Source organism: Hyalella azteca, unplaced genomic scaffold (assembly GCF_000764305.2).
Source record: "Hyalella azteca isolate HAZT.00-mixed unplaced genomic scaffold, Hazt_2.0.2 contig16275, whole genome shotgun sequence".
Lineage (NCBI taxonomy): Eukaryota > Metazoa > Arthropoda > Malacostraca > Amphipoda > Hyalellidae > Hyalella > Hyalella azteca.
Window position 1 is genome coordinate 138,049 of NW_025946100.1, and position 72,089 is coordinate 210,137.

At 39.4% G+C, this 72,089-nt stretch overlaps 3 protein-coding genes and 1 long non-coding RNA gene across 9 annotated transcripts in view; 2 read left to right on the top strand and 2 right to left on the bottom strand.

Moving 5' to 3' along the window:
• Positions 1–486: 486 nt before the first annotated feature.
• LOC108679320 lies at positions 487–58,796 on the top strand. Of its 6 annotated transcripts, none has more exons than XM_018167918.2 (23): positions 487–1,152; positions 2,450–2,731; positions 2,993–3,760; positions 9,864–10,413; positions 11,296–11,586; positions 13,037–13,642; positions 37,933–38,291; positions 40,232–40,306; positions 45,797–45,974; positions 47,026–47,152; positions 47,321–47,443; positions 48,170–48,296; positions 48,819–48,920; positions 49,431–49,592; positions 50,498–50,815; positions 52,041–52,756; positions 53,387–53,570; positions 54,704–54,957; positions 55,508–55,661; positions 56,129–56,311; positions 56,937–57,154; positions 57,478–57,641; positions 58,267–58,796. In XM_018167918.2, the coding sequence occupies exons 1-23, from the start codon at positions 496–498 to the stop codon at positions 58,356–58,358; spliced, it is 6,690 nt and encodes a 2,229-aa protein (XP_018023407.1). In that variant the 5' UTR covers positions 487–495; the 3' UTR covers positions 58,359–58,796. The 6 variants fall into 6 exon arrangements, with proteins under 6 accessions (XP_018023407.1, XP_018023410.1, XP_018023409.1 ...); XM_018167921.2 differs by having other exon boundaries at positions 488–1,152; positions 52,041–52,429; XM_018167920.2 differs by having other exon boundaries at positions 488–1,152; positions 52,149–52,756.
• A 4,851-nt stretch (positions 58,797–63,647) lies between these two features.
• LOC108679317 lies at positions 63,648–65,725 on the bottom strand. Its single transcript, XM_018167915.2, has 5 exons — positions 65,642–65,725; positions 65,379–65,426; positions 64,747–65,202; positions 64,238–64,531; positions 63,648–63,847 (listed from the first exon to the last, which is right to left on the bottom strand). The coding sequence occupies exons 1-5, from the start codon at positions 65,654–65,656 to the stop codon at positions 63,692–63,694; spliced, it is 969 nt and encodes a 322-aa protein (XP_018023404.1). The 5' UTR covers positions 65,657–65,725; the 3' UTR covers positions 63,648–63,691.
• Positions 65,726–69,628: 3,903 nt separating this feature from the next.
• LOC108679318 lies at positions 69,629–71,473 on the bottom strand. Its single transcript, XM_018167916.2, has 5 exons — positions 71,424–71,473; positions 71,005–71,058; positions 70,430–70,909; positions 70,023–70,316; positions 69,629–69,884 (listed from the first exon to the last, which is right to left on the bottom strand). The coding sequence occupies exons 1-5, from the start codon at positions 71,454–71,456 to the stop codon at positions 69,726–69,728; spliced, it is 1,020 nt and encodes a 339-aa protein (XP_018023405.1). The 5' UTR covers positions 71,457–71,473; the 3' UTR covers positions 69,629–69,725.
• Positions 71,474–72,087: 614 nt separating this feature from the next.
• The window catches only part of LOC108679319, a 2,304-nt gene continuing 2,302 nt past the window's right edge, over positions 72,088–72,089 (top strand). The window contains exon 1 of the long non-coding RNA XR_001931366.2: positions 72,088–72,089. This exon is cut by the window's right edge and continues 130 nt beyond it. This is a non-coding gene — a long non-coding RNA (uncharacterized LOC108679319).

The following is a 72,089-nucleotide window of genomic DNA, read 5'->3' on the forward strand; positions in this document are numbered from 1 at the left end:
GTAAAATAATAAATAAGGCAAATTTTATTTGTATAATCGCTTGCGTAATCTCGAAAAATGATTGATTATACAGTTCACTTTAAAACTTGAATAAGCAATAAAATGTACCGGTTGGTCTCCACCGCTTCACAAGCAGACGATTATTTGTGTGAAGGAGCGCTAATTTGATCACTATTCAGAAAGAGACCATAAATATGCGTGACTAGAAACGTGACAAACTTTATGAACATTACGTTTCCCTTTCAGTTTCTTAGTTTGGTTTTCGTACTTGTAGAGAATAGTGAATTTTTTTAGCTTGATGAGTATTTTTTCATTTATTTATTACTATCAAACTAAGTTAATTTTTGAATTGTTTAGTTGATAATATTTTAGAAAGAATCCACGGGAGGGGATTTGTATTGTAAATTTACTAAATTATTGCACAATTTGATAAAGATGATATTATAAAATTAGTAAGTGACATTATAAAGTACCTATAAAGAAAAGTTAGTAGACATGATACGGGTGTCGCCCAGCATCGCCGAAAGGTGTCGAATTTTCTGCAACGGCACATCAGATGATAACGATGGGAATTTTAGACGCAAATTTTGCGAAGACGGAACCACACAAACTGCGTCTGGTATACCCGTCCCAATCTCTAACTTGAGGAAAGATCATCACCCAACTCAGAATAGTCTTTTCAACGCAAATCAAATGAACAACGACTGTCATCAAACGCTGGAGTTATCCCGGAAACAAAGTAAAGAAAATGAGTTGCAGCGCACACAAAGAAGATTACGAACTCGATGGGAGACCCCAAACTCTAACAGCAAAATTCTCGGTGCTCCTTATGACAACGACGTCTCTCATTATCTGCGACACACAACTGCTGGTTGTTTCGAAACTTATACCAATAATAACGATAAAAAGTACAATAACACAACTCGACAAGGTTGTATGGATGTACTACAAAATATGGATTCGTGTAGCAAACTAAGCAACTATTCTTCTACGAACAGACTAAGCGACTGTGATTGCGATGTTAGCCCTAATTTTGAATTTCATGACAGCAAAAACAGCGGGAGCGATGCGCAAAAAAGTCTCGAAACCGCAACCATGAACTTCAGTGCTGAAGACTTCACAACAACAGCCGATGAAACAGACGGATCTAAGGTGAGACTCTGAGGTATTTTTACAACACTTCTCTTTAACTTCATTTATTTGTTTGTTTGTCTGCTTCAAATTTTATACTCAATATTTAACACACTTCTACCTGTCCAATCGATCTGAAATTTTGCACACTTGCGTAAACTCGTAGTCAGTGCACGAATCAATTGACAATAAATAAATTGGAAAATTTAATTTTTTCTAATATTAAAATATGCGTTTAAAAATTTCTTTTTAAAGACAACACTTCCAAAGAATCCAGTGTCTCTGATGTTACACATGTAAAATGAATTTCTAATTTTATTTTCAAACATAAAAAAAATTATTTTTAAATTTTTAATATATATGAAAAATTTTTACATTTTCAGAATTATTTATTCTGTCAGTTGATTAATGTATCGTCTCCGACTTTACGTAAGTGTGCAAAATTTCAGATCGATTGGAAAGGATAGAAGTGTGTTAAATATCGATCATAAGATTTGTAGCAGATAAAATTATTTTATAATTTTTTTAATACTGAATTTTTTTTAAATTTTCGAAATTATTTATTTTGTCAATTTATTCATGCATTGTCTCAAAATTTACACATGTGTGCAAAATTTCAGATCGATTGAAGAGGTAGAAGTGTGTTAAATATCGATTATAACATTTGTAGCAGACAGACAAACATACAAAGAACAAGAAGTGCAGTTAAAGAGCAGTGTTGTAAAAATATTTAAAATCAATTTTTTAGTGTTTGAAAATAAAATTAGAAATTAATTGTACATGTTTAACATCGCAGACACTGGATTCTTTTGAAGAGTTGTCTTTAAAAAGTAATTTTTAAACGCATATAATATTGAGTTATAATCACCCCTGTTTGATCTGTGAGAATAGAAGAGCTGCCAAAAATTAAAGGTATCGTCTATCGAATAGATAAAGTTATGTTTTTAAGAGAATTTCTGACACTGTTCCATTTGTGTCACGTCAGTTAATAAAAATAATTATCACTAGCATTGAATGAGAAAAATGTTCTAAATCTTTTGCATCTTAAGTTTGCAATTGTTTTTCTAAATTGGAACGTTTTATACACATTACCTATCCATGTGCAATGAATTCAATATTTTTACAGACTCTGTCATTAGGTGTGGGCAATGGGTTGTCAATAAGATTTGTATAGTTGAATTAACTTCAAAAATTAGTTGAAATTATCAAACGACAATTAAAGTCTCTCATGACTTTTCAAAACTATATTAACACTTTATTAATAGTTGATTTGCTGATAATTACAAACAGTTCATTACAGTTTTCACTATTCCAACAGACAGACTCACGCTCCCCTTCCCCTCACCGACGAAGCTGGAGAGGATCACCAGACTTGCGTCCCTCGCATCACGGCCCCAACACTCGTCCCTCACCTGCGTGTTCTCTCCCCTCACGCTCCATGTCTGCGTGCGCAGCTTCCTGCTCACAAGTACCATGCACCCTCACTTCTTGCTCCATTCCTGCTTGTTGCTTACCTTCTTGTTCTCAGACATCACAACAACAACATCTTCAGAATGACCAACCGCCAGCGTGGACAGCTGTGGTACATCAGCCGCTACAGGTACACGGAGTGGTAAAACTACGAAATAATTAGAATTGGAACAGTAATAATTAACTAATAACGATGATACTATCCATAATATTATTCTAGAACTAATAACTTCTGTTGGTATCAAGAATTTTCTCTGAGAATACATTAACTTTGAATTTTTTTGCCTTGCGAAACAATCTTAATCAACTTCTGACTTGATAATTTTTTATGAATTTCAGTCGATATGCACTTTTTTTGTTTACATTAACAGCCATTTTTTCCTCATTTTAGGTTTTGTTTACCCCAGACTACCGAAATTCGTGCCCTTCAATAATCGAGTCACACAGTCCCGACAAAAAGCCGCTGCGTTTCATAACCAATGATCGCCACCCTTTGGACCTAACAAGTGAAACTGAAACTTCAGACACCAATACTGGATCATTCGACTACAGACTTTTCAGCAAAACTTCTCCCTTCACGCGTCCTTTGCATCGAGATGCTCAACACAATGATTCTGGAAACGAATGTGGTACAGCATTCAGTCCGTATCAAAGCGTGAAGAAGAAAAGCCTGTACGAATTTAGCGACACGGCGCAGTCAGAAGACGATCAAACCCCAACCTGCCGGGACTACTCTGGCTGGCGTTGTAGTCCAAGCGAAGGATGCATGTCAACCCATCCTTCCTCACACAGCATAGCAACTTTTGAATCTGGCAAATCAAACTTATGTTTGGATCGCCCAACTAGCACGACCACCGTTATTCAGAGAAGCTACAGTACAGCAAATACCCCAACAAATGTCGACTCAACTCCAACGTCTACTCCATACCATCTGAACTCCTCCGAAGATTATAATCTCACAAACAACGCGTCCGATAAAGATAGCATCAACGAGGAAACTTTAATGTCGCGCAAAACGGACAGTTTGGATGAGGATGTCACAAGTTCCGACAATCCGGGACCAAGATTGTCATGGTCTCCTAAACCATCCAAGAAAAGAATTGGACGCGGCCGCAGCATGAGGAGGGATGAGAAATGCCTCAACCATCCTGATGATAAGGTGAGCAATTTGAGTGTCATATATTAGCCATATGTTACGAATATTACTTCTTTCGCTCTACTGTAGCAAAACTGACTGAAACTTTTTACTATTTCTTTAAGCATCATTCGCATTCGGTACATCTGAATAAAGATTTTCCAACAAATTTATTAATACATTTCATGACGAAACATAAAATAAAATTTAAATACCTTATATCAATAACAGTACTTTTAAGTTTAGGCTTAATGATGTCTATAAAAATTGTTTCCTTCACAAACATGTCCTTCATACTCCTATGCTACAACCACACAGGCGATTCATCATCTCATTATTCATCATGCCTGCATCCTCGTAGCTGCGACATCAAATTCGTGCAGCCGGGACTTAAATATGCACACCTCAGAACATGATGCATGACATTGTCTTAGAAGGATAGTTTACCCGCACTAATGACTGGGCAGTTTCAACTCCTACCCGAGCGATGAATCCAATTGACAATTAAAGACATATCAGCGGCGGCCAACTGTCATTTAATAATCGGCCCTCCATAAACTGATTGTGTTTCTCAACAAGGGAGCGACATTTGATGCACTAAGCTCACCCTGCACCTTAAATGGAACGCCCTCAAGTGGAGTTCTCTTGCTTACACACTTTTGCTGACCCTCTGATCTTCCTGGCAGGCGTCGACGGTAGGCGACCGTTGCGTGGGCGCGAAGGCTACGTTTCGATTCTATTACGATATGTCCAAACGCACTGATGTATAAATGGTCCTGCTCGAGGATATGATTATAAAAAGTTATTAACTTGAGGCATTGCCAACCTACGTACCATGAACACAAGATCGACTAAGAAGCAAAATTTACTTGTTGGTTGATGATGTGCACCCTTTCGATTGTCAACACACATGGTTCATGCTTTTTTCAAGAACGACGAAGCAGAATTTGGATGCTTAGACACTTCTGCTAACAGCCATACGCACGCTTATACATACACGGTCACAAACAGGCGAACATGCTCCCATACAATGGGCTGAATGTTAGCCAATAAATAGTGTAGTATGGGTATAAATGACTGCACACATGATACGTCAGGCTACTCTGCAGTGCAGTGTAGGAGATCCCAATAAACATGACGCACATTCACGAGTGAGTGTCATGTTAGTCTGCAGTGCAGTATTGGAGATGCCAACTCGCATTATGCATTACCTAAGTTGATAAGCAAGTGTGCCGAGCATCCATTGTACATGAGGTGCAGGGTTAGTCTCGCGCTGGCTCGGGTGTCGGACGGGCAAATATAGTTCCTCCTCTCCTTTGGCAAAAGTTTTGGCGAGTAGTTTGGACTCTTAGCTTGTATTCCGGATGAATAACTTTTCATGTTATTTCACACGCCTGAGTTGACACGTATGACTTATAATAAAAATGTAGGAAGATATATTGAAATCTATTTAAGGGAAAGGAGAAGAATTATCAAACGTGCGTTTGTTTCGTGTACCTACTATGGAACAGTTCATCTTGAACGGGCTTTTCCGGATTCTTCGAAATAGTGCTTAATGCGCGTGCAAATAATAATTGTTAATTATTCAATATGAGACCAATTGGCGCAGAATTTTAGAACATTAGATCAGGTTTTCGTTTCTGATAACAATATCAAAAAATCTTTTAATTGATTACAGACACAAATAAAAAAAATAAGCACGGGTAGTGTGCAAAACGTTCATATTTTCATTGGTTGTTTCGAAAATCGGCCTCTTTAATATGATTTTACCTCTACCTCGTTAAATTCCCTTTCGTTCATTTTTTTCAATGGTTGGTATTTTTAATACACACGCATTTTTTCTTGTATATTAGTATCATTTTAAGCAAAGAGTGAAAATTTTATGTTATTTGAACAATTGTTGGTGCATAAAATCAATTATGACAACCCAGGCAACAGTCCCTAGCTAACACGACTTCGTGAAGTTGAGAATCACGCCTGGGGTTGTAAATCGCACCACTCCTCTGTTACAAGATGCTTGGTCTGTTACGACCTCATTCACCGAAATTCCAACGACAAATCGAATTATACTTTTTATACTCATCCGACATAAACTATTTTTTCGTGAATTCCTCACTACTATTACTTATTAAGATTGTTAATGCTTTATTCAAAAGTAGCCAATTATAATTTTTAATTTTTTTTTCTAAATCATAGACCGTACGCACCTGGGGTGAAAAATACTCATGACGAGAAATTAGGATTTGCATGAAAGCTTCTTCCTTTATAATAAGGACGATCAACCTAATAGTAATATAGATTCATCCTATTGGGTTTCTCGAAATAAATAGTTGTTTATTCGCTGGCGATAATTGGTTGTAACTATCACAATTAATTTTGCATATCACTGTCTAGCTTGCTGTCTGCCAGCCTCATGTTTTCCGGGATGCCGAAGTAGGTTCTGTTGTACCTGACTTTTAAGTTTCGACTGCTGGTTCTTCCTGGCTTACGTCCCATCTTTGTTTTATTTGCTTTATAGTGTTTGCCGATATCTTAATTTATAGAAAAAATAACCGACGGAGTTTGTTTACTGGTTATTAACATGGAGTTCTAGTATATAGGATAGTAGTGTCGGCCCTAAATAAAAGACCTAGTTTAATACGATGATAGATAATGATAGTTAGACCAATAGATAACGAACAGATTATTTTATATTGAAGATGAGTAATAGATTGGATAAGATAACATAGATTTTATGATCATTTGAGTTTTATTTATGATTTAGGTCTTGATCTTAACTATATGTAAATTTAGTTGTTCGTCTGATTATACTTGTACTATTAAATTTTGAACTGATGAAGAAGCTGGACCTAACGTTTTCAAGGAAAATTTGGTGAATTTTCTTGCTGGCATTTTATTCGTTTTCAATTCTTAGTTCTTCTCTTAAAAAATGGACAAATTGAAATTTTGTAGATCGTTAATTCATCAAGTTACTAAACATGAGAAATGTCACTCCAATTGAGTTAAGCAATCCCTCACATATATATTATGCAGCCACGAAATTACACGGAATGATTTGTATTGGCGAAAATGTCCGGCAGATACGGAGTTTTCTTACTTGCCCATAGTTCTATACATCGTTTGCAAACATAACGGTAAACGCATCATCAGTTTCATATAATCATCAAGTGTGGTGCCTGCAGCACCTTGGAGGGCTGCATGTCACGAGTGTTGTGTAGTGTCCTTCACGCTCCTGCCTTGTTCGGCAGTGGCTTGGTGCGGGTGTTGGGGTGCAAGAAGTGTTGGGTGTGAGGCTGCCCTCCCCTTAGAATCTCTGTTTTTTTTGTTTGTCTGTTTGTTCCTTGCCGTCTGCATGGAAGCATTCTATGAGAACCGAGTTTAAAAATATATCTGAGGTTACGTGCACTCACACCTAAAATACAATACATCTATTTTCACTTGCATCCAATGTGCGATTGTGCAGGCTACAAAAAAGGCTAAAAGGCTATGGTTTTAATCTCAATGCACATTTCTTTTCGTATGTTTTTTTGTTGTTATTGAATCATTTGAGTTGCGCAGACTGGCGCTCCAAACGGGTTTCCGCTGGTTTTGGATCGTTGAGTAACGTGTTCAATTTGATTCGTTCAGCACCTCTGCCATCCAGCACCTCTTCTTGATGTTTGTTGTTTACTTTAACAAATAGTCGAAGTTGTTTAGGAATATTCACAATATTAGATTACTTAAAACGCCGTTCACTTCTCAACCGTTCATTTTTCATGTGATTGCATCTTTAGCTCATTCGTTTATATCAAGAATCTCTAAACCGAGCTTGAGTAAAGTTCAAAGTGTTTGTTTCGAGGTCGAATTCGACCAACATTTCTTCGATCGGAATTTTTCATCCATGGACGATGTCAGAAGGTTAAGATGGTATCTTGTGGTGCTCATACTCTGTTCAAAACGGCACCATGTTTGAGTGCGTTTGGGGAATGGCAGACGGTCGGCCGATGATGCTGCGGCTATGATATGCTATAAAGTTTCGCACAAAGTTACATTTAACGTACGTATCAAAAACGTGTCATGGCGCATGACGCATCCTATATGTCTTGGATTAAGAAGGGCTTAAACACACACAGGCTTAACACACTGACTTAAAATTTTGCAGGCTGATAAAAAAATATCTGAATAAATTAAATGACAGATTGAATTCTAGGGAGGAGTTTCTGTTGAGGATAACTTTGAACGTGAATTTTGTTTACAGTTTTTGAGACATACCTGGCTGTCTAATTTCATCTAATCATAAATGATAAAACTGCATATCTAGTTAAATTTTATTTCCAAGGATTGATCGTTGACCAAGAATTCCTGCAGCTCTTATATGTATGAATATTCCCTCATTGTAGGGAAATTTGTGCTCAAATTTTAACCTCTCGAGTTTCGCCAAATAACAACATGATTTATTGTACTTAGCTCCTCTCCGGACTATTGTCGATAATATTGATGAACAATTTTGATATTAAATTAATTTCATTATTTTTCGTATCTTATGTTAATCATTTGGTCTCCGGGGGTTACTATTTAAGCTATGCATAATCATATTCAAAAGTGAGAATTACAACGACAGTGAAAGCGCGACAACGTTTGGAAAAATAATTTAGGTCCAACCTTAACAATGGGCTATAAACCATGGCTGTTAACAGGGCCAAGGCTATGTAAAAAGTACCCACGACTTACTGCCACGTGCACCGAATGTCAGAAATGAACTCAGCCGAGTTGTACTGCATGCCCGACAGATGCGTACGCGTAGGTATGTCACTACAAGCATTTGCATTTCACGCGATAAGCAAGCATTGGCAGGCGGTCGTTGCCGGTAACACTATCTGCTTTGTTGCTTACTTTTTTTTAATTAGTTTTCTTTGTGACAGAGTCTGAGAGCCTTTTACAACGTACATTTTAACTCGATCTATATTGTTGCAAAACGCTAGGCGCATACCACAAGCAGGGGACTGTCGACATTCAAACAGGAAAGCAAAAGTGCGCTCTAGCTTTCTGGAAATGCAGTCGTTGGTCATCAACAAGGAGAGCTAAGCAAGTTGAGTGCAAGATCCTGTCGGTCTCACGTGTTGGACACTCATGAGCTCGCACGAGATTGAGACTGTGTTGCTCAAATGTTCGTCACTCTCCAATGGTCGTCTGACGAGTCCAAACAATTCTGTAAAAATTTGGGAAACACAGTTTATTTCCCTTGCGTTACTATATTTGCGCTCACTGATGCGTAGTTAAATGAATCTGAAATTTGTATCGCTTATCAAAACACACAAACAATGTTAACTTAGTACGTGATATTTCATGGGAATGAAGCAATTGGACAGATTAGCGTAGGACAGAAGCAAACAATGGACAAAACCAAACTTGAGATGTCTTAGAGGATTGTGCTTCATTAATGTGTTTCACTAATGTTCACTCAAAAAAAATTTCGTTTTATTTTTCCAAGCTGGGATAATTGAGGAACGCCTATAACCTTTTTCTTCCGTATAATGGTCATGTATCATCTCATTATGTACTACGATTAATTTTCTTTCACGACTGCGTGCAGTTTTGTGATATTTAGGTATGACTTGAACATTTCTTTTCGTATAATTCTTGAACAAAATAAAAAATTGGAGCTTTGGGAGGATTTTGAGTCTAGACACTCCTAAAGATGCACGCCATAAAGCGCTACTTCCTTGGTCGAAAGCGCAGAAACTCGACTGAAAGCGTAAGTACGGCTTTCCATTTACAAGAGATTTACTCAATCATCTTCTCATTAATTTATTTCGCTGATTAAATGTTGTCACCTTGCAAAATGTAAATAATAAAAAATTTCGTGTATATGTTGGCTATGTTCCACGAAAACCGGCGCTGTAAGTCGACCTTCCATTGCGTTTTTGCGGAAACAAAACCGTTTGTCATGTTACAAACTTCCATAATAGCAATGAATTAGTAAATCATATATTTCTCTAAATTATAATACTCTTCTTCGCAGCTGTTACATGCGGGTTCAGGATGCACTGCATATTAAGCCAAATCCTCTTGATATTACTCTGAGTCTCCTAATAGAGATGGTTTAAAAACCATAAAACACATTGATTAAGAGTACATATTTTTTCAGCTCACGGACGTTGGAACAACTTGCACCTGTTCTGCAAGCAAAAACAACAATGGCGTCAATAACACCAATACTACTGGGAGACATGGAGGCCGGAGACGCAGAGATGTGTCCCCTTCTCTTTCCCTGGGGGGCATCTTTGGTGGACGAAATACCATGTGGAACGGAGGTCCCGGTCAGGAAAGCCCTCCGCCGGGCCGCCGAGACCCATACCGTCGAAGCGTGAGCCTCGGTCAAATCCTGCAGGGGGATGGCCACAGCGAGAGGTCTGCCCACCGTGGGTCTCGTGAAGGTTGCACCCCAGAGATTGACGACCCAGATGGTGACACTGATGAACGTGAACTCACTGAGTTCGAGAAGGAGAACTTACTTTTCTTGAAGGACCTAGACAACAGCTATCATAACCAGGAGCCTATATACATGGAGCCTTACGATATGAACCATATGCTGCAGATGTATCAGCAGCAGCCTGGGCCGTATCACAGGACCGCGTCAGTTCTTTCTAACAGCAACACGAGTCTTGTGTCCGCTTACTCGGATGACTCCGTTTCTGGTACGTGGCAGAATCATGCAATTAGTGTTACTAGATAGGTTTTACTGTTTTGCTCTACATTGAGGTTCTAAGAGTATTTGTCGTGCACTTCGTACAAGCGCATTTTTCGTTCACATCACTAGTCATCACTAGCATCATTTTTGGCTATACAACTTATCCCATTCGCACCAGGTCTGAATCCAAGCCCACATTATCTGAGATGAAGTACTGGATCATTGTTGAGAATCTGGGGAAAATTACTCCCAACTTAAGTAGGCTAGAGGTTGTCAAACAGAACTGATTATTTTTTCCACAGTATTCCATTGCGAAAGCATTAGATAAAACACTGAAAACAGAGTACACTGACGAAATCTTGACTTTTAACTTGAGTGCGCTTTTGTACCTGGGAAGCTAAGGAGACTACAGCAAGTAGCCTCGGCGGCTGTAGTCGCATAAAAATTTAAGAATCATTATTACCTGAATTTGTTAAAACTAGAATAGTTTACCAGCTAATTCGAGTATCAGCAAAGAAAATAGTGAAATTATTTGCTATGGAATACTATTTTATCATCGTTTTCAACTTGCTGAAACCAAGGTGTTCAAATATGAATTATTTTTAAGAAATCCTGAAATATCGTAGGCTTAGCGTATTTCTGATATGATGGCACAGAGTGAAGTAAAATCACCGTTTATTTGCAATGGCGTGTTGTAATTCCAATTAATCAGTCTGTTTATGCCATGCAATGCGACTCATTCCAAGTTTAATCCTATCAATGTTGTTAGTCATTTATTATTTAGGAATTAAGAGAACGTAGTAATAGATTTTTTGCACAATTTATTAAACAAGGTATCAACAAAATAATTGGATCAAGCAACGCCGTTAAATATCATCTCGTGTTCCAGGAGAGTCAACACCACGTGGAAGCTGCGGTAGTCCATTTAGGGGATCGGGGCAAAGACCTTCCCCGAGCAGAGCACAGAACTGCTACCTCCTTCGCAGTGCCTCACGTCCCCATGAGGAACAACCTGCAGAGGAGGAAGACGAAGTCGAAGACGACGAAGGAGAGGAAGAAAATCTTCCGTCCAGCAGGGCTCGTTCCAGCATCCCCGTCCCGACGTCCATGAACCCTCTGGCCATCGCTGCTGCGGCTGTGGCCGCCGTAAACGCTGCCGCGGCAGCACAGTACAATCATAGTCAGTGCAGTACAATTTCAATCAGCATAGTACAATTTCAGTCAGTATAGTACAATTTCAGTCTGTATAGTACAATGTCAGTCAGTATAGTACAATTTCAGGCAGTATAATACAATTTCAGTCAGCATAGTACAATTTCAAATAGCATAGTACAATTTAATTCAGTATAGTACAATTTCAGTCAGCTTATATAGTACAATTTTAGTCAGCATAGTACAATTTAATTTCAGACAGCATAGTACAAGTTCAGTCAGTATAATGCAATTTCAGACAGCATAGTACAATTTGAGTCTGTATAGTACAATTTCAGTCAGCATAGTACAATTTTAGCCAGTATAATACAATTTCAGTCAGCATAGTACAATTTTAGCCAGTATAATACAATTTCAGTCAGACAGCATAGTACAATTTCAGTCAGCACAATATAATTCAGTCAGCATAATATAATTTTTGACATCTCGTACAATTCCCATCAGCCCCATGCACTACCAGTCAGCCCAATTAAATTCTTGTATGAAATATACAATTTCAGTGAATACCATACAATAACAATCAGTTTCGTGCGATTCCAATCATCCGTGCATATTCACTAAATTCAGTTATTACCGTTGAATTCATTCGGTGCCATTGTAATCACCCCATATTATTCCAGTTACTGTCGTTGAATTCCAGTCGATATCATCCAATACTAGTCAGTAGCAAATATAACCACTTAATACCATACTATCCAGTCAATGACAAGTTTTCCATTCATTTCCACAAAATATCCGTCAATACCATACAATTCCAGTCAAGGCCTTTTAATTCCATGCAGATACATTCCATAAATGTTTGTTAGACCTCTCTGGAAGCACCGGTTACCTAAAAATTATGATATTATTGATATTTGTTGAATTTTGGCACGATTTTCATCGCTAACTAAATCAGAGCCAGCTGAGCTTGATTGTAACTAAGCTATTACCAGTCAGTCAATCAAAGTTGAACACATCGGGAATTTAATCCCCTATTTTCATATCACAAATTGGGGTGTAAGAGGTTTTAAGCCCTTTCTAAGATTTAATAACAGTGAACGAATGTCTTACATGAATTAACCAGCATTCGTAAGTCTGTCTCGGTCTGTAGCACTAATTCTTGCATGATCGGTGATTGCCTCATTTAATAAAGTCAAAGGATTTAACGTTCGTACTCGTTTCTGTCAATGGACTCCTGTGCTCATTTATATTAAATTGTAGAGTTGTGAGTTTTTATACAGTTTTTGCTATTATCTACATAATTATCAGGAGATTGTAAATGTTCAAAATGTACTCGTTTCCCAGATTCTTATAAATTATATACAATCAACTTCATATCATTGTTATCATTACCAACATAATTCGCGCAGAAAATTTAATGTTCCAATTTAATGTTAAAGTTTTATGTATCGTCATTACGTCCGTCCATAATGTTTCAGACTCCGGCTCCGGGCCAAGCACCATGTCCAGTTCGGGAGGCGTGTCTTCCGCGTCGTGGTGGAGCAACAATTTGTATGGCAATTCCTCCACTCTTCCTCGTCTGCGCTCCTCTGACCCTCCACTCCACTCCAGCACTCACATGGGCACCCCTCCTCGGGAGAGGAACTGCGAGTCGCCTTCGAGTAGTCGTGTTAGATCCATACCTTCCCACTCGACAGCTCGAACCCATTCATCTTCTTCGTCTGTGTGTCAGTGGACCCGCTCCAATTCCCCAACCACGACAAGAACTCATTCACCAACTTCCACCTTATCGGCTGCTCCTCCTTCACAAATCCCGCGATCTGTGTTGTCTCTCCGGCAGTCATTTGCTCGGAACGCTATTACCTCAACCTCTTCTAATCAATTTCCTTCGTCGGGTATTCCTTCTACTAGAGGACTGCGCTCCCTCTCCTCTGCCTCCTACAGAGGTGTGGGGATGAACTCGTCAGTCTCAGCCATCCCCAGGAGCCGAGGATCACGCGATCGTTCCCCACATAATGAATCGTCTTCGGGCACCTCCAGGATTCCTGGGCAATCTTCGTTGTCAGCCGACCGCTTCATTCAAGGTAATGGTGGTGCTTTGCTGTTGTTGCTTGAACTGGCCATATTATTTGCATCTCTGGCTCACTCTATGACGAGGCTTTACCAATAAATGGAAATATTCCATCTAAAACATTGCAGATGCAATTTTATCGCTGTTAAATATAAATAATAATCACTTTATTATTATTTCTCGTTGCAACAATTATAATCGCTAGTCAGTCCAGTCTGGGCGAACAAGGAAGCTGGCGAGTGTAATATTCCTTATACGCTTGATGAATCATCGTTACTGTGACGAACAAACCAGAACTCACGTGATACTTTATTCCAATGGCATTGGTCGAGTAACACGTCGTGCCATTCGTTTCATATGAATGAACGTTGTCAAATTCATATGAATGAACGTTTTGTCGTTCATTCAAATATGAATGAACGTACAAAATTCATTTCCCCTGCAATCAAGTTGAAAAGCAATAGATTGAGACATTAGTATGTTAAGGAGTTAGACTGTATTTTAACCTTACCCGCTCGCGAAAAGTTATCTTATTCATACACTTTGTAGGTATATCGGCTGTTCGATACCCTCATGTTGACGTAAGGTGTCCATGGTAACGACTTGTGATGGTGGCGTGTTATTGTGTTAGAAACTTCCTGCAACGCAGTCGCTGTCACGTTGGACCGTCGTGCGTTCCTCATGTGGAGAATTCACTTCAATATACCAAAAGTGTTATTGTTATTTTAGTGGCTATTTAGTATCTACTGAGAACGAAACGCTACGGATTAGTAACTGATGTGATGTACCTATGCAAAACATTTGGCACGAGTGATGATAAATTCAGCTGGTGCTTGTTCGTTAATGTTGTTCGTAAAAATATTGGACTCAAAGCAAGTAGATGCTATGAAATCGATGCGCTAGTGACAAATAATTTGAGAGTTGATAATTGACCAATCAGATTGATATTAACTTCGTCATTAATGATCATCTATCATTGATAATAGATCAATCAAATTGATCTTATTGACTTTTTAGTCTCGTTCCCGCATTTGTTTAATGTTATGTTGAAAATGTTGTGCCACGGAAACACTTTAGTTTATTCATCAAATAAATAGAATTAGAAAAATAAATAAGCTTAATTAAGATGCTGAATTTAAAGTTAAACAGATAAAAAACTGACGAGATGCGTGAGCACGACTTTTTGCGTCGCTCAATGTCACATAACTGTTACAACGGCGTCAACCTTCACGCGAGTATAAGCAAACAACAACACAGCGACAATCTAGATAATGAGACTGCGTTCACCGAGACCAGGAGCTGTTTGATTAACCGCCACACTTCAAATATACGACGCAGCTTCGTCAGATCTGGTCCAAGATTACCTCTTGTCCCAGCATTACGAGGGGAGGCGTTTCAAACTAACAATTCAGAGACGTGGCATACCCGACAGCATTCATCCACTAATGTGACGACCATCAATTTGGATGAAGAGAAATGCGATAACATTTCTGCAGGGGCACTTCTCAGTCCTAGGTACAATTTTCGATCTGAGTCCAGGAATCTGTTTTCTAATATGAATGAAAGCATAGGAGATTCTTGCTCTCCTGGTCCTGCAATTCGCAGGAAAGTCCCTCCTCTGGAACCGACAACACGAAATGTGAAGAGAAAAACAACAGTTCCTCAGATCCGTAATAATAACCAGCATAACAGAAAGTTGTTTAATACTTCTGAAGAATTTAGGATGAGCATTAGTACTGTTGATGATCTGCGCTCCGGATTGACGCAGTCATGTGATTCTCTGCAGCACGATAGGTGCTTCGACGAGGCAGTTCCTGTGAATATACCTCCAATCGCTCAAAGGTCTCACGGTCACTTTTCTGTTCACGAACAACCATCTTATTACTCCCCGCCAGTCGGATTTATCCCTATTCCTGATGAACAATCTTTTCATCCCGCCTACTATCTCAGTTCATCTGTTGACGGGATGCCGTGGCCCCAGGTAGAACATTACATGTACAGCTACCATGATATCCCGGACTATGGTGAGAGATACCCAGACCCAGTCAGGATAGCGGTATCTCAGTGCAGCACATCCACGGACATGATCAATCGTTTGGTGCAGCCACTGCCTATCTACCATCATTTACAAAAGCCTGGCAGTCTAGGTATGTTTCATGCAAGATCAACCGGCGATATTCGAGTGCCATCTGAGAGACTACTGCTTGGCTGTCGCTTACCTCTCAAGCCTGTGTCAGGTAAAATATTTCTTTTGTGTTCTTTGTTGTTATGAAATACTGTGAAACTTAAAGAGTTGAGAAAAGGTTTAAATCTGCTTCAGCTATTTAAGAGCATCTTGTCGGTCGTTTCTGTATACGATTGTGGTAGGAAAGTAATTGAAGCTTGTTTGTTTCTTTGTTGATTATTTTATCCTGAATTTAGGAGCTACCTAGTATTTTTATCACATATCACGTACGTTGACAGAGAATTATTCATGAGCTCAGCTACAGTTTGTGTGACCCTCAAGGTGTGATGCAATTGAGCACTTGAAGAATAAAAGAAATTTCTGATCTGTTGTTCTGTTTTCTGATATTGGTTGCCCAACATGTTCCCATTACTTAATCTCGTTCAATACTATTTAACGAGAGTAAAATAATGCCAAACAGCGATGTGGTCCCTACTTAATTCACTTTCTGAGCGAGAGTTGAGACTCAAAAAGTCTCATTTTAGAAAAATTCAGAAATTGGCCACTCTCATAGTTAATAGAAATTGGCCACTCTCAACTTAAATTCGGTTTCCTTCACTGCAAATAAGGACTGGCTTAATTTGCTACGTCAATTAATTTGCGATTGGCGTCAGTGGTCAATTTCGCTCCTATTTTCGTGCCTCGATTCCGTACACTATAAAAGAATAGATAAACTTGGTAGCTAAAAATTGCCTATCTTAAATGAATTTATTAAAAAGAATACGTGTTTACTATGTCCGACTTGGCCTATGATTCCGAAGATATAACGCTTGTATAGTTTATAAGTATTGTGGTGATGCGCCGCAAGATAGCCGCTGGTGCACACGCACCGAAGGACGAGGCGTTGCGCTGTCGCTGTGTTGCAACTGAGATTGCAAACGATGGCCGCTCATCTGGCATGATACTATGAAAATCATTGTAACTCTATTCTGTAGCCATAACTACATTTTAGATAAGTAACTCTTTCTACAACTGTTACTCCAATCTATTAAGAATAATGTGTTCTACAATGGCAAGGTCTCGGTGACTAGAATCTATAGAGGTATTAATTGGAATTGGAAAAATTTGGAAGCGTTCAAGTATCTCGATTCATTAAAACTGAATCAATTCTATTCTGTCCTTCTAATTGAAATGCACTGATTTGTGTTCATCTACACTGCTAAGTGTAGATGAAATTTTAGCAAGTTTTAAGCCCTTACTAGGACATATCTGAATGGAACGTAAGTGAACGCCCTATACCTGTACTTCTGGTGCAATTTTAATTGCTGCATAATGTACCTAAGAGTACTAGGGCACATTTAAAATACTCGTTACTGTACCATTAGTCTCATCATTTTTATATTGGTCAAGGTTGCTTCTGTAACAATAACTGTACCATAAATTTTGCATATTTCAAAATTATATGTACTATATAATTTTACACATACACACACACAAATCTGTGGTGGCAGTAGCTTATAGAGTTTTCCACGAGTGACTTTACAAGTGACGATGCTTGATATTGCTGACTACATGCACTTGTAACTCGTGACCGTGCTTGTCGTAAGGTGTGATTGACTGGCCTTGTAGTGAAGTATGACCGTGCTTGTCACGAAGTGTGACCATTCTTGTCATGAAGTGTGACTCTGCTTGTCGGAAAGTGTGACTCTTCTCGTCGTGAAGCGTGACCGTGCTTGTCACGAAGTGAGACTCTGCTTGTCACGAAGTGTGACCATTCATGTAATGAAGTGGGACTCTGATTGTCGGAAAGTGTGACCCTACTTGCTGATAAGTGTGACCGTATACTTATATATCAGGTATTTAGCTAACTCTAGAAATGGCGTTGTCATTTTGTAACTTATGGCCCACGCGTTCCGTAAATTTTGGACAACGCTTGTCGTAACGTGCGGCCAAGCGTGCTGTAACGTGCGGGTGACTCGTGTCGTAAAAGTGCGGCCACGCGTGCCGTAACGTGACGTAAGATTAAGAGAAGTGATCGCGCGCATCACCACCCGCGTTCACAGGCGTGACGGCCTACGCTGTGTGTGTATAGGAAACGAGCTGGTATCAGTCAGTCAGTGGCTTCCGTGTCAGTCTCACATCATCGACTTGGTGCACTCGACTCCACTTCTCCCAGTGCACTAGAATACAAATGGCCGCTTGTGCTAAGATTAAGTGGTTCGAGATTCACATGGATCTTAGTGGATCAAGATGCACAAAGATCTTAGTAAATCAAGATTCACGTGGAATTTAGTGATCAAGATTCATATGGATCTTAGTGGATCAAGATACACAAAGATCTTAGTAGATAGATCAAGATTCACATAGAATTTAGTGGACCAAGATTTACATGGGTATTTGTGGATCAAGATCCACAGTGTTCTTAGTAAATCAAGATACGCATGGATCTTAGTGGATCAAGATTCACGATTGCTTGCTCTGAATCATTTCACAGACTCGAGAACGAACTTGACTTGCACAGTTTATTTATTCTTTGCGAAGTTTATTGAACCGGTGAAAAAGGTGTGTGTTTCAGTGCTTTGGGATGTGAGGATGTTTCAGTAAAGCTGTTGTGTTTCTATGGAAGTTTTTGGAACCTCGAGACTGTCCAAACGATGTAGCATAGATCGATGGAGCATAGATTTCATGCGATTCCAATCATCCGTACATTTTTAAGAATTCATATATTTCCTATGTGTTTGCGGTAGGTAACATTTTAAGCTCATTTTTCTGCGCTCGACATTTAAAAATGTGTACAAATAAGTTTATTCAGCTGTTCAGTGTTTCAAAAGATCATTAGAAGAATCTGTAACTGGAGTAAGGGAACTTCAATTTTATATATTCGTGAAATTCTAAATAATAAAGTTTATTTATGCACGACCACGTTTGCCATCAAGGTCAGTATAAGTTATAATATTCATTGAACCTAGAAATTTCTTGGTCTAATAATAAATATCGATGGGTCGATTTTATGAGGCTTATTTGCTCAAAACAGTTCTAACAGGCCGACGAATTTTCCTATTGCCAATGAATTTTTGGCTGGTGTGAAATATATTTTCTTCAAAAGGGTTTAACCGTTCGAATAACGGTAATTTGTCAAGCATGTAACTGCTAATAACCAAAAATTAATTGTGTCCATAAATACCATTGCCTGCGCCGCTGGATTGACCTGCTCTGATTATGCCACCATAAAATTTAGATCGAGAGGAGCTTTTTCTGGCAAAAATACCAGGTATCTCAAAATTTTGATTTGAAATTTATTAATAATTATCAAAAACTACGAAAAATTTGGTTTTGTGACGCATGATATCATGAGATATACATTCATGCCTTCGTGTCATTCACGCCTTCTTAGTACTTTGTATGAACTAAGATTGGGTAATTGGGTACTTCCAATTGGGTAATTATAATTATTTTGCATGCTCCTGTGTGAATAAAGAATAAATAAGTAAGACAGTAGCAATGTACTCTGGTGATGATTTATGGATAAGCGCATTGGATAAAATTATCCGCTTTTTGTACAATTGTCGTTACTGTTATTATTGCTGCCGTTAGTGTCATTGTTGCTGTCGTTGCTGTTGTTGTTGCTGTCGTTGCTGTTGTTGTTGCTCTTCTTGCTGTAATTATTGCTCTCCTGTTCTTATTACATCATTGATATCTTTGCTATCATCGTAACTGTCGTTGCTGTTATTATTGCTGCCGTTACTGCAGTTATAGCTCCCATTGTTACTATCATTGTTATCTTTGCTGTCATCATAACTATTGTTATAATATTCTTTGACTTTTAACCTTTGTATTTTATTTGAATGAAAAGGTGAATGCTCATTAGAAGTCGTACCTGTACAGATTCTCTCTTTAATATTCTTAATTGTTTGTCTTTCAGGTAAGCCTGGTTGACTTACAATGCTCTTCATCAGATGACCTGTCACGTGAGTACAATATAAAAATAAAGTACGTGAGCTCCATGCTAGAAATCCCATGTACGTGTTGAAATCCCTTCGCGATGGCCATACCGGCAAGGCCCCAAACAGGCAAATAACGTCAAATTAACGTTGATTCTAATCGAAAACGTTTAAGTCACCGTTGATTCAGCGCCACATGTCTGCATGGAGGGACGTAAAACGAACCCGCATGCGTACGTGCGCCGCTCCCATGTTGGGCGAGCCTTGACCTCGGAGCGTCGGTCCCTCGACCGCTCCTCTGAAAGTTGCATTATAGCTCCCATTGTTACTATCATTGTTATCTTTGCTGTCATCATAACTATTGTTACTGTCATTAGTTCTGCCGTTGCTGTTATTATTTCTGCCATATAACACTTGTTATAGCTGCCGTTGCTGTCGTCTTAACTGTCATTGTTGCTACTATTCCAGCGGTGGCTGTTATTATGGCTGACGTGCCTGTTATTATAGCTGTGGTTGCTATCGGAATGATTTTCGTTACTGTTATTATTTCTGCCGTTATTGATGTCATTGTTGTAGTTGCTGCTATGATCGCTATTGTTGTGGTTGCACAGTTTTATTCGCAAGTGGCCTTGTAGCAACGACTAGCGTTTTAGTGACGAAGCTTCGCCGCTTTCGATCATGCGTGTGGCGTCCGCGTCATGGTGATGGAATGCGCGTTAAATAATATATTGTAGAATGAGCGTCATGCTAGTGGAATTTATTTTACGCTGGTGGAGTGGTCGTGATTCTAGGAGTATATGAGCGTCATGCTAGTGCAACTTATTTTATGCTAGCGCAGTGGTTGTGATGCTAGTGGCAGCTTGTGCTTCATGCTAGAAGAATGGGCTACGTACTAGTGGAGTGTATACCGTTTTAGGCGCGTGCGTCTTACTAGTGCATATTACACCGAAAGAAATTAGTAAGATTTTGCACGAGTAGCCATGCACTCTTTGTTTTCCGCATTTTGACATTTTTTCAATTTGGCCTGGCAGAAGGGCGTATCAGCGCTACGTTTTGGGAAGTGATTCACAATTTGGACACTCCGACACCTTAATTTTTCTGAGTATGACCAGGCCAGTTGCAAGCTACATCGTGGTATTCTTTCTGCATGATCGAGAGTTGTGTGATGAAGTGTATTTTTGCCTTCGCATAGTTAGTTTCAAATGCATTATTAGAGATCAGAAGTGTTTCAGCTGGGAAAATATATACACCGACAAAATTTTGGCCTTATATAGTCTTGGTACAACTTGAAAAATTAGTGAGACATTGTCCAACAAATAGCGATGAACCAAGTTGGCCCCGTAAAAGGATGTTATAAAAGGTGCTGTGGGTAGGAAAGTGTGACACTATTTGAACAAAAGGTCCGGTACATTTTTTTGAGCGTATAGTACCAGGTAAATAACTGTCGTTGCTGTTATTATTGCTGCCGTTACTGCAGTTATAGCTCCCATTGTTACTATCATTGTTATCTTTGCTGTCATCATAACTATTGTTGCTGTCATTAGTTCTGACGTTACTGTTATTATTTCTGCCATACCGGTATAACACTTGTTATAGCTGCCGTTGCTGTCGTCTTAACTGTCATTGTTGCTACTATTCCAGCGGTGGCTGTTATTATTGCTGACGTGCCTGTTATTACAGCTGCCGTTGCTATCGAAATGATTTTCGTTGCTGTTATCATTTCTGCTATTATTGATGTCATTGCTGTAGTTGCTGCCATGGTCGCTATTGTTGTGGCTGCACAGTTTTATTCCCAAGTGGCCTTGTAGCAACGACGAGCGTTTTATAGTGACGAAGCTTCGCCGCTTTCATGCGTGTGGCGTCCGCGTCATGCTGATGGAATGCGGGTTAAGTAATATATTGAAGAATGAGCGTCATGCGTGGATCTCATATAATGATTCGAGATCAGAATGATTTCAGCCAGGAAAATATACATCGACAAAATTCTGGCCTAGTAAATTCAAAATAGTAGCGATAAATTCCATTCTGCTTGTGCATTCTACGTCCATTCTGCTGGTGCTGTGGGTAGGAAAGTGTGTCACTATTTGTACAAAAGGTCCGGTACATTTTTTTGAGCGTATAGTACCAGGTAAAGCTGTCTTCTAATATTCTTTGACTTTTAACCTTTGTATTTTATTTGAATGAGGACTGCGCGTGCACCTCGGCATGTCGTGTAGGACTGCGTGTGCACCTCGGCATGTCGTGTAGGACTGCGTGCTTGCATCGCAGCCAGTGTAGGACTGTTGGGTACGACCTTCCCTGAAGTGTAGGACAGTGTACGTACGATCTGCAGCGCACGAATCATGCGCACGACCTGCTATAGTGCTATGTGCATAGCTTTTGACTTTTATCGAACAAGATTTTTACTTATTTCTTGAGTACACCGTTATGGAAAATTTTTAGGTTCTTGTTATGAAAATTTCGAATTATTTACCACAGCTAGTATCGGTTCATCCTGAACATCTCGATAACTTTATTTTCAGTTTCATGGGAAACATTCAGAAAGAGACTAAAAATTTTTGATCAATAGCATCGTCATCATTAAATCAATTGTCTTTAGAATCATTGGGAGAGGAAGTAGTGATGTGTCACTCTAGTTTGCCTCGACGTATTGTTCTTAAGTGAAAAAATTGAGCAAAATTGTACATATGTGGTGGCGTGTTTAATAAATACTACCGAATACATGAATAATTCAAACTACCAATCGAATTTAATATTGAATAGCAATCAAATTAACTCCTAAAGCACTCCCAAATAAGCAGATAATTTTTTCATTGCGATATCTCAACTGCTTTATCAGCCATTGTGCCGAAAAATCAAGGTTTTATGACACATAGAAAACACATCATCACACTAAAGAACGTGCACTAAATTGTGAGACGCAATTTCTGTGTTAGTTGCTGCTAAGCCAATCTAAAACGTTTCCTGAACGTGTCTGATAGGCTGTGGCTCAGCCACATTTATAGGAAGATTTCATTATGAAATTTTTTGTAAGCTGACATATATGTACAGCTAGACGCGAAACGGTTTTAATTATGTACATCTCCTAAAAGGCGCAGCATTGGCTAAACGGTAACTGGTGGCAGGTTCTGGTGGCAGTTCTGGTGGCAGGTTCTGGTGGCAGGTTCTGGTGGCAGGTTCTGGTGGCAGGTTCTGGTGGCAGGTCCTGGTTGCAGGTCCTGGTGGCAGGTTCTGGTGGCAGGTCCTGGTGGCAGGTCCTGGTTGCAGGTCTTGGTTGCAGGTCCTATTGCAAGACGAAATTGCCCTTTGCTAATGACTCTTTAAGCATCATTGACGGACACGGATTTTATGTGATATCTAACCTAATTATAGAATATAATAAATTATGAACACAAAATGGAAAGATCACTCAATCGAAATTTTCAAAAATTCAGGTCCTGTATGGACGTATAATGCTTCGACGCGCTTTCTTCGTGGGCAATTGATGACTTCATTTGTTGTAAATGTTGATAGTAATAATTTATTGATCTGAAAAATGAATTTTAATCATATTTTAATAATAACATTTATATGTAATAATTTTGATATTTTTTTGATAATTTTAGGAGTCTTTGAAGAATCGCCGTTCTAAACAGCGCTTCAGAATAGCATGTTCAGCGTTGCTTTTAAGAATAGTGGAGCTCCGGCGTTACTTCTCAGGATAAGGCAATTGTGAGAAAAATTTAATCTAGAAGCGTTCTTTTACGAAGTTATTGTGAAAAGTGTAGTTCTGCAAAGTTCTTGTGAGTAACGATGTTCTTGAAAGAAGTGTAGTTCTGCATGGCTTTTGAAAGTGAGCTGAATGAGTTCGCAAGACTTTTGAAATTTCGTAGTGCTACGATGCAATCCCAAGAATATATGACGTTGTCCTCATCCAGCGTTGAGCACCAAGCTTTCAACAGACAATCAGCTTCGCTTGCTAAACAATTAATAACAATTAATATCTCTTATTAGGTGCTCATAGCATTGTGAGCTAATTAGTTGTGTGATCAAAGGATCAACATACAGGGAAATTAGGTCAGCAAATCTTAGCTTGGATTTTTTTCGTACACTGTCTGGTCGACTCCATAGGCATTTTACCGAATGATAATGATTTTTTTGCATAATAGTTCAACCGATAGTCGTTGCATATTCGACCCTCCTTGATTTCTGTTGAGAAACTGACCTGATGATTGGTGTTTCAAATGGGTTATTACAGCTATCACAAATTACGGTCACTAAATTCCACGTAATCGTTTTTCGTTAAACAAATTTGGTATTTTGGCGCGTTCGAGAGCAAAATCTATCAAACATTTGATTGAGCCTTGTCCAAGTGCGTGTGCTGCAGTATTATTTTATGTCTCAATTTTACCTGAAAAGGAGCGCATGCACCTACATGGCTTTAAGCGAGTGCGTCTCACAGATGGTGTTGGATTGCATCCCAATATTTGACCTCAAGCTGTGTCAACGATCTCTTGACAACAAGCTTTTTAAAAAACCTAAGCGTATCTCAGGCGGGAAACATTCATCATTTGGGGATTCAGAGCTGAATTTTAACAAGGATGTAGTGGTGATCATTACCTCAAACAGTTATTCTTCTTCACTTCACATCCATGCACTCACACCTGTGGCAGATGATTGTGTGTCATCGCCGCCGTGTGCGAGCATCAATGACCAGTGGCGGCAGCATAAAAAAATACATTTACTGTTATAGTAACTTGAGCGGTAATCGCAAATTATGTTGGGTATCTCATTCTAGCAAGTTGGCTATATTATCGGATTAGTGGATGAATTTATGACGTAACAGCTGTGCGAATATCTATCTAACCCCGGCATTTAACGTCATATTGAGGTCCAACTATAGTGCGCAACGGGCATACTAATTTTTCAGTATCGCATTTTCTTTTAATACTCAAAACATTATATTCTTATTTATTGGTCACGTGTTGGTTCTCATTAGAGTGGATCATGAAACATGGACGACAATTGAGCTGAAACTCAATCTGAATCTTCTTTCTTTCCATGCCGCAAACTATATAGGCTAGGCTAGGCTAGCAACTTCCATCCTACAGAACGCGTACGCACGAAGTAGGCACAGCATGAGACGGTCAAGGCTTTAGACTTTAGAGTAGCAGCGACGCCAGGCGTGCGTCGTCCAGACAAAAGTTGTAGTATCCTTGTGGTGGTGATGGTGTGTTGCCACTAAGAAAGTGAAGAAGAAACAAGTAGTAACAAAGAGTGACCAGAGAGATGCAGGAGAAAATTAAAGGCGATGAGAGACGAAAAAGGCGCTTAATGCATACTATTTTCATAGAGGTTTGGGATTAGGGTTGGGTTACTTGCTTGTTGGGTTAGTGACGTTTTCTTACCCTGTGTGTTTTTTTCCATCACCTTTGTCTTGCTTGCGCCTGTATCTCTGAAGTGTCTGTGACGTATTTAGCATACCAACAGGACACTTCGTAGTGCATAGTGCTACTTCGTAGTGCTAGTGCCCTATTTAGCATACGGGCCACTGTATGCTTCTGAACATAAATTGCAGTTAAAACTTTCCAACTGCGAATCCTCTTTATTTAGCAGATGGCAAAATTTTAATTATGCATTATTTGATGTGCATTATACTTGGTCTCAACAAAATCCCGAGTTTTCAACGGACTATCCCTAAGTATAAGTTGTTTGTACGCTGAGAGTACACTTTACGATATATACCTGTCTTTCATGCATTGAAGACCTGGTGCTCCACAATCAATAAATCAAAAAAATAGTAGTAAATAAATAAATAAATAAATAAATTTTTACACACAGGCCACATCATGTAATCGTAACATGCTTACTTCATTTCCTTGTCCGAGCAGCATCGTAATGAACACATTTTGAACTTAATTAACAATACGTTGTTTTTTTTTTCTAAATTGGATTATGGCTTTAGTTTGACTGTAACACGTCCACGTGATGTCCTTGCGTTTACCAAGCTTGTATTCTCTAAGAGAGCTCCAATTTTTCTCCAAATTTGTATTGAGCTTCACAATTCTTTGACACACAGGCCACATACGTATAATAATTGAGGTGCAGCGTGGAGCTTGATTTTGACGAGTCAGCTTAATAAGCAGTAATTAGGAGTGTGATTTTTGGTGGTGCACCGCAATGCTGGTAGCCGGAGACAAGGCTAGCGGTCAAGGCCTGGTGCTATTTAGGTAGGAAGGGCACATTGCCAGTGCCTGCCACTACGCTTAGTAACTTCCACGACCACAGGACATTCCGACCAATCAATGTGACATTCTGAGGCTTCAAAGTTCACCACGAACTTCTTTACTATAAAATTTAATCTGTTGCCCTCACCTGTGAGTTAGTCCTTGCCTGGCACAGTTAATGAAAATATCCATGAATCAAACGTACTATATAATGGCTGATCAACCGTAATCAATTTATTGAATTTGTTTCCCTTGGAGTCTCGTATTCACCTATTTCTAGCCACGCAAGCTGCTTCCGTTTTCTGTGTCAACAGAATTACAGATTTCTTGCGATATCCACTTGATCATCTGTCATTAAAGCTAAAAGACCCTATTCCTCGTGAAAAAATTTATGGAAATTAGCCTTTTATTAAAAAATTATCGGGCAGAAATATCGATGAATTAAGACGAGTATGATACAGAAGATTAAATTGATATAAATCTTTTCCAAACCGTACTGATCATTTTGGTTACTGTTAGATCCACAAAGTGTTTTCGTCATTTAAACGCTGCAATTTTTTGTATAAAATTTGAGAATACCAACCGAATTCACAAACTTATGAGTAGAGTTGAGTTCCGAGAAAAATTTAGAGATGAATGCTGCTGGGTCAGTGGAGTACAAACTCATCTATGTCTCATGTGGGCTGGGCGCTGGCTACTGCCATTTACTGTTACATTATAATCGTACTTTGCAATCTTCGGTCAAGCTGTACGTGTCTGTCTATTCTTGTGCTGAGTATTTTTCATGATTGTGAACCTAAAACGATAATTATAGGTTGCTTTTGGCAAATTTCATCGCTTGTATTCAGATCACAATAAAACTCCCATTCGCGCCTACTCATAGGCAATTTTGCTCTCTTTTCTCAACTGCTACTCTTCTTCCAATGCTAGCGGTCGATTTAATTCCTTATATGTTGTTTGTTCAACTGTTTTTCTTATAGATTACGGACTATTTTGCACGATACATTCTTTACTGCTGCTCTCCTTTGAAGAGATTGCTCTCTATTACAGTCAAATTTATGGTTGTGTGTTCAAGTGCACGCTTTGCCGTCAGGCTTCAGAGGAGGAAGCTGCAGCTGGTGCGGGCTGAAGCAGAGTTAGCAGAGTCTAAGCAGAAAAGTTAGTCAGTATCGATCGCGCTGTGTTGTGGTGAGGTGTGTCGTGCAATAGTCGTTTGTTGCATGCGTCCGGTGTCTCTAGTCAGACAATATTATTCAACGTTTGCTTTTGGAAATGGAATGTGTTACCGTAGAAGTCGAATTTTGACATATCCACTATTGAGTATAATGGTGTGGTTTTTCTGTCTAGTCGAGGATTCATGTTCGTGATGCGGCAAGATAAAGAGGGAAATTTCTACCGTTTCCTGTAGAGTGTAGTTATGCCGCGGAGTTACGGAAGCCGAACGCACCCTGCTTCCACTTATAAGTACTTGACGAAATTCACGTCATACAGGTGTGGTTGGTGCTGACTGCTCCAAGCCCTAACCGGAGTGCATTTACCACATACTGGCGAACAATACTACGAGATGAACAAAAGAATACAGTAGTTGATCATTCATTTTTCGCGTGCAGGTTGATAATTTGCTTCATTACTTTTCTCTTACGTGTGCCGTGCGCGTGTGGCGTGTGCTAACTCTATCTCTAACTGTGCATAATCATTTGCGGATCATTGTGACATTTCATGCAGGTTGCTAGAAAACTATTTCGAAGTTCGAAGAATAACAATTGCCTGAGTATAAAATCAATCCTTCACATACCGGTACATCTTTTTATTTTGAACGCAATAATAGGTACTCATACGGTCATACCATGTGTCCAGTATAAAGCACTCATGTATCAGCTCCCCAAGGACCCCAACTAAAACTTCAAAGCAAGTCCTGCTATTTATTTGTCCATCTCCTGGTAAAGGTTAGGAATCATGGGCATAGGTACCCCGTACCAGAGTATAGGGATAGGAACTGTCTCGGCAGTCTCGCTAAAATTAACTGAAGTTATATTAGTCTAACGAAGCTGAGTTAGTTTACGATAATTATTTGTTTTGCTTCAGTCAAATCATGGCCCCGATTATGTCCGATAGAAGGTCGTTAAAAGCCTGTTTAAAAACCGTGTAGCTCAGTTAGAGACGCCTGGTCTAACATAACGTCCAAATTTCCAAAACATCAGACAAGAAACCAATTTAGCCAGGTATAGAATTTATTTTTTTTTGTTTTTTTTTATTCAATGTGCAGGTCATATAAGTGACCTTTATGGTCAGACTGAAAATATTACAACTATTATGCCCTAATCCATTGGTTTCGAACATTTTTGTGATATACTACGACTTTGACTTGGAGGTCCCCGAACTGGACCGTCGACGTCGAGGTTCGCCGCGTAAGACAACCTGATGCTACGTATTGTCCATTGATTTGCAGTATTTTATCTTGCATTATGCGTCCATTATAAGCGCGTTGACTGTAGACTGTAGTGTATATGTAAATATATCAATTTAGCCGTAGACTGCGCCTGCGCGAGACCATGCATACCAACAGCTGTGAACTGTCGTCAGATAGCTTTGTGCTAGGTCGTAAACATTTTTGTGTGATACACTTCCATAGAAAATCGCTCTCTACTAATAGTATTCGTATCGTACGTAGAATAGAAGGCCCCATAGATTGCCATGCATTCGCGGGTGCTCCTACCGTACGTAGGTCAAGACGATAACCAATGCTCCAAGTCTAAGCCATGAACCCATATAAATGAATGGACCATAATGTCCAAATAGTGACCCACTTTCTGCACGTAGCACTGATATAACCTTTAGCCGAGTAGTAGGACGGGGTCGGGATGAAGAACAGAAGGAAAAAATGTGCATCGTTTTTTGGACAAAATCTCACTCGTTTCTCTCAATGTGCAAACATGATAGCCATCGTGTGCGTATCATCCGAAGTCTGCTCACACGACAATATTCACCATCGCCTGAATTTACTATCATCGTATCGTGTATCTTCAGTGTGCGAAGAAATGAAATAACTTTACTACTATGCTACTTACGCTACAAGCATCAAATTCTTTGCCTTAAATAATCTTCGTGCACAGAAATTTCATTGTAGCTCCCGAGATAGCTTCATTGATCTTAACTTCTCCTCAAAATCCGGTTGTCCTCTTCGACAATCTCACACCCAAAGAAATGTATAATGTCTTTCTTAGGAAATGCTTTCAGATTCTCAACGATATTCCCTTAAATTCTCTCAAATATTCTTTCACTTTCTAATATCCTGTTATCCATTAGGAAACTGAAACTCACCAGTTGGCTGTAGGGCAGCGTTCAACAGGTCTTGATGAAAATGATGTTAACTGATGAATGTAAAGCAAAATTTTAATGTTTTCATGGTAATTAGTAAAGCTCTTGAAAAATTTCTTATTGATGATTTATGAGACAGAGAAAAAGAAATAATTTTTCGATTAAAGGAGGGGGTACAAGTAAATTTGATGTAAGTATTATTTTTCTAAGAAATAGTTCATGATTGTGTCAGAAATCGTCTGACCCAAAATTATACATTAGCTTATTATGATAATATTTTATATAATATTAGCTTCGCTGCTGCCGTTCTTTATGCCATGAGTGTAGGAGCAAATCACTACTTTCAGAAACGCATTTTCTAGACTGCTTCACACTTGGTGAGCCTTCCTATAGTTTCACTTTTACTCCTGCGGTGGGTCGTGAAAGTCCTATTCGATGAGCCGTTCAATGAAACTATTAACTCACTTGACAATCGACGGACATAGCGAGGCGGCAATTACGAGTCGACTATCGTGGCACTCGCTTCTGGTAACGATAATCGGCGTAAATGCTGAAACTTCACTGTATTGAATTTCTTTTGCTAGGTCGAGTGACAAGCAAACTACTCACGTTTAATCTTCAGGATAGAACACATATAGTGTCATTCCATTTTATTCTCTTTCTGTTTGACTATAACAGCTAGTGTTAGCGGATGCACGACCACCAACGTCATTTCCATAATATATATAGCAACCAAATATACTGATTATTTTCGATTTCCTGACCGCAACGAATAACACCAAGAGATACAAATTTATAGTAACCTGTGACAAATTATGAGCGCACTTGTACAATCTTGAATGCTGTTTGGAGCCTAAAACTGAACTGAACTCACACTTAACTTCACATTAAGCACATCTTTCATCTCTTCCATGCAATTGTGCTCTCTCTAGCTTTGTTCTCAACCTATCCAACGGCAATGAGTATTGCTGCAAGACATCATATTTACACTTTATCCTCAGACATTTTCACTTCAACTTTGTTTACCCCTGCTTCATTTCTTTGGCTTTTCAAATAGTTTTCAAATGCAATGTGCAGGGGAAAAGCAATTAAAGCATCAAAGTGTACCCTACCGTTATAGCCACGTCCTAGTTGTCAAGTGTCCTAGCTGCTGCCTCATTACCACCCGCCACCGAATTAATTCTCTCAGTTTGCGTTAATGCGAGATCGCATAAAGCGCGACCTCAAAGCGACTCTGATAAACAAATGAATATAGACAAATTCATAAAGTGTTTTCCAGTATGCTTACCTAATTAAATTGTTAATCTAATGGTGGTTGTAAATTGCAAGTAATAGCTGTGTGTACTTATTGCTTAGTGTGATTTTGTACTAAAATTTGTATCTATTTGTCAGTGTACAGGGTAATTTTAGAGTAAGTTAGTTGAACAATGTTTTATCCCTTTAAAACACAAGAGAATAATGAGCACTGTAGCAACATCTCCTACTGACCAGAGTCTGCAGCCCTCGACTGAACCATTTACGCCATGTACTGCAAAAAATGTTGCCTCACAAAATGACCTCGAAATGCCTCACCAAAATCCTAACATAGCACTGAATGAAAGTGAAAGCGACCCTCATTCTAATGTTGCCGATAACTCGTCTCCTGTCATTGTTTCGAAGAGGAACTCTCCTATCGTTGACTTGATCGTAGAAAACGAGATCGAGATTGTTGGGAGGGACTCGCTTAGCAGCAATGCCAAGGAGAACCCAAGTGATGCATTAGCATCAGGTGTAGGTTGTGATAGTCTTGTTAGTAATGCAGACGGAGCTCAATTTAATTGTCTTATAACTGCGGGTTGTGGTAACGATGGATTGTTGGATTGTAGTGCGAGATCAGCGGGTGCAAAAATTGAAACAGATGTTGACTCTAGTCTGGTAAGAAAAACTGAGACCGAAACTAGGAACCGAATAAACGTCAAGTCATTTGATATAAGCAAGAGTGAGTTGAATAACGGACCAGTGTTCACCGATACAAGTGATGCCAGTCAACGTTCCGAAGGTCACGATGCGAGCGACATTGCAGGCGAAAACAGTCCATGCAACTCATCAGGAGACAGCAGCAGTCACATCACCAACAACCCGTGCTCTGACCCCAGCTCTCTGGGAGACACGAGTGAGTCCGTCAGTGCATCGTGTGAAGCAGATAATGATGACAATGATAACCTGGTCTCATTTCCGTGCAATCTATCGGTGCCCTTGGATGCCGAGTTGATTGAGACCGCCCATGAGCATGCCATTCACGAAGATAATCCATCTGCATCGGTTGTGATAACAGATTCTAAATTACTTAATTCTCTCCCTGTATGTTTAAATACTTCTCCGTTAAACCCGCAAGAAAAACAAGGAGACAAATGTGTTTTTCAGGAGCAAAGTGAGAACGACGATGAAGAAAAGAAACCTCAAGTCCAACAAGTAGTCGATGAAGGAAAATGCCTCGAAACTTCACATGTTAATAATGATCAAGAATGTTTTCTTTTTATCTCACTAGAAAACGATGACGCTAAATGTATACCTCAAGTAGAGTTAGACAAAACTAGCGAAAAACCTGTTGGCACAAGCAACAGTTCAAACATCGGTCCATCCCTTAGATGTTCTGACTCATTACCTCAAGTGAAACACGAGAGAGATTCTTTTAGGAATCGAATAGGGTCCCTACGGAAGAACAAAAATATCAAAAAGGATTTCATCGTAGAAATATTCGAGTCGAAAAAGCCCACTTTCGACGTTAGTAAAGATGGAGAAAAGGGTGCAATCGACAGTGCAGATTTTACCAATCTGCTAGTTGGGAAACTACGTACTGAAGGAAGAGCTCGAAGTGAACCTCCTGAGCTCACAACGTCGGCTCCTAATTTTGTCTGCTTTGAGATCAGCCACTCGAACAGCAGTAATGACGTGTCCGCTGGTGCACGATGCTCAAATATTCCAAAGCCAACCTTAAGACACAAACATGCGGCTTGTGATTCAGTGCAGAAATTAGGCTGTAACGGGACTACGAAGAGCGGCTCAGGGCCGACCTTGGTACAAAGCTGTGAGTCTGGACTCATTGCGCCTGCTTCACTCAGTCACACATGGGAGTCTGCCTCTGGGATTAGTGGTGATCTCACATCGACAGGTGAGCTCAACTTCTAAACGCGCCTTGTATTGCCTAGGTTTTCATTTTAAGCATGTGTTAACAGCTCATTAAGTTTGACTGCAAAGCTTTACATGGAGAAAATACTGAACAATTCTCACGTTGGATTATTTGTATCGTCGATTTAATCGTTTGATTCGTTGACGGCTCGCATTAGGTATGTTTTGAAATTGAACTGTTTTTAAGACAAATTTTATAGTACATATTTGTTATTTAAATTGAGTAAAGCCCACATTAAACATGTTTCGTATTTCACTTGTATAATTCGATGTTGAATTTCCAAATACTTAGTAATTAGTTGAAAAATACTATAGTTTCAGCTACGAAGTTTATTACCGCTACTCGTAAATCTTTCATTCGTGTTCCTAGGCCTGAATTATTTTCGTTGCTTTACCCAAAATTGGGGAGATCCCTTCACGAAAGGTGCAAATTTACTCTCCGACATCCGCATTCTGTTTGATCGTCACTGTAGATAACAGTGACGTGTTTCGTTGCAATTTGTCGCTCGGTTTATGTGTGCTAACCGACATTACTGGGCACAGCACCACACGCATGAAGCAGCATCACACGTAAAGCCACAGCATCACACGTAAAGCCACAGCATCGCACGTAAGCCACAGCATCGCACGTAAGCCACAGCATCGCACGTAAGCCACAGCATCGCACGTAAGCCACAGCATCGCACGCAGCTAGGGCACAGGCACAGCATCGCACGCAATAAGGCCGGGCACGATACGCAGTGCTCAGCCTAATTAACAAAACGCTTTACTATTTACAAAATTCATCTTTATTCATAATACTCGACATCAAGCATCACTGCACCATTAACAACAAGGTTCAGCTACATTAATGCGGTGCATCTTCGATCATGCAAGTGGCGCAACTACATGCATGAGGTGCAGCTACATGCAAGAGGTGCAGCTACATGCAAGAGGTGCAGCTACATGCAAGAGGTGCAGCTACATGCAAGAGGTGCAGCTACATGCAAGAGGTGCAGCTACATGCAAGAGGTGCAGCTACATGCAAGAGGTGCAGCTACATGCAAGAGGTGCAGCTTCATGCAAGAGGTGCAGCTTCATGCATGAGGTGCAGCTTCTTTGCTAAAGATGGACGAATGAGCTTCACACATGAACAAAATACGTTATATTTGTAATAAAAATAAAATATCGTAGCATGGAGTATAATTAACACATGATGGAAAATAATATGTTCAAGTGTTACTCTGAAGATATCGTTCATCTGAAATATATTATTAGAACATATCATTGAAACATATTATCACGTCACGGTGAGGTCACACGTAAAACTATAGATACCTGACCTAAGCTGCTGTTTAAAATGGTTGGAAAAACGGGACGCAGTATTGAATATAAGGGAAACATGTCTCAGCCTTAGGGCGTGCCATCATAAATAAGGCGTGTGTGCCGCAGTGAGGTTTCATGCCGAAGGATAGCTGAAAGTTCAGCCAGCTGAGACGTCGCTGCGGCAGCGGCGCAGACGCAGGCCGCTCGCTGAACACTCGGCATTCCACTCCGCCAAGTGGATTAGTTGGACCTGAACTGTCGTGGCGGTGAGATGTGCGCGTTGTGTTCCTGTGTCGTGCAGTTGCTGATCCACGGTCAAGTGTGGGTCGTATGTGGGCAGAAGTTTGCGTTAGTGAATGTAACCAAGGATTTAGTGTAGGATATTGCCTAACATAGCACTACATGGTAAAGCGCTGACGTTTCTTCTTCCTCGTTCATGAACGCAAGTCTCGGTGCACTCGATGCAAACCGAAAATCTTGGGTGATATAATAAGCCTCGTTGATAATGAGGTAGACAAACTAATTCATAGCTACTGATGATTCTTTGTAAAGTGATTTAACGCTGTTGCAATTGAAATTTACTGTGATTATTGGAAAAGATTTAATTGAGCCTAATCTTATTTGGTTTTTGCTTTTTTATCCATCTTTTGGAACACATCATTCATTACGTTCCTCTTGACCAAATTCAAAATTGCACTTCGAACAAGTCATGTCTAGAGTTAGAAATTACTTGGCTGTCGTTGTGGTTCTTAGAATGTTCCCTAACTCTCAGTATGTTTGATTAAATATATTTTCAATTGACAACGATACTGGAAATTACTAATTATTCGATCTCTCAACCTAGATCGGAAAAATCGATAAATGACTCTACTAAATATCTTCATGAGTCATGCAGATTGTTACTTAAATTCGATAAGTTACGATATTATTATGATCGTTCATGATGTTCAAACAAAATATAAGTATGCTTTCTATCTTGAGAAGTAGGTATCTTGGTATGCGAGTGGTCCCGAACCAACATCTGGACCTCAAGATGGACACGTCTGGTTCCTCTTTCTCCCTCTCGATGACCTTGCGGGAGACCGAAGTAGAATTCTTTGAATGCAGTTTCGGATTCCATATGCTTGCAACAGACACCATTTGCGATAACTCAAGTCAAAACTTGAACAAGTTTGTTAGCAGTTAATTGCGTTGTGCAACTAGCTGAAGCAAGTCTCGATCATTCAAGCGAACATAGTTGTTCTCAATTTTATAGTTCTAAAAGTTAGCCGTTTTCGAACTTAACTGCTCAAACTTCGAACTGATTCACTGAGCCATATGTTCGACGATTTTCCATTTTACATATTGCACGCAATCGCTCCGATGAGCAATTTGCTCAAGGAATTACCGTTTTTATAATGCATACCGTACGTAGCTACAACGAGCTCATGCTCAAGGATTTACCGTTTTTTTTGCTGCATGCGACCACTTCAATGAACCCTTTGTTCAATAATTTGCTGATGCTAGTCTCCTAAATTGTATATACATACTGAAGATTCTTGATCCGACTGCCTTGAATTCGCAGATCATTTTTCGCTTTTACAGCTAGATATTTGTCTAATTGTATTAAAAAAACGAAATCTAAACAAATTGCACATTCGATAAAAATTCTGAACGATCAGCGTACATACAGTTAATTTAATTCTAAACCTGATCATATTCTTCAGTCATCTCCGTGTAAATATCTCGCTGTCTCATTCGCCTTCGCATGAGACAGCGCTGCAACACTCCAACGACAGACCGGTAGTCCCGTTCAGTTCTTCAATGGCCGCCAGTGTCGAGGCAATTGCACAGGAATGCGGAGTAGTTAGCAACCCGCGATCTAATGCATCGTTCTATAGTGCAGTTGCACGTTCCACTGCCAGTCATTCGACTAGTGGGTTATTCTTACAACAGTCCGTGTGTATGCATGCCCTTCGAGGAATGATTGTGTGTAATATTTCATGCATTATAAAAGTTTGTATCGCATTAAAGCTAATGCAAATTGAAGCTGTCTACTTTTCGATTGCTATTGCACTTGCAATGCAGGGAATTTTTCTGAAATAATTTTTTGCGTAATGTTCAGTAAGCAATTTTATTTTCAGAAAAAGCATATCATAAATTTGGACTTTTGAGCGTTGAATTTTTAATTTTGTAGAAAAATTTGTACTTCAGGCGTTAAATGAAAAAGAATTTGGAGTTGTGGAATTTGAATATATTATTGTATTACTCTCTATAGCTGATTCCAATAACCAATAACAATGCGACTGACGGGTAGTGAGGGACTTTCTCTCTTTAGCCCCTATACGTCATCTAATTATTCAAGCGCTCCCAGTCCAGGTCACGACTCGATTAATGGACCTGCTCAAAGTCTTGCTCGAACGTACATCAATAAATTCGAGAACCTTCCCCTTCATGGTAAAACCACGTCATCCTCCGAGGTTGCGTCGAGTGTTGTCCTACCGAAGAAGTGCGAGAGTCTACCGTTGCCGTCAACCTACAGTCCAAAGCTGAAAAGACAATTTCCAAGATATTGTGCACCTGGTGGAAGCGACGAGGGCGCTCCATACTTATCCTCTTTGACATGCTTCGCCGGCGACGACTCGCCTACCAAAGACTCGGGTTACACCACGTCATCCTCCGAGGTTGCGTCGAGTGTTGTCCTACCGAAGAAGTGCGAGAGTCTACCGTTGCCGTCAACCTACAGTCCAAAGCTGAAAAGATGACGTTTTTTAACGCAACTCAGAGGCCGACCAGCAAGTCCCGATCTCGGGGCAGCTCGCCGCACCTCCGCCGCAACCATCACTCTCAACGAGTCAGCTAACTTCCTTATCGAGAAGATGATCAATTCAACGCCTGAAACTAAGAGGTAAGTCGTTACTTTCCTTATTAGGAAGATGATCAATTCTACGCCTGAAACTAAGAGGTAAGTTGCCCAACTACCTTATTGAAAAGATGATCAACTTCACGCCTGAGACTAAGAGGCAAGTCGTTCAACTTCTTTATTGAGAAGATGATCAACTTTATTCTTGAAACCAAGAGGAAAGTCGTTCAATTTCCTTATTGAAAAGATGATCAACTGCCTGAAACTAAGAGGTCAGTCCACCAATATCATTATGGGGAGATGATGAACACTATTTGGGATTATGAGCTGAAACTGAGCTCATATTTAATTCTGGGAACTTGTTAAACTCAAGAATACGGAAAAATTTAATACCGAATGCATATTTTATTTTTTTATGGCAAGATGCCCACCATTCGGCAAATAAAAGACAATTTCCAAGATATTGTGCACCTGGTGGAAGCGACGAGGTTGCTCCATACTTATCCTCTTTGACATGCTTCGCCGGCGACGACTCGCCTACCAAAGACTCGGGTTACAGCAGCAGTTTGCAGTCGTCCGTGGGTGGAACGAATAGTGGATATCCTCCAAGAAGTTTGTTTACGCCTCGATTTAGCAGCTTGTCCCTTTTGGATAACGCTAATGAAGACGCTGCGAAAACACCAACATTTTCTAGAGGAACGTGGAATCGTTCATCTGATTATCAGAAAGAAAGTGTTGGGTCTTGGGAGAGGACATCACCGAAACAGGATATGTCATTCACCAGCAGCAGCGAGTCGCAATCTCCGTCTTCATTCTTGAAATTAGCTCGACTGAATTTAACTCCCGTCAAATTTCGCGCTCAAAAACTTTCCGCTCTGGGTCAGTGGATTATGAATAAATTGTCGTTAGAAGTTACTATAAGTGTTTGTATATCGTGGTAAATTTGCTTTTTGGGTTTCATTCGTGTATTTCATGTTTCGATTAAAGGTATGTAAGAAGTATGTTTCGAAATGTGATGGAGGTTCTGAAAAGTTCCGGTCTTGGGAGGCACCACCTACTGTTGAAACTCGGTTTATTTTTTGCTGGAATTTTCAGATTAGAAAATGATGTAGCCTTCCTTGAAAGTGTTATCATAGACGAATGTTTTCTCTTGTTCTTCGTAGAAATTCCGTGAGGCGTCTGCTTGAGCACCAACAACACCTTGTGACTGTTAATTTAAAAGTTATTTTCTGTCGTTGGCGTGTTGTCGAGATGTAATGCTTTGGGTTTCTGTTGCTTCTTAAAAATTTATTTTTAAATAAATCAAACAATGCAATCTGACGGGTAATTTTAATTAGACAACTTCTTCTGCCTCCACAGAATCTCCTCGAAAAGACTCCGACCCCGACATCAGCGCCGAGGTTCCTCCAATTCTAACTGGTACCACACCGGCCGCCGGTCAAGCTTCTTCACCTTCGGGGGCGGATGTCAAGAGTCTTAGCGAAGCCGTTGGGGGCGAGGACGATACTGAGGGTGCAGGTGGTGCTGGCAATTCTGGAGATGCTGCTTCCTCCACTGGGTCGGAGGGCAGGAGAGCTGCTACAGCATTCACCATAGAGCTCGACAAAGAAGACGACGGTGAGGGTTCAGCCAAGAAGCTGGACATCGCGGGTCCGTTATCGAAGTGGGCGCCTAAACACAGAAGAAACTTGAGCCTCACCAAAGTCGAGGAGAATAAGGTAATACATATTTGCATTTCTTATTAAATTCCTTCATAACTTCCTCTTCTTTTATTACAAATTTTCATAGTTATGGTGTTTTTGGTCACTGTCGATACAAGATTCATAATTTCAAAAATCAGAATTTAATTTTTATGTATACTTTATACAACTTTCTGCTCACGTGTGATTAAAATTTTACTACCACGCACTTGACTGGGTTGATATTTATATCACGTCTTTAGTTTTCCCATTAAATTAAATGCATAACTGTATCCTCCCGAGTCATGCTTCTCGGTTTTTCATGACTGATAGACAATATATATACTATATAAGACTCTACAGTATTTATCTATTGATGTTCATATTGCATGGACCATCATAAAAACAATCATTTTCTTATTGTTATTGAATACGTCGATCTACTCAGACGTGATGATCACTTAACATGAATTGTATTCTGTTATTGTTATTTAAGGCAATGCACGTTTACGGAAGATTTAGTTTTTTGAAGAATGTCGTATGGATTGATTTATTCAAAATTTGTTGCCGTTTTCATTTACGCGATGAACCAAGTTAGGAGGGTTTCTTAAGGGGCTCTTATATGTTGTTCATTACATACGGTGCATTTGGGCGCATTTTGTTATTTTCTTCCAATTTGTGACTACCGATATGAACTGTACTAATTTTTTATTGTTTATTATTGCTATACGTTATAACCAGTCATGTTTAATCATCATGTATAAATGTTCCTTTTTATTGCTGAATTTTATTTTTCGAGGTGCTGTAAGGATATGTAGATTCTCGGGTTTTCATTTAGAAGCTTGTTTGTTTAATAGTAATGTACAGCCAAGTAATAAAATACAAGCTTCGAGTTTATTTATGTACGGATTCATCTGGAATTCCCCGTTATTGAATAGTTCCCTTAGATAATGAACTCGTGGCCTCTAGAATCACTGTCAGCTTGTGGCGCCTTCTGCCTTAGTTCTGGTACTGTGTAAGATTTTTTTGTGGCTTTGATGCGTATATATGTAATTTCTGTAATTAAAGATTACAGACAGTCTTACTCACGCATCAGTTATCAATTTGCCTAATTCATGTAATTTTGGTGCCAAATTATCAAAGAACTTGTAGCTTCCGTTTCAAATACTTGCAATTATTTTGATTACAGATTTGCTGTTGACGATATATGGCGTTCAAGTTTTGTTGAACGATCTTTTTGCTTCGAGAATTAGAAATATTATTTTCAGCGCGCTTATCTTGTTACTTTGACTAAAATTTTTGGTCGTATCTAGTTCGTACGTATACATGTGTTTGTGGCCTTCTTAGTATAATTTTTTAGATAATTTTCTTTTCGTACTTTTTCTTAATTCATTTAAGGTTTTACTCGGTGTGTCCCTGTGAATTTCGGAATCATAATTTATTTTATAATTTCTCGTTTATATTTATTCTGTTTTGGTGCTCGCTTTCTGTTTCTGTGAGTTTATTATAGAAAGAGGCTCATTGAGAGAAGCTCCAACTTTACAGGGATTAATATTGTCTTGTATGTTCTTTGTCATGCGTCCGTTACACTAAATGTTTACTTCAGTAATTATTGGAAGATGACAGATCGCTAATTGAGTGATCCTTCACACATTCTTCTTTCTTAATTGAATGTTATAAAGCTCACTTATCATTAGCGTTCCGCCAACAGCAGTTGTGCGTCTATGCAAATATAAATGGTTACATTTAGTGTGATTGATGATTATAACAAGGCCTGATCCTTTTGAAGTGTCAACAATAGTAATTGATTTCTGCTATTTCTCAAGCTTCTGTCGGAATCTCCCAAATATAAATAATTAATATAAATTGAACCGGCTATATTTCATTTGAAGAATATCGAAAGCACATATAATATTTGCGCGGCAAATTATATTTATTCTTCGAGCCAATATTCCATAGCTGTTATGTTTGTGACGCAGGTTGTGATGAATTTCTTTGATGAAAACGGCAACTCCCGAGCTCGTCGACGCAGCAGCACTATGAGCAGACTTGAAGTAAGCAGTCTTTCAATTCATGCTTTTGTTGCGGCTGCCACGGTAGGCACGGTTCATAACCATACTGCCAGGCATGTGCCAGTGACGGTCCAGTCCAATATTCTTTAACGCATTTCTATATGCCAGCCGTGCAAGGCACCTGCGATACCCATGGCTTGAATGCTTCTATGGAAATGCAGTAAAGAATATTGGACCGTGACTGGTACCTATATGTCTGGTACTTGCCCGGCAGTATGGTGTGAACCCTGCCTTAGAAAACCATGACGGCAACCGCGAACACCCGCGTCCTGTGGCTCTGGCTGTAGTAGAATAGATACCTGCACTATGTATACACATTACCCACCCATCCCCATTTTTAATTTTATTTGTGCTTCAGCCTGCGAATTTGACCAATACATTCTAACGAATTTTTTTGCTCGTGTAATTATTAGGACACTTTTCACGTTCTAATGGTTTTCCTGTTGAAGTTCACGGTGTGAGTTTATGCCCATGTCTGCTATTTTAAATTTCGAATCGTTGGCATTTTTTGATTCTGCTTGATGTTATAGATGAATTTAAAGCATAAGTCTCGGATTTTGGTTACTACTATGTTTACTTTATATATTCATTGTTTACCTGAGTTGCGAGCCTTCTAATTGGTTTAATAAATGTCATGTTTTCGCTGAATTTGTACAAGTTATTTCGAACGAGCTTACGTGATATTTTTTGCCTTGTATTAACATGCACTGTAAAAATTATTTATGCTTTTGTTGCGTTTGTTAACTTTGTATCCGTATCTTTACTGGTTTTTAGTTTCCTAGGAAATTAAAGTACTTTTCTCTACACAAACTTGTCGCTTTTTTAGCATTCTAGTTCAATATTGATATTTTTTTTAGCCATCGACTTTATGCTGTACACCTGCTTGTGAGTGAGATGAATTTACTCCATAAATCCATGCATTTCATTGTTTCTATTACGTTGTTGTTGTCAGTATTTGTTTGGTTTTTAGATTCTCTTCTGTGCACTGCAGTATTATTTTTTCTCTGAATATATATAAGTATCTGGCAGAGCTTTCTTCGTTCACTGTTATTCTAGTATGTTCTTCACCTCGATTGTTCTTTGATTTCTTATTCTTACGTCCTGGGCTTGATCTACGTTTATGCATTGTATTACAGTAATGGGTTCATAAATAACGGAAAAGAACGCTTATTAAAATTACGACTCCGATCGTACCATTAGTGTCCGGATTACAGACAAATGTGGGGTTTATTATTTGCGTCGATAGCGCTGATAAGGATGGACACCATATTTCTGCTGACGATAAGATAACGTTCGTCATGCTTCAACGGCGCATAGATGCGTCACTCATTGCTTTTGTTGGCTATGACAACGTTCCGCATTCTGAGAGAATGTATGCGTTGTGTTCTGTAATTTAAATTCTGAACGTTGTTCTTGCTTTTCTGTTTATATATTTCTCCCGCCGAGTACGTGCGTCACCAAACAGTATTATCTGAATTTGTTTTTTAGCTGGGTGCGCTTGGACCTATTTGTATTCCTTTTGAGATTGGATTGACAAACGCCTCAAGTGGGAACCCGAGAGCGTGGCTGTCAATCTAAAACCACATGTATTTTGCGTACGTGTTATGAGTGTATTTTTCATTGAAAAGGTCATCCGCAACTTGTAGAAATGCAGCCTTCTGATAATCCTGAAGGAGCTTGCAGCTCGAGACGTTGTTTGATATTTGACTGAGCTCGGCCATAAGGGCAGAACCACTGTCTCTCTCTCTGCTCTCTCTTCACTCGCTCTGTAGCAACTCTCTTTGCCTGATAGGACTTTGCGGTCGGTCTCGGTCAGTGTTGCTGCGTCAGCTGTGATGTGTGGTTGCGACGGTCTGGCTTGGTGAATTTGTTCTTCGAGGGTCATGATTGAGTGCTTTTTTATCAATTAATACGATGTTTCCCCATTATCCATAATTGTATTGATGGAAGGAAAAGTCCAACTCTCGTGGCGATTTTTGTTCATGTGCGCACATTCCTTGGATGGCCATGACAATTGGCAGGGATAATCATAGCAGCTGACGACCATACCGTTGTTGGGTGTCATCACGCTGTCTGGTTAGATCATAAATATTCTGATGACGTTATCACTGTGATAAGATGTTACTTTCGTCTGTACGTTGTTCCTACTTCTGTCCACGGTAGGGAAGGCCTTTCATAAATACGAGTCCGATAGTCGCAAGTTAATGCTGAATAAAACCGCTCTCTGTCTGGTGTGGCAGTGCCGTACACGTTTATTTGAAGGACAAAGATACCTTTGTCTTCCGACACGGATGAAGCAATTCAGTATATATAGGATTCCGTTGATTTAGGAAATAGTCTGCAACAACCTGGTGTTTCTTCATATCAGTCAAGTTAATGGAGGCGCTAATGCAAAACGGCTTTAAATGCATTCACGTTTTCAAATTGTGACTATTTTTATTTATGGTAGCAGAGTAGATGCACAAATTTAATTTCTGAGCCACTTTCAAAACTTACGAGTCCATCGTACTCTAACGTAGCCGTGGACACAGGATTCTTTAGGACGTACCTTCCGCTGACCGACTAGTGCTTTCACCACATAATTTCTCCACACCTTCCTTCTCAGCTGGCATGGCCGTGGTGGTAATTTCGTTTTTCTCCCTTTCACATGTTAACCAACTCCCACGTTTATACATCTTGACTATCTTCAAGTTTGGGTGATGAAAAAGTGCAAATAATGCAGGGGAATAATATGCCATCATTAGCATAAAGAGAAACTGAAGAGTGGGAGCAAGACTCGCAAAGAACCATGGCTCTTAGCGCTTCACATGCGTTAGGATTTGATGCACACGCTTTTTGTCCAATGTAGTTTTCTAGAAAACTCTATGGCGTGCCGCTATACTAATTTAAAAATTATGCGTATCAGAAATTTACAAAAAAATACAGTGCTTGTGAGAGGAAAAATGTGAATTTGAAGAATCATTATGTATATTTTGAAAATGCTTTGCTGAGAAACTCGATCGGATAGCCGTCGACCATTGTGTCACACGATCCGCTATGCTGCGATATTGCAATTAACACCTATCATTCTAACTTCTTCTATGCGTGTTTTACTGTGTCAAATATCCGACTGTTCGCTTCCAGTGTAACTTGATGACATTCCGCATTGTCGTGTAGAATTTCATCTGTTCTTGAGTGAGGTGAAATGGATTTGAGAATCCCGAGTTGAAAGATGAGTAATTTAGATGTAGTCAGGCGATTTTTTGTCATTAATACTTTTCCAATTCATTGCTTTTTTATACTTCGCTGTCAACGAGGCATAAGACGCCACTGTACTCAACTTTCCGCATTGCAATAAAAAGTAAATAAATAACAATAACTTTAGTTTGAAATATATTATTTTTGAGTAATATGAATAAGTATTGGATTTCCGTAACTACGATGTTTCTATTGTGATGAGTTTAACACACTGTTAACTAATTCGTCAATGACGGTAGACATTTCAATTCTAGTGTATCTAGTTTTTTTACTTAACTCTTCATTTGTAAACGAACAACAACAATTTGGCTTCGTACAAGATTTTAAACTTTTCAATTCGTTGTTTTATAGCACACGCATCATGTTTTAATTGATTAATTCAATGCTATAGACATTTAAACATGGACAATATTTTTAGCTTGTGTTGTGATTTGCTTGATTGTTAAGGATACTTCGGACGTGAATGTTGTACTATAAGAGTGTGCGCTTTTTTTTCGTTCAGGATTTCAAGTCTGTATTCAATCTCAGTTTAAATTCTGCGATATGAATTTTTGAGTGAATTTAAAATATACAATCAGTTTTTCGGCGACGTCATCGAGGTTTTTTAATCATGAATAAACGAAATTTTGTTGAAAATTATTCGGGTCACATCGATAGCGCGGTCATAAATAGACGCAGCTCTTTGCCCGCTTGGTCAGTGGGCCAGAGCTCGGCAAGCTGTGAAGAGGAGGTGCCGTCTGACGAGTCCTCAGGCTTCAGTAGCTTCATCACTTGGGCCACAGTTGGCACCAGCAAGCCTCCTCACCCTCCTAGGGCTGTTGTTGTGAGTTGACTTTAATATCTCTGAGCCTTCCAAGCCCAGCCAACAGGGAGGTAATGATAAGGCTGATAACAATAGGCCAGTAAAGCTCATGCTGTGAGGTTTCAACAGCTGAGCACATTTCGACCGCCGCGCAAGTCCGGGTTCTGTTTCAGCCATTTAATACTATTTATGTAAGTAAGAGACCAACAGAACATTACATAGAGGTGCTTTATTTCAGTATCAGTCGATAACATATAGCGACTCGCCACCAGATAAGAAAAGATGCTATTAAATCTTACCGGAAATTTAATAGTAGGATGTTTGTGGTTCGTGATTTTGAGATATCGAGGCTACAGCTTGTGTGTCGTTGAATTTCGAAATATCGTGTTATCTTATTCAGTGCAATTACATAACCACTGTGATAAAGTAACCGTCAAATTTGAGCATTCTCAATGTTAGGTATACTTGCGGAGAAAATATACATTTGTGCAATTTTCTAATTTCTTCGAGCACGGTTAGTGCATCACTCCACCAACTGTTTATTATGGCTAAATAGTTGGGCTGCCGCCTGTACGTACGTGGTCAATTGACGCTTATGTTTTTTCAGTGTTCTGTATTGCTATCAGGCTTAGATTTACGCTCGAATTTATTCTTTGTGCAACAGTGTTTTCTATTGTTTTTTCTAAGAATTTAATTTTTCCGTCTTTGCACATTAATGTTGATTTGTACGCAAAGTTTACTTATTTTTCACATTCGTGTTCGATGTATTTATCGAAGAGTAAAAGTATTGTTGAGTGCTGCATTGGATTTATTATTATAATAATTTCAATTTGTTAATAATTGTCTTCTTATTGTTATCTGTCATATATTATACCCTATTATCAACTTTATAGGCAGAAACCACGGACTATCGTTTACTTCAATTCAAGGCTACTGTGTTATTGACTGGAAACATGGGAGCGTAGAAAAGTCGATAAAATGAAGATAAAAAATTATGTTTTCTATGATTGTGAACTTGTGTTTTAATTTGCAAGTAAATAATGCAAGCCACAATTTAAATTTGTGTGAGGAATTTATTTCTTAATTTTCAAGTTTAAAATTTTGTGGAAGCTTCAATGAACAATTTGAAAGGTTTCAAGCAACTTTGTATATAAAGGTATATTATAGTCGATGCATCTATTAAATTCAATACGCGATTTCTAGTAATAAAGAAGTTTTTCTCTGTAAGATAGGTTGTGGCTGAAAATGTTAAGCGTTCATTTGATTTAATTGCTTTCATTTATTGCTGGTGGAGGTACATATGAGATTCTTTAGTAAGAGTATTTAAAACTTTATTTGTAACTGTAGAAAGTGGAAGAACGCGGAGTTAAATCTCCCGTATTTTCCACCAGATTTTTAAATGAGAGTATTAAAAGATTTATTCATAATTGCAGAAGGTGGAAGAACGTGGAGGTAAACCTCCCGTATACCGCGCCCGGAGTGGTACCCTTGGTGTGGGTGGTGGCGCCTGCAACCCTGGTGCTGGTGGTGTGTTGCTCAGGAAGGTTGGAGGCTACCACTCTGAGGGTTACTTCTCATCTGACCAGGATGAGGACGCTCCTCGGAAAACAGGCGAGTTTCAAATAATTATGTGAAGGTTGTGAATTTTTAATGTAAATGGATGATTTGTTGTTGCTGTGTATGTAGGCATCTGTAATGCACATGTAATGTGCTAAAATCTACAATGAATGAGTTGTTTTACAATGTATGATGCATCCAGTTGTGTTGGGAATAAATGGTTCTTTGCTTATTTGCGTCAGTATAGTGTTGAACATAAAGATGAGCGTATTGTACGTACCTAGGCGACAGTTGTGCCGTTTGAAGTCAATTTTTCAAACTGCAGCTCCGCTAACTTAGGTGTAACAAACTGAAGATTTTAAATCATATAGTATTTACATGTAGATTTAATTTTAAGTCATTCAGGACTTTGAATTATAAAATTTTATGGAATTGTAAATTACATTTTTCGGCGAAATTCCAGCTGATCATTTCACATTGTAAATTCTATTTTGAAGTATTGAAAAGTTAATTCATTTCCGCAAGTATGAATAATTATGAGATTATGAGCTTACGGTACGCTTAGTTGCGTAAAGCCATTGCTTCACATTACGGTACCTCTTCCTTTGTTTTCTGAACAATAAGCAAGGAATGCGTTATTTTTTAGCTCGTCTATTATATACGGAGATTGTTGGATGTAATTTATGTTTATGTTATACAGTAAATGCTCAGAAATCCTTTCGTATTCACATGTTGATGATGATTGTATCCAAGATTTAAAAATTTTTATTTTCCATGAACTACCTATAGCCAGTGAAAACACACGAAAATAACTAGGTATGTATTGTACCTCAGATGCAATTTAATGTCTCCCCAACTGTACTGATAAAAAAGTAAACGTTTCCCGACTGTGCTGATAAAAAGTAAACGTTTCCAGACTGTGCTAACGCAAAAGTAAACGTTTCCTCTTTCGTGCTGATGAAGAAGTTTATGTATCCCAACTGTGCTGATAAAAAATAATAGTTTCCCGACTGTACTGCCAAAAAAGCAAATGTTTCCTAACTGTGCCTACAATGGAGCAAAGGCTTCTCGACTATATATATAAAGATTTATTAAAATATTGCAGATGTGAAGAGTCCTCGCTCACCTCGTACTCCTGATGCCGCCAAGTCACCTGTTGTTGTAACGCTCGCAAACGGCGTCCCTAAATCTCCGTCCCAGGACTTCTCCAGAGCCTCATCCTCTTCCCTCAGGTGACATGATAACATCCCAGCAAAGGTCTACTTCGGTCATTCTTATTCTTTAAGCTGAAGTTCAAATAAAAAAAATGATTATTCGCCAAAATTACAAGTATAAGCACGGGTTTGTTGAAACCAGTTTATATTTTGGAAATCCTGCTGACGTTTTTTAACGCAACTCAGAGGCCGACCAGCAAGTCCCGATCTCGGGGCAGCTCGCCGCACCTCCGCCGCAACCATCACTCTCAACGAGTCCGCTAACTTCCTTATAGAAAAGATGATCAACTCTACGCCTGAAACTAAGAGGTCAGTTCACCAATATAATTATAGGGGAGATGATGAACACTATTTTGGATTATGAGCTGAAACTTAGCTCATACTAATTTCTGGGAACTTGTTAAACTCAAGAATACGGAAAAATTTAATTTTTATGGCAAGATGCCCACCATTCGGCAAATAAAGGTAACCTCTATCCTAGGTTCAGAGCATTATTTTATCAAGTTTCGCTAAGAATCGGTGATGGGACAGATTTAGCCTAATATCTGCTCAATGAAAATGCTTTATTATGTTATAGCACACTAATTTCATTGTTTCAATTTTCACTATACAAATCCTTGTAGACTCGGCTCAATCAAAAATATGACCCAATACGCATAGTATCAATTGAAGATTGAATTTCTTGAGCAACTTGCAAATTTCATTTGATATAGCATAGATTTTTTTGATGGTTGAAAATAAAAAACATAATTTTTGAATTCTTTTAGAAACTCCTTTGTTTACAATAAATAATGGAGTTCAACTTGACTACGTCCTAGAGGGTTCTTGTGTGAGTTTGCTGTTACCAGCTTTCCGTTTTCTTTTCTATGTTATTTAGCTATCGTAATGTTTTTATTTGCAATGACACGACTGCGATCTTCCTGTACGAATTAAATTACGTTATTAGGCTGTATAAGTTACACGACGGTATCGCTCTTATAAGAAAATTATGTTGAAGATGATGTTTAAATGATCAAAAATTGTCTTCCTTGTTAGAAAAAGCAGCGTTGGCAGCCGACCTGGTGATAGCGCACGGACCTGCTGCAAGGGGCTGGACAAGAAACCATCTGTCGCCGACATCACTGGCAGGAGTAGTAGATCTTCTTCTGAAAAAGGCAGCAAGGTAACAGAATCTTATTATTATGCTGAATTGACATTGAAACACTAAGTAAATTCATCATAACTTGAGCGAAAATTTTTAGAGACCAGCTTCTTCATCAGTTGGAAAATTCGAGAACAAGTGCAATCAACAGAGAAAAGCCAACTTTACACGGAAAATCAAATAACGGAACAAGTTTCTGAACACCCAAACAATTGTGTTAGGGTGGGACTTTGGTGGTTATTGTCCTTGCAGCTTGAAATAGATCACAGAATGCTTGGAAATTTTATATTAACATTGTTTATTTTTGAAATCGATTTTATGAACTTATATTTGTTTGAGAGTGGATCGGAATAGATTCTTTTGGCATATTCCGCTCTTTGAATATCTCCTCCACCATTTTTGATTTTACTGTGAAGTAAAAAGTAAAAGTTTCGCTGTAAATTAAAAACATGAAAAATATGTGTGAACTATAAAATGAGTTCTGTGGTGATTTGTACATCACATTAGTTGGACACGATTTACTAATTATATTTCCGCCTCCAGGGCAGCTCAAAGATGGACGGCAGGAAACAAGAGGATAGTACGCACACCAATTGCCAGCCTTTCAAAATTGACAGGCTCGCAGACGACATGGCCAGAGAAGAGGTGGGATTCTAACTTGTAATTCTTGTTTATAGTCATACCCTTGATACCGTTGATGATGCAACAAATGTGACATCCCATTTGGAGTCAATTTCGATACTCATTGGCATTGGTATTTTCATGTACATCGATGCAATGATCAGATTACATTTGTTCATGAATATACTAGTGTCAATAAGTTTTTGGTCTTCGATCTCCCAAAAAAATTTAAACAGAGATCGATTTTGTAATGGCACTATCTTTAATAATTTTAAACTTCTTCTTTCGAAATGGAAACTTGAATAACGCAAAGGGACTGTTGATTTGATTTCGTATCGGTGATTTATTGCTATTATTCTTGACGTTACTTTTACATTTATTATTCTTTTCAGGATGAGGTGAGTAACGCCGGTACCTACACAATTTATTGTTATCATCCCTCATACTATGTTATCCTCTTCAGGATGAGGTGAGTGAGGCTGGCACCTACACAATTTATTGTTATCACCTTTCATACTATATTATCCTCTTCAGGATGAGGTGAGTGAGGCTGGCACCTACACAATCGACAAGGAGTCTTCCCCTGACGCGGATAAGCCTCAAGCCGACATCGAAGGCGCCTTCAGACACGCCGCGCTGGCTGAGGAGGCGACGGCGTACGGCAGCGCCAACACGCCGCTCTGGGACACTGCTGAGGTTATTACAACATTCATATTAGCGGTGTCGGCGTTGATAAAGCCATTAAACTTCTCGAATATTCTGAACATTGCAGAATTGTTGCAGCTGTTGCGGGTCTCGAACATGCAGCTCACTGCCCCAATTTTACTGCTCTTAACCGCCTAGCCACCTCACCGATTTTGATCGAACTGTCGCAGGGAGCTGGGATCAAGCCCATAACTTGATGCTCTAATCTTTGTACTCTGAACTGTAATCGAAGGGCCATAACCATGAAGCTCGCGCGATGCAGAAATGATGACTTAATTGTCTCGCCTCAGTTTGAAATGGTTATGTTCTTATTCGAGCACAATAGCACTCTTTATTCTTGACTGTTATCCCCTTTGGAACTCGAAACTTCTCAAAATGCCAAGGTGGTACAGTGAAGATGTCTTCTGTTGTAAAAGACGGGAAATCACGTCCTGGATTATACGATTAAAATATTTATTTTATCAAAATCTTGTATCTAAGATAGCTCAATTTATCCCTCGGGGGCTGAAATTGTCTTTCAATGTGAATGAATTGCTGTGGTATTCATGTCATCTGTAAGCTGTTGATTTGCTTTAACCTGCTAAGCGCTTTTTTATGAGTTAGAGCTACAGTTGAGCTTGACTTGAAGCCACTGACGTGCTCAATTTCTAGACTCAAAATGCTTGTTAGTCTTTGCACTAGTGTTCATTTTCGTGATTCCAGTCCATCCTCATTTTTCCCTTCACCCAACCGTTCCCTTCTCACGCAACTGATGTTAATAAATATTCGATTTCTAATTGAATGTAATTACTGAAAATATGAAATATTCATTTTTCATAATTGAAAAAAAAAACTTTTCCCAACTTCTAAACTAGCACCCATTACTATTGTTCTAACCAAGCGTTAACTGTTGACAGATGAATAGCGGCATCAGTCGCAGTAGCCCCAACTGGATCCAGCAGTGGGCTGCTCAAGTAGCCGAACAGACGAGTGGGGGGGATTTATCAGACCCTAGTAAATGCAATGAGCTCCCTACATTGAAGTCTTCTCACACCTCTACGAGATTAGGCAAAACCTCTCATCTGCCATCTGCAGTTGGTTCCTCTGCCGATAACGACCATCTTCGGCCGCGCCGAAAACTGCCAACTCCTCCGTCCCTAATGCAGCAATCTTATCCCTCTAGTGCTGCTCGTAGTAACGAGCTCGCTGAGCTCGAGGCCCTTGCCAAAACCAGGGTAGGTTTGAACCTTGTGCCTAGCTTAGTGGGATGTCTCTTAGTGTACTCATTTGTGATAAATATTTTAATCGTTCACGGTGTGTTTTTCGCTCATATGTGCCCGAGGCACAGTCAGATGTAAATGGTGCGTTGGTGGAACGTACGTGTTACAAATAATTGGTATAGATTACACTATAACAAGCTTAATAAATATGCCGCGCTCTAGTAAATAAATAATTAATATTGTAGATGATTCTGGGATTATATACAAATTCAGTTTCACACCGTATAGTTACTGTATGACCAAGTGAGTATTCTCGAATCTTAATGGATGGTTGAATATGAGATAACCTTGGAATTGTGATAAAAGTTGTCACCCGTATTAAATGAAATGATGCCAGTATTGCAGATCAGTTTGGTCGGACTCAAATAGTCATGGAGATAAATGATATCACAATACGACTATTTCAATCTTTGTTTGCTTTTACCATTCAAGTTTTTGATAACTGGAATAATTATATTCGTTCAGTGAAATAGAATATATGAAATTCAATTCGTGGTGCAGCGACTTTAGAAATTTCGACCTTTCTCTGCATCATTCATGTTTTTGTAAACTTTTGTACTGCATTCCGCCGAGTTCTCTTGGCAGCCATTCCTCCCACTTATCTTTGTTTACCAGTTTTTCTCTTTATTTTCAAAACAATTTTTCTTAAACGTGCTCTGTAATATGGGTGGGTGTCAATGCATATGATATATACTTACTACTTCGTTACATATGCAGGTTTCTCTGGTATTTTAATACAGTTATAATATGGAAATAATTTAACTGCCTTCAGCTCCTGCTCTTTTCAATCTTATCAGTATACATTAATTAATCAACGAGCTCAGAAATATTCCGAGCTTTATCACAATTTATGTCTGCGTTTTAGTCTCCTGTCTGCTCTAGTTTTTTCTTTGATTTTCCCTTATTTGTTTTCTATTGAGTTGATTAATATGCACCGAATTGTATCTTTTGAAATCTTACTAACATATCTTTTTCTGTTCCCTTTCCTTTCTTTTTCTAATTTTCAAAACTCCTTTTCTTTCCAATGTTATTCTTACTCACAAACATTCCTTGAATTAACGATATTCTTGAGTTCAATTCAGTTTTTCCTTCATTTCACGCTTGCTAAAACTGGCACCACCTTCTTTCATTTCGGCTCTCTTGCGCTTTTCTTCGTCCCATTTGATGTTGGCGCCTGCAGCTGATGTCGTTATGCGATGAGGCGGACCGTGAAGCTCTTCAGGTGTTGCAGGACACTGAGACACGGAGTTACCTTCGTGACACTGAACACCTGCTAACATCCCTACAGGCTCGCGTCACTGACAACACTCCCATCACTTCTTCTGGTGGATACAGGATAGCTTCCTTCGAGTCGCATGACTCGGGAGGAGACTCTGATGTGGACACAAGTACATCCTTCGCCTTACAAGAGGATAGAACTCCTGCCCTCCGATCTAAGCTGAAATTGTCCGGACTGGATAGTTCTTCGAAAGGATTTGGAGCTGCACTCAATAACTCTAGAACCTCCAAAGTTGACCCAGTTGTTTCCTCTCATCTAAAGCGGGAGCGATCCATCGTTTCCGAAGGAGGGTATGCCAAATCCTTATTGCCTTGTACAGTAACTAATCCCATGTCCAAATCACTATGCCTGGTAGGTTGTACTAACTCTGAAGCCTTGTGTCAAGGCAGTTGTTTAATGACAAAGTCTCTCACGGAAGAGATACCAAACTCAGAAGCGCTCGGTCAATTGAATTGCACGATTACAAAGCTACCGGGCCAAGCAAGCTGTACTGAGCGGGACTCGACTAGTTTCACTGCAGAGAAGAGTGAACTATCAGATAGCAGTAGCGAGACGAGTATGAAGACGCAACGCAAGACCATGAACAATCCGCCTCTCAAGTACAATAGAGCCTTTAGGTAACGTAATTCTATTATTCTGCGTTTGATTGAACTTGATTTCTCGACGTCCTTGCGTGTCATCTTTTATTTAGTTAGTTTGTTCTGTTTGTTTTATGTTGCGGACGTCGAATGTAGCTTACAACTTCGTTATTTCACAGTTTGCAAGCTTTCTTTAATTTACCGAAAAATTCAGTAATGGTTTTGCTGTAAACCTTTTCTTAGCTCGCTTACTAATTGCAATTGTGTCTGCTTTAGTAGCGTATTGATTTCATATTCATCCGTCGTGCAGTTGGTTTTCAGTGATTTTTGTTAACTATTTGCATAAAATTAATCGAATTTTGAGTTTTATTAAAATTTATAATTCTATTAATTGTTTGCGTTTTAAGCATCTCAAAGTTTTCGTGTTGCAATATTTGTGTACCTACAATTATATTATATTGGCTTTTCCCTATGTCATCCCGTTTTTAACCAGCCCTTGAATTCATAATGTATTGTGAATAAGTCATCTATAAAATATACCTAATATCGAAGTATAGTTTACGGTGTTGAGTTAGGATAGTCAAGTGTGTTTTTTCAACTGTTTGCCGAGTTGTGTTTGTTAATGATAGAAGATTATGTTGCATTCGTAACCTCTACTCTTGGTTGCAGTTTAAGAAGAGCTCGGCTTGGTGCCGACGATGTTCACAACGCCCGTCAAGCTCCCCTCACCCCTACCGAACGTCGCAAACAAACATCTCCTTTACTCAGATCTTCCAGCGCTGCTGCCGTGCCCCGAAAAACGCCTCACGTTCGCAGCACAGGAGGCGCCACGGTCCCATCTTCACTTCAACAGGCAAGTTGGGACACGTCAGAATTGGGTCGTAATTCAGTTCACCCGAGCATGAAGTCGGCGAATCAGATGAACAACACAGTTTCGTCTGGCTCAAACTTGAGCTTCACTTCGGTGTTCATGAGACCTCCTTACAGCTCTGGCTCATTCGCTAATTTATGGAACAGCTCCAAGGCTGTCCCGGCTGTGAAGAATGACTCATCGGTTGGTGCAAGCCCTTTTGCTCGGACTGATGGCGGCAGATTTAGTCTGCGGGTGCCAGCTGCATCGGTGGTAGGCTGCAATTTTTGCCGCTCTTACTGCGTCCTCAACACAATAATCCTGGCTTCTTGCAACCTTAATTTGTGCTTTTGTCTTTGGAACTTATCTGCGTACTCAATGCTTATAGTCGACATTTATCAATTGGCAGAACTGTTTTAATTAATTATTTTACATGTCATGATGCAATTTAACGAATTCATATTTCTACAGCGATGAATATAGTGGTTGATTAATTTTCAAATGGGGATATGGTCGTTCTCTCTCATGAATCTTGTTTTCATCTCGGCTAATTTATCCAATAAATTTTGTTGTATAGATTTACTGAATTTGATCTTGAATTTTTAATTTAACTGTCGAATTTAATCACATTTAAGACTCGTCAAAATATAAAAACTTTCCAATCATATTCGAATCCGTTGATTGATAAATTCGATGATTGTGATTATTCTCTCACCTAATTTAAAATCTCGTTATTTTCCATTTTTAAACAAATTTTTCATACATCATAAACGAAATTTTATTCAACGCGACCTAATTCGAATTTGAATACTGATTTCGTCACATTAGTGTATTGCTCGCATGATTATTCCTATCTAATCTCCGTAGATTGATTCAATAATTTTTCTCGCATTAAAAAATAATTATCCCTTGATTCAGAACATGTTATTAACGTTAATCGACGCTCTTCTTTTTCGATTGCAATTGAGTTATTCCGCCGCTAATCCATAATATTAATTTTTACATTTTTAGTTACAAATGAGGTTCAAAATACGGCTATAGTGTGAGCCGAGTTCTATATAATGTCTATCTAAAATTGAACAATTTTTAAAGATACGACATTGATTTCAATGATTGATTTGATTGTATGTTTGCAGGGAGTGTCTAAGTCGCCGTCGAGATCGTCAATAAATAAAAAGGATTTCGCATCAAACAAGAAAGCTACTGGCCTATCACGGCCTGGTGCCGCTGCACTCTCTACCAAAGAAGTCGATTTCCAAAACTGGAAGAGACGGAAAAATTACGACCCCATGAAAGCTGCTAAGGATGGGAGGCAGAAGCAGCTCGAGAAACGGAATACTGAGAAGATAACAAACGACAACATAACTTCCTCTGACAGAGGCTCTCCGAGGTTTGTTGAATCGTTCACTGATGTATTTGATCATTTAGTATTTAGATCGATCGTTTAGTATATGCTTGCAAAATTCTTTGTACAGTTATCAAGTCTAAGATTCTATTATTTTCACTTTATGCGCGCTTGGTTATTGTGTTCATCATATTGTTCTAGCGGAGATGTTTCTGACGCTTGATGCATTTTAGTATGGGAAAGTTTTGAGTGTGTGATTGAAAGAGATTTTTATTTCATGCATCATTAATATTATGCATCATTCTTGTTTCCCTTAATCCATAAAATTTTTATAGGTTTCTGCAATTATTTTTTTAAAATTTTTGCGTATCTCGCTGGAAGTTATGTTAAATCATATAGGAAACATTATCGCCTTATTATTAAATATTATCGTCTACAAGATGCAGCACATGAATGTTTGTCTAATGGTTGCACGTCGATACAAACGCCGCGTGACATTTTGTCTGCCGAAGAAAAGCTAATTTTTATACACATTGTATGCGCGATTAAAGTGTATTTTTTTGCCTTGAGTGTGTTAATTGTAGTTGTCATTCAGCCCTCCAGGGTCGCTGCTTCGCTCGGCTTCGTTCCACGGCACTGAAGCGATGCTGGGAGGCGGCAGTCGGTGGCCGAGGTTGCCGCAGAGCTCATACATTCCGCCCAACACGTACACCAGTGAAGACGACGGGCCTATGTCGTATGATGAGGAGGTATGACAATGAAACTCTGTGTTCTCATGGTATCCCATCCATCAGAATAACATTTCCTTTGTGTTTCCTCATTATTGACAGTGTGCGTTCTAGGCGAAGATGTCCCCAGTCCACGCTTTATTAATCTACAAATGATTGGTTTGCTATCATAGATTGTTTAAGTGTAAAGTAGGAAGGTAGATAGAGTGTAATCTCATAGTATAAGTATATTTGTTTCGTTGTCGTCAGGACAATGATCATTTCGTTTGAAAATTATCTAATACGTTCGACAATGCTTAATATTTCTGTTAGATATACAATCTTCATTGACTTCGTAAATGATTCATCTAGAACTTGAAATGCAGAACTGCTGTTAACAAAGCTTGTTATTGATTCTTAACTTTGAAGCATTTCACTACTGCCTAGTTTCGTCTTAGAATATTTCACTATGGTGTCTTTTAACGAAATTAATTTATCCACTTTTACAGTCTGCAGTAAACTGCTTGCCTCGTTCGTCGCCCTTACGAAGATCACCTACCAGCCCGCATCAGCTCAGCCAATCACCGCACGCCTCGTCACCAAGCCACAGCGCTGCTGCTGCCAGAAGACGACGCTCGTCTTACGCTCACTCCGACGACAGCGAACACGTGCTTTCCTCGCCTTCACGCAAGGTACATATCACCTCTTCAGTCATTCAATTAGAGAGAACTATCACACACACACACTGCTTTTTTCAGAGTGCATGTTCACGAATCATCTCTTCAGGCTCTCAATTAAATAGAACTATCAAACACACCGCTTTACGCTTTTTTCGGAGTCCATGATACATGAATCGTTTCTTCTGTCTTTCAGATACGGAGAACTATCACTCACACCGTCTTCATTTCGATACAATTAGTCATTTTATATACACGGTTCACTCAAATGTTTATTAACATATTACATAACATATTAGTCAAATGTTATGTATTATTAAATATTAACATATTTCAAAACTGTCAATTTTCCTTTTTATGCTGATGGGGTATATTGAATACCATTATCGCACAAGAGATTTGATAGAATCATCACTCAACTATGGCTAACGACGGTTTGGCTCGGTGCTCAGTGCATTATGCTTGGAGCCGTTAGTTGCTGGTTCGAGCCTCAGCCAACTGTGTAAAATTGATATGACTGATGCCCAGTAAGCTGAGAAAATATTGTGATGTTGAGAATTGTTACCAGTCCTGACAATATTTGTTATTTGACGCTATAATTTGTTATTCGACGATATAATTATCATTTTTATGACCACAGATGACCGTGGAGGAGACGGGCAGCGAAGGGAAACGGTCGCCACTGAGCGTGGGAGGCGGTATGACGTCATCGGCTGGGTCGAGAGGAGCGGCGCTTCCGTCCAACAGTGGCCGCAATCGTGCCAAGATCGAAGCCCTTGACAACCTCGTCATCTCCACAATACATTCACTTTCCAACAAAGTCAGAGGCACTTCCGAAAATTTACTACAAAAGCTCAAGTAAGTTTGGTGCGGCGCGCGAAATTTACTTCGAACATAGCAATTAAATTCGTTGTGACTGTCTTTATTGATTCAATCGGGACTAATGTATTGTGAATAGTTTCATAATGGAAAAAACCGGACAATTCCATTTAATGATGTAACTGATCACATGGCTCGTAAAATATGCAGATGAAAAAGATACGGACAATTCCATTTAATGATGTGGCTTATCACATGGCTCGTACAATATGCAGATGAAAAACATACGGACAATTCTATTTAATGATGTGGCTGATCATATAGTTCGTACAATATGCTAATGTACCGATGCTAATTTAAAGGACCCAATATGGAGAGGAAGATCGCGATCGAGCAGACCTGCTACAGAATGTCCTGAACCATCTGAACAGCGAGTCGGAGAGCGCGTCTTCTCAAATTCGCTCCACATCCAAAGACCTTTCGGGAATTCTCAAAAATCTGAAGAAGATACAAACTGCTCTCGAAGGTGATTATTTGTCAAATAATCGTAAATGGATAGATGTAATTATAGTTAGTAGAGAATTTGTTGATAAATTTTTTGACGAGGCTGATGTTTTAAATCTATAGGTATTTAACTTATTTTTACTTATGTGTCTTTTATGTATTGTGCTTATGACTTCATTGGATCTGTCATCTGTGATTATGATAGAGATACTTGGCAAAAATGTGCATCGATATTCGCGTTGCAATGAAGTAGAGATAAACAAGACAATATTTCAGGCACCGGTACTTTCTCTTGATACTAATGTAGCTTTCACTTCGTGGTGTGTGTACGCGATTAATCTGACAAATGAATGAATTTTAAGTCCATACTGCAAAAGAGTGTGATGTGGATGACCTGGTCCGTCTTTAATTGCTTTGTGATTTCTGTGAATGATTGACCTCGCTTACGCAGTTAATGGCGAACCAAAACTAGACTAAAAAGCAAATGTATGGCGTGTGCTGCAGTGGTCGTGTGAGTCATGGCAAAAATGTCATATGGGCCGTATGCGGTCAAAGGTAGACGTTCACTTATGATTATGTAGACATAGGTTCTTATTTTACTCTCATTTATTCCCTCATTTTAATCGCTTTTTTTATTCCTTGTACAGTGATAGACCAAGTGATGGTGGAGGGCGGTGGAGACTATGATGATTTAGAAGACATCGACTGGCCGCCCAACGCTGCCGGCTCTGATTATTAACGAAATTTTATTATTTAAGTAATTATCGCACGATTGAATGTTTTCAATTAATCTTTTTGCATGAATTTAACAACTGTAACGGAAGCTAATATATTAGTACTTCATAAGTTTATACATGTATTTAGTCATCAAATTTTGAATGGTAGTTTCTTTACGATTGAATGTTATTCATTACTTAAAATGATCTTTTTGGGTCATTTTCTGGTGTTGTGAATTCGCAACATTTGGGTCGATAAAGTCACTTTCTGATTCACAATTCTTTCATCAAACTTTTATTTCATCTGTGATCAAGGTGGGTCTGATCCACCGTGTTGGCTAAGTTAGGTTTTAAAAAGTAACGAGTAATTCATCAAATCTGTCGCTAATCGCCGGTTGTCGTACAATTGTGTTAATAATGAACTTGCAACATAATTGAAGTAATAAATTAAGATTTCATCGGAGTTTTATCTTTCATTTCTATAGTTATTAACTTGTTGGTCTCGCCACAATGTCAGCAAGCTGATTAATCGAGTATCAAGTCCAAATTTCTGATAATTTTATCCCTATTCGATGTCGAAAAATTTGTTGCGATGAGACGCGTACGATTTTTATGAAAAGAAAGCTCCCATTTTATTTATCAGAGACTAAACTTGGTTACGAATCGTACTGAAATCGCAATTAAAGAACTTGGAAATTATACGTCGCTCATCGTCAATTTCTTTATCAATGATCACTGTAACCCTGCACCGCATGACGCAGTTTCTCGGGACCAAACCAGATCACACCGGATTATGTGTATGACAAACGACTTTTGAATTATCGAAAAATAATTTCTCATTTTTATCCAATGAGCTATCAAAAACTACGCAGTGATGGAAGAGAATTTTTTTATATACTGCATAATAAGTATTAATCGTAGGAGCCGGAAAAAAATGGACATAGTTCAAAGTTGAAAAAAAAATCTTGCCCTGCTCTGTGAATGATTTTGTGAAGAGCATGCATGACATGAGAAACTTAATAGAGTGTATATATAATTTTTATCAAAAGCAATAAAACTTGAGAGAAGTAATGCAGAAGTGAGTTACAATTTCTTGAAGGGAAGAAAATGGAGAAGAAATTTCTTCTTACAATTTGATGAAACTTGAACCATGATCATTTATGAAGGGAAGGGATCATAATTTTGCGAGAGGGACCTGTACCTTGATCTGCCTGGAGGTTACGTAACCATGGTTACGTATCTGTCAATACACAATACTCGATCATTTGCTGACCGTGGGTCGTAACTCCGCAGTAAGTTATGTTGATAGCATGGTTGAATTCAACCATGTGTTAATAGCTTGGTGACGTTGAATAGTCTTACAGTTAGGCTTTTCTCCTTTTATTTAACTATTCAGTTTCATTTTATAGAAAGAAACGTAGTGACCATGACTAATTAAATTTCCTTTTTTAATAAACAATATTCAGATTTTGGTTAAACTTCTTTGGTAAACATATTGAAGAATTTTTCAAACATCATAATTATATCATCAAAACAGTTTAGATAATCGTGCTCGTAATCGCGCCGAAATCCAAATGCTATGAAGACATTTATTTCATCAAGAAAACCAGCTACCATTTCAAAAAATTTCATGACATATTTTCTAAACACGCTTGTATATTTTCTATTAAGTTAATAAAAACGAAACTGAGGAAAGGCGAACAGTGAAACTGCATTGAAATTCATATAATACAAAAAGTCGTTGAAAACTTTGAATCGCTGAATTTTCACACGAGATAAACGCATGCCAGACTCGAGACAAACAACCTGGTGCAATGCGCGTCTGGTTCCCAGATGAGTCTGGCAGGTAAATTCACACGCTTAACTCTTCAGAATTTAATGTGACAGAGCAGCTGGCTCACACATGTTTGTTAACATCTATGATGTTAACAAACAAATGTTAACATCATTGGTGAGATCATGTATATTGATTAATTAAACCTGGTAAGTAAATATTCGGATTTATAATAGATTGATAATCATATCATAAGAGAACCTTATATTTTTATAAGTTTTAACACATAAAAGTCTTTTTCTAATTTAATTATTGTTGACGCATCATGGCATACAATGAGGGACTAAACAAGTAACTACATGCCTATGTTGAATTTCTTAACTACATGCATAGAGTAAAAAATTTCTAAAACTTCTACCAATTTAAGTCATGATCTACGGTTCTACGCCATCGTATTGAGATAGATTTAACTTTTCATTTGAAAGGTTCTTAAGAACGACAAAAATGAAGTAATTTTCGCGAAAAGTTCGCGAAACAAGACAATTTTTTGTTGATTGTCCAAAATCAGTTTTTTCAAGATGGGAATAGTGTTATGGACACTATCCAGCGTCCGTAACATTTCAGGTACTATGCAGGGAAGGGAACCATGGGGAGATGCGTCAGGACCGAGCTAACTATCAATGACATTTCACGATGCATAAAGAAATCGGCACAAAAAATGCCAATTCATCACTAAAGTGAATTCTGGGAATCACGAGAAATAAACAACTCCACTAGCACCAGAATGTGACGTGGGTGTAGAGTTTAACGATGGAGACGGTTTTCTTTTAACTCTCCTCTGACTCTTTTCAGCATGCACATTTATGCGAATTCGAACTAAAATTTCTCCTGCATAGTTCATGAAATGAATTTTCATTCATATTACGAGTACAATTCTGACAGAGCCTTGGAATCACTTGATCAACACCTAAGTACAGTTGTTTGAAAGTAAAAGGACTAGGGAAGCTCATAAATTTGTTAGTAGTTTTTACGGTCTATGTCCCTGAAACATGTTTGAAAAATTACCAACTTGTCAGTGCGAGCCAAATAGTATCTGTTGGGTAAAACTTGTTTGAACTAATACTTTAGTCTATCACGGGTCTATAGTTGGGTGGTGATTTAATACAGAATCAGCCAGTAAGATGTTGATTCATAGTCTTATACTATTGTGATATTGAACAGAATCCGTGGAGCAGATTTTGGATAAAACACCAAAGTTAATCCTACATCAGCTCCTTAGCTGACCGTCCCATTTGTCCACAACAGCAACTCAACATATGCATTATGTACATACAAAACTACTGCAGCACCAATAAGTGACGTTTTGAAGAACGTCAAAAAGGCAGGCGAAACAATTGTAGACTTTTGTTTGGGGGGCAAATCTTATTAACCTATGAAAGGTCAAGGTATTATCTCGCCGCCAGTGCAGTTCGTGTTTTTTACCCGCGTGCACACTTATCTCGAGATCTCGTGGGTCACAATACAAGTAAACGGTTCCTTGATATCTCATCCGAGACATTTCACCATTCTAGTAATGCATCAATTGGATATTTCATCCCTTGACAATCCAACCTAACTTGACTTACATGTACTCACGTTTGCAAAATGTACTTTATTGGTGAATTGCAATAATAGCGAGATGTCCCAATAATGAATTGGAGTGATGAAATGTCTCTTATGCTATGGTGTCTAACCACCCAATTTAACACACCACTGACTCATAAACTATTCCCGTCCTTCAAGCGCAAGACACTTTACCCGCAGCAATCAAAGTTGGGACTGCTGATTCATTGTTTATCAGGAATATAGACATCACGAAAACAGAGTCCTGTAATTCTAGATTAAATATCTAGAAGCGTTGTTACGGAAAAATACGACCAAAGATGTGGCGGCGAAATACCAGACTTAAAGCCATCGGATTTAAATGCCATTAGCAATCTCGCTACCAAAAATGGTCTAGATTTTAAGGAACCTCAAAGCTAAACACTGCATGCTCTTTAGTAACCGAAACCCAAATTTTCGAGGAGACATCGTGAGAAGTGTAATTCAAAGCCTATCAACACTTTCTTTGAGGGCATTTTTGTGGAAGTATTGTCTTGACGCTGTAATTTCCATGCGGTATCCTGCTGGTTCAGCGAAAACTATCTGTAGACAGATCGAAAGTTGCATTTTCTAAATATTCTGCCCAGGGCAAAACATCGCAATTCCATATCAGAGAATCACATGCGCACCTCTGTCCAGCATTGCCATCTCCAGCGCTAACGAGTAAAATCTTTTAGATATCTCTACATTCCGTATGCTGAAAATCTGCAGGGCTTCCACGGGGAAGCTCTTGCAGCAATCCTGTGCTACATCTCTATGCTGAAGTGTGGCCAAGACAGCTAGCACGCACGCTATACAGATTTGCAAAATGTACTTTATTGGTGAATTGCAATAATAGCGATAATGAATTGGATGAATTGGTCCCAATAATGAATTGGAGTGATGAAATGTCTCTTATGCTATGGTGTCTAACCACCCAATTTAACACACCACTGACTCATAAACTATTCCCGTCCTTCAAGCGCAAGACACTTTACCCGCAGCAATCAAAGTTGGGACTGCTGATTCATTGTTTATCAGGAATATAGACATCACGAAAACAGAGTCCTGTAATTCTAGATTAAATATCTAGAAGCGTTGTTACGGAAAAATACGACCAAAGATGTGGCGGCGAAATACCAGACTTAAAGCCATCGGATTTAAATGCCATTAGCAATCTCGCTACCAAAAATGGTCTAGATTTTAAGGAACCTCAAAGCTAAACACTGCATGCTCTTTAGTAACCAAAACCCAAACTTTCGAGGAGACATTGTGAGAAGTGTAATTCAAAGCCTATCAACACTTTCTTTGAGGGCATTTTTGTGGAAGTATTGTCTTGACGCTGTAATTTCCATGCGGTATCCTGCTGGTTCAGCGAAAACTATCTGTAGACAGATCGAAAGTTGCATTTTCTAAATATTCTGCCCAGGGCAAAACATCGCAATTCCATATCAGAGAATCACATGCGCACCTCTGTCCAGCATTGCCATCTCCAGCGCTAACGAGTAAAATCTTTTAGATATCTCTACATTCCGTATGCTGAAAATCTGCAGGGCTTCCACGGGGAAGCTCTTGCAGCAATCCTGTGCTACATCTCTATGCTGAAGTGTGGCCAAGACAGCTAGCACGCACGCTATACAGGGTCCTCAGAATATCAGTGACTGAAGGTACATTCTGTCACTAATGCAAGTAAAGTCGTTTTTCTGGGAGTCTAGTTCTTGCCAACTGCCGCTTCTGAGCATCTAACTTTCTTCAAGTACTACATCGGAGGCATGTTCGAGATGTAGCGCGATTTTTCCTAAACTCTCAAAGTAGCTTCTGTAATTAATCTGCACGACCCCTTTCTTTTCCGAGTAAAGAAATTTATCTCCAATGGAGCACGTTTCGAAAATCACGTTAGGTTTAGGTTACGACTGGATTAATTAAACAAAATTTTATTGAGAATTCCATACAGCTTGGCTATTAATAGTATCCACCGAAAGACGTAGAGACAGGACCACTGCGAGGAACTAGTTGGTCAGACCTAAGTGACGTCACGTTAATGGTACGGGTGGTCGTCACCGTGGTGAAAAGGCGCTGGAGGAGTGACTGCGTTTCCAGGACTGGGCGGGTAATCACCTGAAAGACAGGTTTCACAGGTTATGAAAATATTCACCACTGGCGGTTATAGGCTATCGACATTAATTTCCCTCTTTCAAAGTAGAAGCTATGAAACCATTCAGAGCAGAATCAGTCTTCCGGAAACCAGACCGGCTAAAAGGGAACAAACAGCCAACAGGTCGGAGGTCCTGCGACAGTGAGGTTGAGCACAAGACTAAAATATCTAAATATAAAAATTTTAGAACCGTTCCGAGGGACGTTCCAATTCAACCAAGCTGAAACAGATGAGAGCTGAGAACCCCGTTATTCACAGATGCAAGTTAACTATCGACGAAGTTTCGCATGAAAACATTCTTTGCATTCTTGCAACTACTATTTTCAATTGTTCCTTGGCCGGTGTGTTCTTACCTCGTAGCTGGTGGAGACGTGTTCTATGGGCTGCCATAATTCAACCGTCTGGGTCTCTGTTACAAAACTTGTAAAGATAGAAACTACAGTTTTCGTGGGAAAGACATCTACAGTTTGGGTCAGCACAGACACTGGGGTCGACGTAATCCTGACTAGGGATGTTACAGTGTCGGGAGCAGCACGCACGAAAGTTCGCTGAGTGGCCAACTGTGTCACAGGAATCTTGACCATGGTAACAGAAGTTACCCAGACATCGGAGGTAGAAGGAACCCGTAAGGTGTGGGTCTTCGTTACCTAGGGTAGAGAGATAAGCAACTTCAACAATTTCAACTTTTATCTCAATTATCGGCAACCTAAATTTAAAAAAATCTCTTGCTACAACTGCCGCAAGTTGCGTATCGCCGTCTTGATATCTGTCGTCTACAAATCAGTCTATTTCACATGGTTTGTGGCGTCGTAGTTAGCCCCCACTTCTATTCCAGTAATGCACCAAGAAAGTTTGTACTTACAAAATTTGTTACAGTGTTTGTGAGCTGCACGGGGCCGGTGCGTGGGATAGCATGTTCTTCATACTGGGGTGCATTAGCGGGAGACAAGCCTGACCCGATCACAATATTACCGCTGCCACTGGTGAAGACGCCCGCCTGTCCAGACTGGCCCGATGTAGCCTGGGCGCTCCTTCGGCCATCAGAGGAGGACGCCCCTCCCACCACGAATTGCTGATTGACAAATTGGCCATCGCCACTCTCGGGGAAGGTCAACCTATTTTCAGCGACACGATTGCCGCCAGACGTTGAACCAAATGTAGCTGGATTAGGTTTAGCCACCCCCGAAAGAAAGTCCGGAGTGAAGCTTCCTTGCTGCAAAGTTTGGGAAGACTGCGAAGAAGCCCCAACGAACGAAACTGCAGGGCCCGACTGTCCAGCCCGGATCGCGTTATCGGAGTAGCCGAGACTGCCTACGTCCTGAAAATCCCGTAACCCGTTAATACATTACAGTCGATTCATGGAAGCGCAATTTCATCATAGGGGGCAAACTCAATATGCATTATAAATTAAACGCACGACAGGTCAATCGCATAATTTACAACTGAACTATTCTCGCTACGTTTAGCAATAACCGCCTTACATAAACTACTCACCGCTTGAGTCAATGAAGCAATAGAGACGAGCGAAACAATGCTTAGGACCTGGAAAACAGAACAGCTTATTCAATACGCCCAGATCCTTGACGCAGTAGCAGTAGAATTCATCAACACATGCGCTCAGCTCCAGCAATGGTGCAAGCAGACCAGTTAAGCAATTCACAAGCGTAGCAAAAGTTATATCCATTCATGCTTAGCCAATAATTATGCATAAATTTATATGATATTGTTTGATTAAGACTTAGTAGATACATACGTACATTGTAAACAGCCATAGCGAATATTCTTCGAGAACAGTGTAGTTTTAGTCTGTTCAAGTTTACGTCTAGGAGATGTGTGATCTACGAGTCAAAAATGGGTAGCCGAGTTCGACTGCAGATGCTGTATTCAATAAACGCTAACCTGTGAATGCATTTTGTGGGTGAATTTATTAAATCCATGCTTTAATTTTCAAGGTCTGAGAAATCCTGAGACTTTATACACAAATATCTATTGACCCGGAACAAACCTTAGATGTAATTATTATACTTATCTCTGAATTGATATTTACGCCACTATGTTAATTATCGGATTACTATTTTATAGCTCTATAACCTTAAAATTTTGTCAGCACCTATGCATCACCGGAAGGCAGCTTTGAATTCTGAAGAAAAGTTTCGTTAACATCTGTTTATGTTTCTATAGCTAACCGCCAATTGTAACCCGCATTTACGTCTAACACGCATTCATGCCGAAATCGAAAAATTTATTGCAACTTGAACATGACATGAATGCTGAAATAAATCATAAGAGTATTTTTCATTTAAATTTCCTCAATAGCTTGAGAATTTTCCAGCGGCCAATGTTTTAGAGTCACTAAAAACGAACAAGAAAGCGGCCCGAGAAACGTTGGAGACGTGAGCCACAGAACGATGGAAGTCGTTCAACTGGCTAGTTTAAGCACAGTTTTTTGCTCGAGTTTTATCTTGATATTCCCAATTATACAGGGTGAAACTTTATTAATTCAATGGCTCTAAAAATACAATATATATTCCAGAAACTTGGAGTTGATATTAAAGAAGGTACCATGCAAATCAACGTCTCTGCGGTCGCTGCCTCGTCACATCTGCTCTCAAGTCTAATGAACTAAATTTGGTTATGTTTTACCTTCCAATCTAGAAAAAAGTTTAAACTTGGCTAAGATTGCGCGAATGAAAATTTAGCAAGAGTGAACTCCTGCATGCTTCCTGCCGTAATAAGAGCGTGAATGAAGCGTAGGTAATTCTGACTCTATTTTATACGATTATATTGAAAATAGCTGTTGTGAAGTGGAGAAGGGACTGAGCTATGTAAAGCAATAATAGGCAGGATGTGACTTGACCGCAAAGTTAGGGTAGAAAACCGCGAGACCTGGGGTTTGTTTATAGGTTGGAATGGCGAGGGTATCAAAAGGCTGACCCTTGTGGAACTCGAAACTTTCGCAGCGCGTCCCGTGGTAGGCGTGCGCGACGTCCTGCTATATAACCATCATAAAATTGCCCCCCACGTTTGTTCTACTGTGGTGACCGTCACATCAGTACGGTCTGTTGCTATCTCCCCAACGGCTTCGGCCGTTGAGCGGCGGGTCACGAAATAACGGCCGCGCGAAACGTCGAGTCATTCATACCGGTACGTCTCCGATATAATAACGTCAGAAAATCTACGAGTAATGACCGTAACTTCGCTTATTTGTACGGTCAACATTCACTTATTTGTACGGTTGTGACTTAGCCCTGAGCCAACGCGTGAGGCCACGAGATGTCCAACGATTATAACGCCGGCAATCAGAAGATTCAAGTTTTCGGTACTACGCAAGAATTATATCATCGGTACGGTCATAAGCACGGTACGGTCACAGTCATCGTTAGTAGCGGTACGGTCACGACCACCAGCACCAGAAGCACGGAAATGAGCTTGGAGTAGCACCATCGACGACGAAATACGGTTATAAAGATGAACGCCGCTATTCAGTACGGTCATTATAAAAACAACCTACGGAAAGTATGCCACTTCGGCTACCAACCTGACAAACGATAAATAATAATATCTGGAACCCTAACGTAAAGTAAAACTGAAAGAGTAATAACTTCGAAAAATCAACGTTGAGAAAAATATAAGGTATTTCTTTTCGGTAACTTTATTTTAATCACGCGCTGGTCACGCTCAAATTGCAATGCATGGTCAACACATCCATAACTGCTAACATGAAAATGGATTTGTTTGCGTGGCATAAGTTAAGGTTTACAGATCAGAGCTGGGGCTTGAAATCAAACTTAGATTCGGAAGAATATCCGTATAAAAACAATAAATTATGTAATAATATCGGCCAAAAATATTCAGAGTGCCCATAAAACTAAACAGACATGCTGGTCGATTAACACGTATATGAGCTCATGTATTCATATATACGCACGATTTCATACTGTAAATCTAAAGCCTTTATCTATAAATGTAGCGGTAGCGCTGTAGCGGCAAAACCTCGTATCGCTACTTAAATATGTAGCGGGCGCTACCGCTACCGCTACCGCTCCCGCTACAATTGCTTAAATGTAGCGCCGCTACCGCTACCGCTATACTGCCCACCTCTTCGTATGTCCTAATATACATACGGGTCCGCATAATCAAACTGACGGTTTTATCTTCCGAAATATTCAAAGGGTTTCACAAAGGCATTCACAAGCACACACGAGTCTCTATCTTGAAACAAACATGGGTTAAATAACCTGTTCTTATCGGACCTCTCCCATTCGCTTAACTGATTCTACGAACAGCTGACGGGAATGGCGAGTTTCACGAATATCGTAGAACTTTTGACCTTGTCCAATGTTCAAATTTTCATTCCTATATATACTATATGTACAGAAGTGAACAATGACCGTATCACACATCAATTTATCACAGATTGATCTACGGCACGAAATTTCAACGCTGGCCTAGTATTTTACTCGATCAGTGATTTATTCACATTGCAATTAAAAATATGGTAGTGTCATTAAATATTTCTCTTTGCAACTGAAATATATTGAATTCGTAATTTTGTTAATCGAAGTATCTAGAATTGATTTACATTTTGATCAGAAGATTTACGCCTGATTCTCGAACTCAGCATTTAAAACTTCATTTGCAAAGCGGTCTCGCCTATAGTCAAAACGTTCTAGTAAAATCTACAGTGTTTTAACCGTCATAACATGAAATATGATTTCAAGAACATGAGAATTCGATCGAATTTTGGCGATCGTGTTGAAAATTAATCGCACGTTGCTGGGCCAACCCAACTTAGAGCGAGACTCAAATCAGATTGAAATGACGAGCGTGCGATCAAATGAACAAGACAAAGAAGTTCAAGATAGAAAGCACACGCAACCCATTCCTGCTACCAAGGAGTTTATTTTTCAGTTATTTACATTGAAAGTGAGCGAAATTAGTGTTCATAAGATGGTTCAAAAGCCTACTAGAAGGATCGTTTGGAGAACCATGACCTAAATTGGTTCATTGGATAAATTAGCGTCTCTCTACTTGTCCAATTGAACCTGGGACATTCCTACGTCAGGTTAAGGCGAAATACATGTTAATTTAGACACCGATTCATTAGCTTGAACGTTCACGATAAGCCCGTACATTTGCATGACCCGCTGAACACAAAGCAATCACTACAAGTGATTTATTCTGAGTATATACTTCTAGAAATTGAGTTTAGATATATATAATAATCAATTCACTTTCAATACGATAAACGCTCACCAGCAACCAAGGTTGCGAACCAGATCGGTTTGCAGTTCTGCGGATATTTCTGCACGAAGGTGTTCGAATCAAAGGCCTAGTCCATTACGGTTCAAGGCTCCAATTTGCAGATAGACGAGCTTCCAGAGTCACTCCGGCCATCCAAATCATCCAAAGATCGCAGTTATCATTGTATATCCAACTGGCTCCGTGTTCTCCGGAGTGGTTCTTATGCTTGCTACTACGCCGAAATGAAGGCTGGGTCATACAATTAGGTTCCACCATAATCCATTACTCTTTTCCCAATGAATCGTTAGAGACCGCTTGAATGGTAGTCTACGAGCACCAATTAACGTTGAAAGTATCCCAACTATCAAAGATTGGTAATTACAGCTCTATAGATTCAATCTGCAACTATTGAAGTCTAAGCAAGTGATCAAGCTACCAGTAGCCAAATCAAGTAACTAATCCGATTGTAGCGCGGATAGGTAGTTAGAAGAACTCAAATCAACAGATTGCCGACTTTATTGGGGAAAACCGAGTCGTCAGTTTACAATCTAGACATTTTATTCGTATCTACCGTTCACAAAGCTACATTGTTCTAGTCTAGAACGCGTAGCCATAACGTCGAGGTAGTTGCACGGGACCAGCCCTGGGAATAACGAGGGATCTTGTAGAGGTCACGTCTATGGTGCGGGTGGCGGTGACCGTTGTGAAGACTCTCTGGAGGAGAGTCTGCGTCTGAAGCACCGGCACTGTCAGCACCTAGGACAGGAGATGACAATAGGTTAGTTCGGACCGTATCGCGAAATTAACAATAATTCAGATACCAGGTTATCATATAATTCACTTCGGACTCTAAGTTGATTTCTAGTGCAGTTCTGGGACCGACACAAAGATCACCTCGTAGTTTGTGGCGACATGGACGATTGGCTGCCAGAACTCTACGCTCCTTGTCACTGTGTTGAACCGAGTGAAGACCGACAACATCGTTTTGGTGGGGAAAATTTCTTCCGTCCTCGTAACAACTGAGACAGGCGTCTTCGTTATTCTGATTACTGAAGTTACAGTCCCAGCAACACCAGGGACATAGCGACGCTCAGTCGAGTACTGTGTGACGGGTACTATGACTTGAGTGACTGAAGTAACCCAAACATCGGAGGTCACAGGAACGCGGAGAGTATGGGTCTTCGTAACCTGAAAGAAATGGAATATCGTGACCATCAAACGACACTAAAGAAACAAGGACGGTCATGTTAATCGATAAGCAACCAATTGGCCGGAGACCCGATTTGCACTAGGAGACTTGCCTGAACAATCACAGTCTCAGTAATAGCCACAGGGCCAGATCTTGGGAAGACGTGGTTTTCGTAAGGAGACACTAGCCCACCCAAGTTTACCCCACGTCTTGCACCAGAAACTTCTGCCACATCAGAGGTGCCGGAAGATGAAGTTCCAAAGTTGAGCGGCTGAACTCCTAATCTTGAAGAATCGGGAACTAGGTTTTGAGCGCGATCACTAGATGCGCGTACGGGAGAACTTGGCGCAGTGAACTGTTGAAATCTACCACCGCTCTGAGCAGTTTCTTCACGATTGCTGCGCACATCTACAGGATTGTTAGGCGTAAAGAGGCTAGCGTCTTGGAAGACTTGTTGACGATTGCCATCAGAACCTGGCGACGAGGGAGCTGGAAGCGCAGGAGCGCCAGCCGAAGCTCCAGGTTCGTCGAACGTTCGCGGCCCAGTCAAAGAACTGCCAACTATGATGTTCGTTCTGGCCTCCGGCGGAACCTGTAGGGGCAATAGTACGGCGGATCTTTAGCCGTTAAAAATTCCTAGTTCACAATTATATTCCAATTCCCAATAGTTCAAAGAAATATACATACGTATGACGTAGGCGCAGCGAACGAGGTTGCCAGCAATACTAGCGCGATGCAAATCTGTAATGAAGATATATCTTTCATTAACGCTTCACAAGCGACCAATATTTAGAATTTAATGGCAGATCGTTTTAGCCAATAGCAACCACATCAACAAGCACACCCAGAACCCTTCTAAGTCCAGTTACGCAGTTGGCACTTACACTTTGAACGACATCCTAACTTTCTTATTCCTACATAGGCAAACTGTAGTAGATATACAATAGCAAATTTCGCAGGACCATCATCATTTAAGTATTATTAAAGAATGCTGCGCACCTATACAGAATAAGGCATGCAAACACCAGTAACCTAGGAATCTTGGAAACAGTTAAATACCAATAGGTCACTTTAAACTCACATCAAATAACAGTCACTGATCCTACCTTCAAAGCCATTACGAAACTTGCGGTTTTCATAGATCTCTCCAGTCGAAGAACCACCAACAGAGTGATGCCATAGACAGGCATGTCATCGTCGGCATCAGGTTGTATCTACAATATTTCTCTTCTGAACGAAACATCTTGCAGTCAGCCTGGATTTAAAAATAGGGATTGAGATGCATTTTGGTGATGGACGAATGTAACAATCTCATGTAGCGTTGAATGAAGTGAATAATTAAACAAATTAAATGAAATTAAAATTAGCCTAGAATGAATCATTAAATCAATATAATTATTATCACCTCTCTTAAAATTTAGTGTCATTATGTTAGATAGACTAAAACAACCTTAACTTGGGATACGATAAGGTACACAATTATTCAATTATATTTAGGCTTCATGCAGGTAATTCATTCAAAATATATTAGTAAACTTGGTAAAAGCATAGTAAAAGTGCACAATGACAGTTCAAAACACGAAATCGCTTAGGCATATTTTGTTCCGAGATGACAACGCATTATTGATAAGCAGTGATAACAAAAGTATGAAGCGTGAAGTCAAGTTTCGACGATTGTCCAGAGATCTATCGCTTATCACCAGATGTTTAGGGTTAGCGGGGAAAACAAATACATGAGACCGTCAAAACAGATGTGGACGTCTAGTGTATTT

Coding starts and splice junctions, on each gene's coding strand:
- LOC108679320 (XM_018167918.2), top strand. CDS start 496: ATGATACGGGTGTCGCCCAGCATCGCCGAAAGGTGTCGAATTTTCTGC. Junction 53,571..54,703: donor TCCCATCTTCACTTCAACAG/GCAAGTTGGGAC, acceptor GTATGTTTGCAG/GGAGTGTCTAAGTCGCCGTC. Junction 56,312..56,936: donor TTTCCTCGCCTTCACGCAAG/GTACATATCACC, acceptor TTATGACCACAG/ATGACCGTGGAGGAGACGGG.
- LOC108679317 (XM_018167915.2), bottom strand. Junction 65,203..65,378: donor TTGCTTCATTGACTCAAGCG/GTGAGTAGTTTA, acceptor CGGGATTTTCAG/GACGTAGGCAGTCTCGGCTA. Junction 64,532..64,746: donor CAAACACTGTAACAAATTTT/GTAAGTACAAAC, acceptor TCTCTACCCTAG/GTAACGAAGACCCACACCTT.
- LOC108679318 (XM_018167916.2), bottom strand. CDS start 71,456: ATGAAAACCGCAAGTTTCGTAATGGCTTTGAAG. Junction 71,059..71,423: donor GTTTCGTAATGGCTTTGAAG/GTAGGATCAGTG, acceptor TCTTCATTACAG/ATTTGCATCGCGCTAGTATT. Junction 69,885..70,022: donor ATGTCGCCACAAACTACGAG/GTGATCTTTGTG, acceptor CTCCTGTCCTAG/GTGCTGACAGTGCCGGTGCT.